This window comes from Chamaea fasciata, unplaced genomic scaffold, assembly GCF_029207755.1.
Source record: "Chamaea fasciata isolate MVZ Bird 193981 ecotype frontalis unplaced genomic scaffold, bChaFas1.0.hap1 SCAF_23, whole genome shotgun sequence".
In the NCBI taxonomy this organism is placed as follows: Eukaryota; Metazoa; Chordata; class Aves; order Passeriformes; family Sylviidae; genus Chamaea; species Chamaea fasciata.
The window spans coordinates 5,888,553-5,949,019 of record NW_027094108.1 but is presented as its reverse complement, the minus strand read 5'-3'; the positions used below and the strand labels follow the sequence as shown (position 1 = coordinate 5,949,019).

Here is a 60,467-nt window from a genome sequence, read left to right as displayed (position 1 = left end):
GTGGCCTTTTCCTTCCTGGGCAAATGTTTCCTCTCCAGCCATGTCCTGTGTCGTTGTAGAGATGGTCATGACACACAGAATGACCTGGTAAAATCTTCAGAGGGCTTCTCTTTATTGTGGCTCCATGCTGTCTTTTTTACTAACCTTGAGGGTAACTTCTAATCGGTTAACAGCTTTCTTGTTCATTATTCTATTGGTTAGTAAAAGGCATTTTCCTTGTCCATCAAATCTATCTATTCTTGAATTGTTTACATATTTTCTTTACTAATTCTCATGGGACAAACTCCTTGTTGTTACAGGTGCATTTGTTTTTCACCCTCAGAATAGATTGTTGTGTTAAAGGAACTTCTCATTCTCAAAATAGATGCTCTGTGCAGCCTCTCCAGTGGAGCAGCCCTTGCCATGGATGGCATCCTTCCTACCCTGGGGATGAACGATGGTGGGAAGGAGCAAGTCCGTGGCTGTGGCTGGCAAAGAGGAACTGTGCCACTTTGGGGTGGAGGAGCCATGCCTGATGTCTTGGGTTGCAATGCAGGATGTAGCCAGGGGTGAGTATTCTGTTATCATCTGCTGAAACCGGGTGGGGAGGTGTTAATGGCAGCTGTTAAACCAGCTGGGGCAGTGTTCTTTATCTCTTCCAGGACCCATCCTCCCTCCAGGGGATCTCTGCTGTTCATGGGCCATCCAGGCTCACTGCAGGGCTGATAAAATTCCACCATCCCATGGGGAGAGGCTCCACCCAGGGGGAGGAGCCCAGCATTTCCACGTGGATCAAACCTGGGATTCAGAACACCAGCACAGCCTGTTTGCACTGGATTCCCAGAGGGAGAGCGGACCCATCTCAGCACCACTGGACCCTTCTACAGGATCATCTCTGCTCCAACAGAACCACATCTGTCACTGCAGGAGGATTTAATTAGACTGCTCCCAACACCCTGACCAACAGGGGTCAGATTGTGTTCGGACTCTGTCAGTGTTTCTAGGATTTTTTTGTTGGCTTGGTTTTTTTTGTACTACTACATTTGTATTTTAAATATTCCTAGTAAAGAACTGTTATTCCTATTCCCATATCTTTTCCTGAAAGCCTCTTAATTGCAAAATTAAAATAATTTGGAGGGAGGGGGTTTACATTCTCCATTCCAAGGGAAGCTCCAGCTTTCCCTGGCAGACACCTGTCTTTCCAAACCAAGACACCTGGAGAGGTGACTCCCCAGACAGGTGATGCTTCTGGGAATATGGCAAACAAAAGCTGATGGCTGGGCTGGGACTGCAGGGGACGATGCATGTGGCTTCTCGGGGCATGGAGAAGGGTCAGCAGCAGGTCCCTCCCAGAGCCAGGCAGGGTTTCCATCTCTGAGAAGAGAAGGGTGGGGAATTCACCTTGCAATTGTTTGTACCCTCACACCAATCAGGTTAACGAGAGAAGCGTGTTTATCACAGAATCATGGAATCATTTAGGTTGGAAAACCTCTCAGATCATCAAGTCCAATCATCAACCAGCACCACTACCGTGTTCGCCCTAACCCATGTCCCCAGGGGCCACATCCACACGTTTTATGAACGCTTCCAGGGATGGTGAGTCCACCACTGCCCTGGGCAGCCTGTGCCAGTGCCTGACCAGCTGTTCTGTGAAGAAATTTTCCCAATACCCAACCTAGACCTCCCCTGGCACAGCTTGAGGCTGTTTCCTCTCCTCCCCCTTGTTCCCTGGAAGCAGAGCCTGTCAGGAAGTTGTGGAGTTATTACTTAATAAAACATTAAACATTTTCTTATCTGGGCCCAGGGTAAAGATTTCCTATCACAAGGCAAATGAATGCCAAACAACCCCTGAAATGTTGTTTTAGCCCATTTTCCACAACATCCCCCAGACAGCCCTGTGGATGTGCCAGAAAGGGGTCCTGTGACCTTGTCCAGAGCTTTCCAGATGCTGCCTTGAGCTCTGGATTAATCATTTCCCTTCCCCCCCCCCCCCCCAATTTGACTCGATTTTTCTGCTTCTGTTCAATGCAACTGTAGCATCCAGGAGTGGAACTCGATCCATGTGGGCCCCTTCAAGTCAGGATATTCCATGAACCTGTGATTCCATAAATGGGTGCTCACACCTGACTCTTCCCCTGCGAGCTCAGCTGCCCCAGAATTCCTTCAGAGACCCTCTGGCATTCAATAATATTTAGCAATGGATCATATAGAAGGTGTTTAATGATTAATGGTATTTGGAAAAATATCATATACCCTGAGAAGTTTTACACTTTCTCTATTCCCATGCCAGCAAGTGAAGATTTGCAGAGTGAGGTAATTTTATTAAACCAACTGATAAAACTGGAAAAAAGAAGAGAAATGCTTTGGAAATTCACCATCTTCTTTGAGTCTTAACCAGAAACTGCAAATTTCTTGCCAAGTTCTGGCTGAAAATAGCTGTGCTGAGTTTCACTTAATTTTTTTAAATCAGTTTGGAATTAAGGGATGGTTGGTGAAAATGTGGAGTGTGATAATTATTGTGGAGTAAAAGATATTGCTGGAGCCAGGAGCAAATAGTGGAAATCCAGAGTTGGTCTCTGAATTAGCTCCAGGTTGGCCTTGGGGGTCCATTGCCCATCATCAGCTCTAGCCCACACTTCCTTTCACTTCCATCCCAAGGGAATTTTCCATTCTCTGAAAGGACCATCTCTGCTGCATCCATCCTGGGCTCCAGAAGATTTTTCTTGAGCTTGGAGAAGCTCTGGGAGTGCAACAAGATGCTTCACTGCCTGTGAATCCACGAACAAACTCCCTTTCCACTCATTAATTATAGGTTGTGCTGAAGAAAGTCTAAGGAAAGCCAGAAGCAGATGGGAAGAGATATTTAGACATTTTAACTGTCTCTTCCTGTGCCTAATGGAAGAGGGTTAAACGTTGAATTCTATAAACTCTTCAAAACCTTTGGGTAAGCACTGACCGAGGCAGTCACAAGTTGCTGCATTAACTGTGAAATTGTCCAGTCCCGGCTGGACTTTGCCAGGGCTGGGAATTCCCAGGGCTGTGCTCCTTTGGCAATGTGCAAGGTGGTTAAATCGCCTCTGGATAATGACACCCCATGACCAGGCAGGTTTTTATCTGTGGGATCCACACAGAGCACAGTCACCGCAGATGGATATGAGGGTACAGATGGGCAGTTAGGCAGGAAGTCAGATTAATAAAGCAAATACAATTTACAGCTGCTAAAAATTAACAGTGCTGTGCTCAGGATGTCCCGGACATTCCCTGTGTGTGTCCCTGCTGTCTAAGGAATATTTGCACCTCTGTTTGCTTATGGGACTGTCTGAAGTTTGGGGACTGGGAATGATGGAGTTTTCTTTGCTGTGGCAGCCCCTGAGTTCACAAACTCCTAGACTGCGATATCTGTGATCAAAGCCCTTTGAATTAAATAAATTCCACTCCCATCAGCCTTTTTGTTTCCCTTCTGCACTTCATAAATAATGGAAACACATCCCCAAATCCTGGGTGTGCAAGTGCTGTTCTGCCATGATCACCACATTTTTATCCTATGGACCGTAGACACATGGTGATATATTTGGAAAACAGGGAAGAGATCAATCAGGTGGACGCCAAGCCAAGAATGTCCTGGGAATGCAGAGTCATCCCTGGAGAACAGCCTGGCTTAGCAGGACCTGCCTTGAACTTGCTGATCAGGCACCTTTTCATCACCTTTCCTTCCTGACGCAGGAGGTGGGAAGTGAGGCATCAGTCCCTACAGGAAGGTTCTTTTGGACATCACAGAGCTAAGGAAGGTCCAGGAAAAGAGATGTCAAACCTTCTAATGGAATCATCAAATTTGGGTTGGAAGAGACCTTAAAGATCAGCAGGTGGGGTTTGCTCACTGCTGCATTGGCCAGAAAGGCAGAAGCAGGGAAGGGTTTATGCCTGGAAGTGTCCAGGGCCAGGTTGGACAAGGCTTGAAGCAACCTGGGACAGTGGAAAGTGTCCCTGTCCATGGCAGGGGTGGGGCTGGATGAGCTTTAAGGTTTCTCCCAACCCAAACCACTCTATAATTCTCTGATATGATTCTACAGCACGAATGTGAAATTTTGTCTCAGCAACAGATTTCTCACGGTGCCTGGGCAAGAGCTGGAGGAACTGTCTGGGAACAAACACTTATTTCTGTTTAATAGCTTTGCAAACCTTCCTCCTCATCGAGGCAGGCTGGGAGATGCCAGGCTGGGAACCTGGAGGTGAGAGCCCAAAAAACCACTGTGCTCTCAGTCCAGAGTGATTCAAATGTGAGAAATCCACTCATTTGTAAGAAATTCACTCTTTTTCTTAAAGGCATCCTGGCAGTCATTATGCCAGTGATGGGCATGCTGTTAACACAGGTTTGGGGGGTAAAGAAAAAAACCACAAAATTTCCAGACTGGATGCACAGCTGAGCATTAATTTTTATTTAAAAGTAACATAACTTAACAAACTCCTTCAGCTCAAGAAGCACAAATAAATTATTTAAGTGTTAGAACCCCTTTGAAGAGAGACTGAGGGGCACTTTGCCTGTTTTGTTGTTGGTTTTGTGGGTCTATTTATTTATTTATTTTAAGGAAAGGACAGAAACGAACGTTCAAATTCCCTTCTGTAACTCTGGGTTTAGGGATGTAAAAATCCACCTCTCCCAGGAGATGGCAGAAGAGCCCCGACGATGGCCAAGGACAGTCACTGCTGAGTGATGGATGTTTAAACAGTGGGAAAAATCTGGGAGCTCCGATCCAAATGATGAAAATCTTACAGATTTACAGCCAAGGCCTTTCCTGCCGTCTGTAAAATCTCCTGCTCTGCACACAGTGATGTGTCAGGACTGGGTTCCGTGTCACAGGTCCCTGGGGCTGAAGCAAAGGGAAAAATCATCTGGGAGCAGAGGAGGGTGGAAAGGGCTGTGCTGGCTGTTGGGAAGATGTTGGGCCAGGAGTGATGGGATGACAGCATCAGGTTTGAGGTTAGGACTGGGACTGGAGAACTGCTGAATTCCTCAAAATGAGATCACCATAATCACGGTATGAGTCTGTGGGTGGGAGAGGATGGAAATTGGGATTGAGGGAGCCACAGAGCTCCTGTGCCTGGCTGGCTGTGTGTGGAATGGGGCTGTGGAACAGAGACCAGGGATTTTGGGTGGCAGCACTGGCAGAGTGTGTTGGATTGCTGAGAGTGAGTTGGAGCTGCCCCAGCTTGGGGCTGACACCTGGAATGTGATGTGGAGGTATCAAAAATGATTCCTTGCAGGCACCAGGGAGCCTGGTCATAGAATGCCAGGATGGTTTCGGTTGGAAGGGACCTTAAAGCTCATCCTGTTTCCCCCTTGCCACGGGTAGGGACACCTGCCACTATCCCAGGGTGCTCCAAGCCCCATCCAACCTGGCCGTGGACACTGCCAGGGATCCAGGGGCAGCCACAGCACCTCTGGGCAGCCTGTGCCAGGGCCTCACTGCCCTCACAGGGAAGAATTCCTTTCCAATATCCCATCTAAAGCCTCTCTCTTTCATCCACCAAGGAACTGTGGCGGAGCATCGTGCCCAGCCAGAGGAGCTGTGGGGGTTACCTGGCGTGGCATGGCCAACACCCCAAAGGTGTTTTGGATGGCCAGCACCAAGGGCAGGGGCATCCCCCTTTTCTGGGGTGCTCTTCTGCGGCTTTTCTGCTGCAAGAGACTCGTTCAACCCCCTGTGTGTCCTCAGCCAGCTGTCCCCCCTCCTGCTCACACGCACTCTGCAACTTAATGGCTGTTTTCCAGCAAGTTGCTCTTGATCTACCAGCCTGAACAGTCTTCAGCTGCACGAATATTTAACTACTTCATAGGAAGCTGAGTAACTTTTAGAGGCAGGAGAGGAAAAGGCTCGTGGTAAGAGGTCTTAGATCTGCTGTTCCAAGGGGTTTTTGTGCCAGGGAGCAAAGACTGAACAACTGAATTGTCTTCTGAATCTGAACAACTCAATTGTCTTCTGCAGTTTCCAAAGTGATTTTAGAACGATATTACAGATCTTACAGATATTTCAGATGTCCCCAGCAAAAAATAAGGAACCTGAATACCAAGGGTATATTTTAGACTAGTGCAGAGTTCATCAGGCACCAGTGACCTTAACCCTGCCCTCCAACGAGGCTGCGATGGAGGAAGACACAACCCCACCTTCTTTATCCCAAACTATAAAATCTGCACTCCTGGAAGTTGCTCTGTGGTTTCTTTGTTAAAAAAGTCAAAGTTTAACCAGGTTACCTTATCTGCTACCTTTTTTTTTTTTTTTTTTTTTTTTAGAATGTTTCTTTTGTTTTATCCCTGAGGTCTTTGCACACCTTACTCTGCTTGGAGTGTAAATTTAATGAATTCAAGAGTTTTCCAGAACATCAGAGTCAAAAGGCACATACTGAATGATACAAAAATCTTCTTTTCTTTCAAGGTATCTGAACAGCTGCCCTTTCATTTTTACAAAGACCTTCCATCTCATTTGTCATGGAGAAGTATAACACCACTGCAAATAAAGATCATGTGTAGAAAAAAAATCTCACTTGCCAGATCAAGAATCCAAACTATGTAACTGTTTCCAAGATTACCGTGGAAACCAAATTACTACTAAAAGGACATTAATCTGTCTCTGACCCTGAAATGCTGTAGTGAAGGTTTTTTGTTGTTACCCATTAGCTCTGCCCAGGAATTTCTTCAAGCATTTAGGAATTCAACATTAATTGCCTGTGAGGGTGAATAAGCCATGAAGTTACCTCCACAAACCCTCTCCCAGATCAAAGCAACACCCAAAACTAAGAGAAGAAAGAGATTTTTGGTATTTTTGAGCTGCAATTTGCATGATTCAGGTGCAATTGAGTGTGGCTTTTGCATGGGAATATTTCTGCCAGAACACGATTGGCATCCACGGGCATCATGTCCAGAATTTAACCACGACTGGGTCGATCTCTGCTACAAAAGTTCTTCAGTTTAAAGAAATTTAAAATACAATTGTGTTCATCTGGCTCAGCATCCCCACTGAGAAACAATCAACCAAAGACCTCAATGAAGAGAATCTTTGAGTTGCAAACTGCATAGTATATAAAAAATAATAGTTTTCTCTTAGAAGTGAAAACCCCTTTCTGTATATACTTATAGGCCCTTTTTAAAAACATGTTTTGATTTATTTTTGCTATTTTTTCCTGGCTGCTGTCCCAGTTAGGGGAGACTTTCACTGGAAGCAGCTCAGTGGGGAGCAGAAATGGGTGTTCAGAAACCAGAATCCGAGTATTTTGTCAGATCTTTTCCCTGTAAGCCCAGCTCTGTTTCTTGCTGCCACCAGTCACTTGGGTTTTCTGCTTAGAAAAATATGTTTCCAGATTTAATTTGGAGATTTTCTTTTTTTTTCCTTTTCTTTTTCTTTCTTTTTTTTTTTTTTTTTTTTTTTTTTTAATATTTTTTAGTGTAAAATTCCCATTTTTGGAGTAAGAGGTGAAAGCTGTGTCCAGTGGGGGGATGTCCCACAGGATTCTCTGAGGCTTCATGTAAATTGCTCTGGAGTGGAAGAGTGTCCTCCCTCCACAAGATAAAATGTACACTTGGAGGAGTCTGAGCTCAGCTGATGATGTTGTGGAAGGGGAATATGTAGAACAAAGGTCAGGAAAAAGGTCAGAGAGGACAACTGGCAGCTGGAATTGCAGGAATTGGTTCTCTCTTTGGCAGGAATCAGTCTCTGCTGGAGCCGAGGTTAATGACCTTCTCCCCCCAGCAGGAATCTGGGATACAACCTGTCTGGGATCTGAGGGAAACACCTGGACAAGCAGCTCATTTATCTCACTGTGTTAAGCTCCCCTCATTTTGTCATAATGCAGAATCCTTAATTCCAATGTCACTTCGTTTTGTTTTGTTTTGGTCCTGGGAATGACTAAAGATCTGACTAAAGAGTCAGTGTCCTAATTCACTTAGAATTAATTATTGTGAAAAACCCATGGAATGAAAATTGTTCCAGTGTCTGTGTGTCTGGGCATGTGTGCACACCAGGTTAGCCATAGTGGTCCCACTCTGGATATAAATTGTTCTTCAAATGATCAAAATCCCAGGAAATTTATTCTTATCGTCACCACTGCCATGAAAGGGATTTTCAGGAATTTCATACTTGATTTGATGGAGTAAGTCAATTTATATTTGGGGATTCAAAACATAAATACACCTGTATAAACACACACCATATGTGTTTATACACACGGGGTAGTTTTGTTTATCCATTGATTAATCATTGGTTATTGAAAGAATTATTATTTTTATTGGGCAACTCTCAAATAAATGAAGAAATGGCAAAAAGATTGTGAGCCTGTTCTTGTACCATACACATGAGTACAATTATAGGTGTTTGTCACAGGTGGAGGATTGTGTGTGGATCAGCAGGGGGAAATTGATGTGAAAACTCTCAAACTGTCCAGGACAAAATGAGATCCAACCCCCTGTGCAATGCAGTGCAACTGAAAATTGGGTAAGAAAAAATAATTTCAGCTTTCTGAAATAGCAGAGAGGAGCTCCAGACTCACTTCGTGGGCAGACAAGTGAAAGCAGAATTATTTGTTCTACCTGTCCCACAAATGTTGAAAATTACTTTGTTAAAGGGAAAAACTAATCTATATTTAATTTTCAGTGGGACCACTTAAAATTAAACGGTGTTGAAAACACGACATTTTGTTCTTGCTCTGTCTTCAGGAAAATGAGATTTTGAGCTCCACTGTGGATTTTTTGTTATTTCACATCAAAATTTCGCAAAACACAAACAGTGCCTCTTTATGCCCTTATGGGATTATGTGTCTGCTTTTCAGCTGACCTTTGCCAAAAGCATCCCGGCACCTGCTGGAAGCAAAACAAATGAAGAGAATCCTTTCTGCACTTCATGGTCACTTCTCATCAAGGAAAGGAACATCAAGAAAAGGTCTCCAGGCATGTCCTGCAGGAGCTCTGAAACAACCACCCACCAAAACTCAAATGGCTGCTGAGTGATGGAATCCTTTCCTAATGGATCTCACTCATCCTCTTCATCAGCCATGTGCTGACAGTAAAGACCTTGCCCTCCACATTTCCAGCCTGAATAGAACCAAGGAATCACTGGGGCTGGAAAAGAACTGCAAGACCATCAAGTCCGATCACTGACACAGCAACACCAGGTCCACCCTTAACCCATGTCCCCAAGTGCCACACCCACGTGTTTTTTGAACCCTTTCAGGGATGGTGACTCCACCATCACCGCCTGTGCCAGTGCCTGACCAAACCTTTCTGTGAAGAAGCTTTCCCTGATGTCCAACCTAAACTTCCCCTGGCAGAGCTGGAGGCTGTTTCCCCTTGTTCTGTCCCTGTTCCCTGGGAGCAGAGCCCGACCCCCTCTGGCTGTCCCCTCCTGTCAGGGAGTTGTGCAGATCCAGAAAGTCCCCCCTGAGCCTCCTTTTCTCCAGGCTGAGCCCCTTTCCCAGCTCCCTCAGCTGCTCCTGGGGCTCCAGCCCCTTCCCCAGCTCCCTTCCCTTCTCTGGACATGCTCCATGTCTTTCTTGTCCTGAGGACCCCAGAACTGCTCCAGGATTCCAGATGCAGCCACATCCCAGCTCTCTGGTGGAAAGCTCCCAACCTCAGCTGCTGATCCCTCCCAGATCCTGGACAGCACAGACATGGAGTTGCTGCCCCTTTTTAGACCCCTGAGTGCTCTGGGAGCCTCCAGCCAGCTGTTCCTGGAGCAAGCGGACATGGAGAGGTGATGCTGACTCTGCAGCACTGCCCAGTACACCCTGACCCCAGATCTGTCTGTGTGCAGCACAGGATCCTCACCTAGGGAATCCCAGGGGACACAGCCTTGAGCTGCAGCAGGGGAGGTTTAGGCTGGGAATTAGGGAGAAGTTCTTCACTGAGAGAGTGATTGGGCACTGGAAGGGGCTGCCCAGGGAGGTGGTAGAGTCCCCCGAGGGATTTAAGGAGAGCCTGGATGTGGCAGTCAGTGCCATTGTCTGGTTGATGTGATGGTGTTGGGCCATAGGTTGGACTCAATGATCTCAGAGGTCTTTTCCAACCTAATTGATTCTGGGATTCTAGGTTTCTGGGATTCTGGGATTTGCTTTGCTCACTGGCTTAGCCTTCACACAGAGCAGCTCCTCTTTGGCCTTGCTGTTGGGAGCAGGGGGTGAGCTGAGGAATTCTGGCTCAGCTTATTACAAAGGTAAAAACAGAATATTGGATCCAGCTGTCTGAGCACCTTCCAGCAGGCAGAGCCTGGCACTCCTTTTGTCCCAGACATCTCTGGGTCACTCACAATGGGATCAGCAGGTCTGAAAAACAAAGATGTGGAAAAACAACCAACACTGTCAGCCTCTTTCGGCACGTATGACTCTTCACTGTAAATGAAGATGACATCTGGCTTGGGGGTTTGTCTTCCCCACCCTCCTCTTTTCCCCTCCTCCAGGTGATGGACATTGCCAATTCTATTACTCCTAATAGAGATTTATTCCAAAATAGCTCATGGGTGCTCACTGCTGACCCCACCTTCCATGTCTTTGTCTTGGCAAGACCATCCAGGCTGGGAAGGACAAACCCAGGATCTGCTCATCAGCAAGGTTGGGGTTTTATTTTTCTGAAACTGAGATTTCACCTGTGCTTCTGTCTACTGAGATAATGAATATCATTACATCTCCTCACCAGGTCCCTGAGATGACCTCCTGAAAGACAAAGACCTCGTATAAAAAAATAAAATTTAAAAAGGCCAACAAATATTGGAGATGTAGCTGTTTTCATTCTTTTTATTTCACTAAAGGTAGAAAATCGAAGGGAAATTGGGAAGAGCATCCCAGGGAGCCTTGGCTCAGGCCTGTGGTGGGGCTTGCAGAAAATTGTTCCAGATGACAACATTATTATTTACATCTCTGTGGTGGGGTCATTTAAACGTGGGGCTATTAAAGAGTAGAAAGAGGGGGCAGAAAGTGCATTTTTGTTTTCAAGAAGGGTAACATAAAATGGAGATGGGAAAGGGAATGTGATTTTTTTTGTGAAGAAAGGCAACAAAAGATGGAGATGGGAAGGGCAAGCAGCCATTCCAAGTTCAGGCTTCAAGCACCTGCTCCCACAGCTTCTCCCAGGGCCATGAGCCTTTCTGAAAGGGGAATCTTCAATAATTAAAATCTGAAATCTGCTCACTGAGAGAAAGAACGAGCACCTCTTACAAAAGACTGTATTAAACCTATATTTAAGCAGAGTTCAGACTGAAGGAAAAGACCAGTTGGGGAGGGTTAGAAACCACCACAGGGATATTGTTGTGTGTGATAAATTCAAGAAATTCCAAGGGAATACTACACATCAAAATAATCCACTCATAGTTAGGGAAGAAAAAAAATGTTTAAACTCTTCAGATTGCCCTAAATCGTACCAAAAGTGATGAGAAGTGTTTTTGTGGCTCTGCTGCCAACTCGTGCTATCTTTAAAAACAAACCCACATGTTCTGCAATATTTTGAGCTTAAAAAAGTAACTCAGCTGTGAAAAAAGCCAGATCTGGCTGTGTGGATTGCGTACTTCCCACTTATCCATATTTGAATGTCTTTCAAGTGTAACCTTAACTGAATAATTTGAGTTTATTGTGCTTGTTTTGAGAAAATTATCTCATCACAGAGCAATCACAACATCCTTGTAAAGCTGATTGGAGAAAGCCACACTCAGAGAGGAGTTAGGAATTGTTCCCTGTCAAACTGGGGTGTTGCATCAAGCGTGATTCTTCAGGAATCTGTGTGAGCCAGCATGATCCAATATTTCCATTTAACACTTTGTATTGAGCAGACTTTGCTGACATTTGCAGATGAAACCAGGCTGTGAGAGATGATTTGTACAGGGAGACATTTCAGAGGAAGAGTCTGTTCTGGAGCCTGAAGGTGCAGTCCTGTATTTTTTAAGGAATAAGCACGAGCAGGTACATGCCAGGTAATCCAGCAGGAGTGGAGCAGCTTTGCAAAAACATGGGGATTATTATGGATTACATTTTGATGTGAGATATGAAATTGAAAAAAAAAAAAAAAAGAAAAGGGCAGAGGCACCTTCCACTATCCCAGGTTGTTCCAAGCCCCATCCAGCCTGGCCTTGGACACTTCCAGGGATTCAGGGGCAGCCACAGCTGCTCTGGGCACCCTGTGCCAGGGCCTCACCACCTTCACAGGGAAGGATTTCTTCCCAAAATCCCATCTGGCAGATTTATAGCACAAAAGTTCTACAGCTCCCTAGACTTCATGGGAATTACCTGCAGGACTGTTTGGGGAATGTACTCAAATAGCTCATAATGAACAGAAGGATTCAGACCTTCATTCAAAGCACAAAAAAGCACCTTATACTCTGGGGACCACTTCTTTTGCCCTCAAAAATTATAAATAATGTTGACCCAGCATCAGATGACATTTGCCACAAACCTGAAGTGAAAGGAGGAAGATTCCTGGATTCTCTCCTCTGTGTTTTTTGCTGGTGCCTGTGGATGCACCTGCAGCACACCGCACTGCTCCCAGGATGAGCACAGTGCCTGCACTGGGTTTGTCTGTGAAAATCCCTGGGATTAACGGAGACAGCGCTCCAAATCCAGCTCCACCCAGTGATCTGTGTCACCTTCTGTCACCCTGTGGGAAGCTGCTACTGCTCTGCTAATTCCTAGTGAAATCTGAACCCATGGATGTTCTGATGTAAATATAATCCTCAGAGAGAGACACGCGGGAGAACATCCCCCTCCCACAAATCCTAATCCCAGGAGCTGAAATTCCTTAACGTGGTCTTCAGTGCTCCCTTGTGAGACCCTCTAAAGTGGAATAGCACTCAGCAGTTTCGGGTTTTGACCTTTGATTTGATGTTGTTTTTTCCCCCCCAAATCCCTGTGAATTATGGTCACCATGATCTGCTTCAGGCGCGGAGTCTGCAATGCTCTTCCTCTGTGAGGGCTGGGTTGAAATTCTAATTTAATCCTTTGTGAGGTTACATAAGGAACGGTGCTCAGGAGAAGCGTTCATCCCTTTTTGAGGCCAGGAGGAATGTGAGGGACAGGTGCCATGAGGATTCTTGCCTCTGTTGTGAGGAGGCACAAAAGACCAGAGGAGTGACCTCTGGGAGAAGGACTGTCACCTGCAGAGCCCTGGGGCTGTCACAGCCTCAGCTCAGAGCAGGGCTGGGCCAGGGTGGGTCAGTGCTCACCCTGAAGGAGGAACCGGAGGATCACAAAATGGTTTGGTCGGAAAGGACCTTACAGATCATCTCCTTCCCACCTGCTGCCCTCAGGTGTATCAGCGCCTTCCATATGGAACCACAGAATATCCTGAGCTGGAAGGGACACACAGGGATCATCCAGTCCCACTCCTGGCCCTGCACAGACACCCCAACAATCCCACCCTGGGCATCCCTGAGAGTGGTGTCCAAACACTCCTGGAGCTCTGGCAGCCTCGGGGCTGTGCCCATTCCCTGGGGAGCAAACCCATCTCCTGCCAGGACAAACAATCCCAAAGCAGGGGTTTAGGAAGAGGCGGGGAGCCCAGAGCCACCGACCACGTTCCAGTGATCCCAGGAGGGGAAGACTCAGACTCCGGCCAGGAAAGGGCATCCAGCAGGTGGGGACTCAGAGGAGTGGAAGGGACGCAGTGGAATGGAAGGAACTGGAGGGAACTTGAAGGTGATAGGATTGAAGAGTAATTTCAGGAAAGACATGGAATCATGGAATATGTAATCATGGAATGTCCTCAGTTGGAAAGGAACCACAAGGATCATCCAGTCCAACCCCTGGCCCTGCACAGACACCCCAACAATCCCACCCTGTGCTGGGAATGTTGTCCAAACACTCCTGGAGCTCTGGCAGCCTTGGGGCCGTGCCCATTCCCTGGGGAGCCTGGGCAGTGCCCAGCACCCTCTGGATGATGTCTGGGTGATATCCTCAAATCATGTCTTCCCACCTGCAGCCAGAGGAGTACTTGCCATATTTAGTTCATAAAGATTTCTGAAATGGTGACTGTGAGACCAGGAGTGAAATCCCAAGTGGGAAATTTTGAGAATTTCAGCCACAACCTGCTGTTGTTTTATCTCTGTGGTGACCCACATAAACAACAGCAAAGAGATGCTTATGCCATATTCATCCAAACCACCCAAACACCTGAAACGGCATTTCCTTTGTCTTCAAGAGACTATATTTGCATATATTTACATGAATTTACAGTTTTTATTCGCATTTATCTCCACAAACAAAATATTTAAAAATATATTTACTACAGTATCTCACGGTGTAGGGAAAAAATTGAGTTTGTTCTCAGCTTCCAAATGAAAAATAAGGATCAGAAAATGCTTCCTAGTTGTTCAAATAAAATAAGCATTAGCAAAATACAGCCTAAAGAAAACAAGAAAATTACATTCTTACGCAATGTAGTTGAAATTTCCCATTTTAGTAAGTTTGGCTCTGTTGCCTCAGTACCTGCTCTTTGCTAATATTCCAAAAAAATAGGCACAGATGGCACCTGAATTTCCATTGTAATAAATCAGGAGAAAAGACATCACTGTAAACACTTCTGTGGTAGATTTTCCTTGCGCAGAAAAGGAAAATCCAGCCTTGCTGGATCAAAGGACTCCTCACAATTAACCCATCTCCTGTAATTCATTTGTGGTTCCACCATCCAAATTGTCTCTTTAAGGACCAGGGGAGCTGAGGCTGCCCCATCCCTGCAAGTGTCCAAGGCCCTGAACCTTGGAGCAACCTGGAATGGTGAAAGATGTCCCTGCCCATGGACACCTCTAAAGCAGATAGAAAAGTCGATTTGTTAAGGTTTGTCAGGTTATAAAAAAATAAAATGCCAACTGGGAATCCCTTCCCAGGTGCTGAGCTGTTACAAATCTTCCAGAAGATGTGAGTCAAAACTGCAAAAAACCCCAATCTGTATGGAAGATAATTGGCAGTGGGAGCTGTTGGAGCTCTGTGATCATGGACACAGCTCCCAAACCACGATGTTCCAAAGGGGGCTGAGAAACCCCCGGTGTTGCTTTGTCCATGGGACAGCGCTGTGCCTTGGACAGAAATTGGGGCGGTAGGAATTGCTTTGCCAGTATTTTGGGTACGGGGAGTGATAACAAATCTATTTTGTTACTCGGCAATCCTGTGTTTTTCCTGCTGACTTTTTAAATTAAGAACTTTTAGGGATATGCATGCCTTTACCAGGAAGTTTATCCTGGATCCATGATGAAGAATAGGGAAAATAAATAGAATGGTACAGAATCCCAGAGTGGTTTTGGTTGGAAGGGACCTTAAAGCCCATCCGGTGCCACCCCTGCCATGGGCAGGGACACCTTCCACTATCCCAGGTTGCTCCAAGCCCCGTCCAACCTGGCCTTGAGCTCTTCCAGGGATCCAGGGGCCGCCACAGCTTCTCTGGACTGATAGTGAGGAGGTGGTAAAATTGCCTTAGATACAATCAAACCAACTTGTTCATTATCAAACTCTTTTATATAAAATTAATCTCATAAAGCAACACTGGGGGTTTCTCAGCCCCCTTTGGGACATGGTGGTTTGGGAGCTGTGTCCATGATCACAGAGCTCCAACAGCTCCCACTGCCAATTGTCTTCCATAGAGATTTTTTTTTTTCAGGTTTTTTTCAGGTTTTTTTTTTTGCAGTTACATCTTCTGGAAGATTTATAGCAACTCAGCACCTGCAAAGGGGTTTCCAATTGGCATTTTATTTTTTTATAACCTGACAAACCCTGCCCATGGCAGGGGTTTGGAACGAGATGGGCTTTATGGTCCCTTCCAGCCCAAACCATTCCATGATTCCATGATTGTCTTGGTCATTCTCCAGTAGTTCAGCATCTCAAGGTCTTCCTGGGTAGTGGGAAAGGAGCCACAGAGGACACAGGGTGAGGCAATGAACTAGAGAGGTTTTCTCAAAGAGCTGAGAAGTTACATCTCTGTTCTCCTGGAACACTTGGCCCAAGTGCCCCTCAGCCTTGAGCAGGAGGATGAACCTAGGACAGATCCTGTGGCCTTGATCTCTTCTGCACAAGAACTCAGTGCTGGGTGCTGGGTTACTGACAGGAAGGGATTTGCATTTCTCTGAAACAAAATTTATAGGAGGTTTATGGTCCCTTCCAGAAAATATCTGATATTTTTCAATCAAGGCAAACCAGCAATTAAAGGGGGTGGGCACTTTTATGCTGCACTCCTGGATGTTTTGATGCTTTGCAGAGGTCACACTGCTCCCACTAATCTTCTTTTGTGGATGGGAATGGGGCCAGTTCTGGTTCATTTATTGCGCTGTGTATTTTTTAAAGCTGAATTGTTTATTGTGCATCGGATTTTAATTTGCTTAGTGGTTTCCTGGGATTCTGAGTTACATGATTTGTCGGGAAAAGACTTAGTAAAATTATAACTACTGGGCCCAGTGGATTCCCTGGTGTAGCACTTCAGTGCTGATAGGCAAAGATTACAAAATAATCAGTCAATGCTCAAACCGAGCATTGTGAGGTGTGAGGATTTCCTCACAGTCACTGGAATAGGAAGGAATTTCTCAGGGATAAACTGCAGACAGCTGTGAAGGGCTGAAATCCCCATCTCAGTCTTCAACTGCTGCGTGAGAAAAGCAATGCTGTGTCTCTCTAGATGACTTCTATGTCTGAACCAAAGCTGGGCAGAGAAATCCTCCCAGCAAGCAGCAGGTCAGGAATTCCTGTGGTCTCTTACCTCAAAAAATGCATTCTAGAGAGGGAATATAGTGGTGGACAGCTTTCGAGGACAAGATGGAAATGAAAAAGCATCTGAGAAAAAAGCAGTTTTCAGTGTCTTGTTGGGTGAAGAGAGTCTGTGGGGCTGAGTGGAGACTTGGCCCAGGGACTGCGGCTCACAGTGGAGGAATTTCAAAGATTGCTGTTGACTTCTGAGGTCACCACTCAAATCCTGAGTGTGCTGAGGGACCCACAGAAACACTGGCGTCTCAAAAGAGCATTCCCTGTGAGCTCCCCCCAAATCTAACCACGCTGCTAATTTTGTTTCTTTTTATAGCAGAAGCCCCTTCAGCAGAGCACCAGCCGTGCCATGGAAGAGCGCTGATGTGGCCATGAGCACTTTGCACACACCAGATCTTCCTGCGAGGGTCTCCAGGGTGGTTGCTGCCCTTACAGGCAGCTCTGTGCTCACCTCCCAGGCACTGCCAGCCCCTCTTCCACACCTCGTGTTCAAAAACTCCTCTCTTTTATTCTTCCTCCTCCCTTTCACCCTCTGTTGATGGGAGGAACCCCCAGTTTTTACCGGATTAGTGTGCTTGTTTCAAGCATTCCTTTGTTCTGAGAGGGCTCCAGGGGCCACCCTTGCAGGTGGTCACAGTGTCACAGCGACACCTCGGCGCACAGTGCCTCTCTCCCATCACAGGCTTTGTCTGATGTGCCCTGCCCTTGCGTGAGGAGTAATTGCTGATTGCACCCATCTCAAGCATTTGTCTTCTGCACCAGGGAGCCCTGGGTGGCTTCCAGGACGTGCAGCGTGGCCTGGCCTGCTTCCAGCCCGCTCATGTTCCAGGCTATTGGAGCGACAGATTAAATCCCAGCTGCACCTCAGCGGGAGCACTCGGTGGTGCCCCGCTCCGCCGGTGCCTGTGCATCTCCACACACACCCTGGTTCAGATTTGTTCTCTTCCCAATTCCTCAGGGGTTTCTGCACTCTCTGAACCTGCTCTTACTCTGTGGGCCCTGAGCTCACATCCCACACGGGCTCTTGGTGTTTGCCAGCAGCACCCAGGGATCACTCTGGAAGACATCCCACTCAAATTAGAGTAACCTCATTCTTTGTTGTCACCCACACGTGAGGGGGACTGTCAGGACAGATGGACGTCACCTGAGCTTCCTTCCAGCACATGCAAGGAAAGGATAAGGACAGAAATCCTGATGCTGAACTCACTGACTCCTGATGAATTAAATCCCCTTCCTTGTATAGGACAAAGGTGAGTGGCTTTCCACTGCCAGAGGGCAGGGTCAGGTGGGATATTGGGAAGGAATTCCTGGCTGTGACGGTGGGGAGGCCCTGGCACAGGGTGCCCAGAGCGGCTGTGGCTGCCCCTGGATCCCTGGGAGTGTCCAAGACCAGGCTGGATGCGGCTGGGAGCAACCTGGGATAGTGGAAGGTGTCCCTGCCCATGGCAGGGGGTGGGACAGGATGAACTCTAAGGTTCCTTCCCACCAAAACTGTTCCATGTGTTGTGATTCTCTAGATCAGTGTTGCCTGTGAATATCCAGAGTCGCCATCCTGAGAGCCTTCCCAAAATCTGTGCACATCCTTTTTGGGGACATCTACCATTTTTGAATTCACTGGCATGGCAAACAGTGGCCATTACCCTGATGAAGTCCAGCCCCTCCTGACTCTCCCAAGTGAGTCAGGACATCTCAGCAGATACAGCACTTCATGTAGCATCAGATGGCACACGGAAGGGTCAGACTGAGAGCTGACATCTTCCAGCTTGGACAAATGAGAGGGAAGCTGGAGGCTCCTTTGATTCCCTTATCCTTTTATTTTTTCATGTTTGTTGCTGTCCAAAGCCCCTTGATTGCTCTTTTCCCCACCCTCCCCAGATAAGTATTGGTAGACTTGTGCAATCCTCATCCCCTGTGTCCCACAGCATGTCCCACCCTCTAGCCAGTAAATCCCATCAGTGTGTGAGGTGTTCCAGGGTCATTTTATGCCCCAGTTTGTCCCAGATTTCCTGGCAGGCACCAGGGAACATGGATGGTGTTATCAGAGGCTTTTCTGCATCCTCACACGGAAAGAGGACCGAGGTGCAGTGGCAGATGAGGACCCAGAGTGACACCCCTGAGGGGGTTCATCTCTTGCAATAAACAAAATATCAACAGATTTTTGGGAGTGATGGGGCTGAACCCAAACCAACAGCAGCCAAACACTCTGGCCAAGAGAACTGGCACTGGAATACTGAAGATTTCCCCAGTTTTCCCAGGTGGAGCTGTGGCAGCTTTCTCCCACAAGTTGTGGGAACCAGCCCTCTTGTCACCCTGGAACTGACCTGCTCTTCCCAGCAGAGCTTCTTTTTGTCCCACAGTTTGGGGGCTGCAGGGCACAGTATTTTCCAATTGCCTCTTTGGGAGCACGTTTCCCCCATCTTTCAGATTTTCGATTTAACCAACTGCTTTTCTTACATCTTCATCAGCATATCTGATAATTAGCTGAAAGTGATTGGGAATCGTGGCTGGACATTTTTATACTCGGCTCCCTCTTGTGCTCATTCCATCCTCCTGCTGACTCCTCTCTTCCCGTGTTTTTCCACAACCTTTTGCCAGCAGGATGCTCTCACATCTCACCCACGGTGCTCAGGTGGAGCTGAAATTAAATGAAATGTGCCTGCCCATCCCTAGCAGAAATATCACTCCTTGGAGGAATAAATTGGGAGCTAAACAGGAGCTGCTGCCAGGCAGAGCTGGCACCAACCCACGATCCCGATAATTGGGTTGGAATCGGGAATGGCTGCCAGGGGAGGCTCAGCACCTGCCTGGAGCAGCTACAGCCAGACCATGAGTGGGAAGGAGGGGGAGAACATCCTTACCCAGTGCTGTGGCACCTGGGCTGAAGAGAACAGAGTGGGAAGGAGGGAGAAGTGCAGGAATTGTGAGAGACAGGCACTCCAAGAATCCCAGAATCCCAGAATCAATTAGGTTGGAAAAGATTTTTGAGATCATTGAGTCCAACATTTGTCCTGACACCACCTTGTCACCCAGACCATGGCACTGAGAAGGACTCTGTGACATCCTTGTGAGAGGCTGCACAGCACGGCTCACTTCAGACTTGCAAACTCCACCCAAATTTCTTCCAAGGAGTTTGGAGGAGCAGCAGGACTGTCCTGATGTGTAAGTGTTCTGTCTTGTGATAATCTTTGTGTCTTGGCTTGGGGTGAATGCTCAGAGCTCTCAAAACACCGTGAAGCCAGGAACCTTTGTGTGTGCAATGGGCGGGTCTGGGAGACTCCTAAGTGCCCATGGTAAATAATTAGACCGTTAATTACAGGTTGCACACACTCTGTCAGTGATAGCTTGTGACTTGTGACTATACTTCAACTATGCTGTATTCCCGCAATTCCTGTTTGTATCTGCAAACGGGCCTTGAATCCTGCCCAGGGGAGAAAGGGATTTTTCTTTTTCTTTCTGTTTTTATGTCTTTGAGTGTTTCTGGGCATGAAACATCAATTTACTTTTATTGTTTTTTCATCATTTTTTGTCAGCTTGGGTAGCGCTGGAGACTGTAGTATAACTGTATTTCAGCTCTGTCTGTGCAGTAATTCTACCTGGAACACTAAAACCATGTTTGCTCATTAGCCATGAGGGGCTGGGTTGCGTGGCACAGCCTGTTGAGGAAAAAGCACTTTTCAGGACAAATGAGTGGATAATGTAAATTTGGGGGATATGCTCCACTTCAGGCTCCGTGGGCTGGAGCAATCAGAGACAGGGAGCTTGCAGCAGTGAGGGCTGGGGATAAATGGGACACAACTCCAAAGAGAATGGGAGCAAAATCCTCATAAATGAGGTGTGGGGGCTCAGTCATCCCTCTATGCATATCAGATATCAGTGTGATCCTCACCTGAGCTGATTCTCCTGAGGGCAGAGTCCTTCCAAAGGGGAGGAGGTTGTCATAACCGATGTCATGTTGGAATGGGACCACAACAAGCACCACCTTGTTTTGTTTGAAGCCATTAATCTGTGAACCTCGTGTCTTCAGGGCAGTGGTGGTGAGAAAGTTGAGAACTTGTCCTTACCTGAGAGCAGATTCTGGAAGTGTTTCCCTTCCAGCTGAGGAGATACTCATGTGGCAGGGCCTGGGTCCATCCCAGCCAGCTGGGGATTTGTAGAGTGGGGATTTGTAGAGTGTGATTCATCAGTTTATTCCAATTATACCCTTTGACGTGAGATGAATCCACTCCACTGACTGGAGTCATTAAGACTCACTGAGAAAGGAGTTCAAAGGGTTCAGTGTTCTGAGATGTAGGTGTTTATATTTTGCCAGATTATTCTCATTCTTAGTGGTCCAGAGTCTTTTAACTTGTAGAGTAACTACAGTTTAAGGGACACTATTACAATATTATGTGATTTCAGTAGTGCTCCTCAGGGCAGAATTTGGTCTCCTAAACCAATAAAGTAAGTTTTGTTTTTGTCTGTTTTTGATGCCGGGAATGTTAATGAAGCATTTTCTATCTGTTTGGTTCCCTGATGAGTAATTCTAAAAACATTTTTAAACACTGTGTTTCTATAGGCTGTTGCAGACACATTGAGTCACTTTTTAAAGCACAGATTCAGTGAAAAGTGAGCAGATGGGCAGATTTTGCATGTTTGTTGTACGGATTGTGGAGCCAGTCTCTGACATGGGTGAAATAACAGTGGGATATTTTTAAATTCAGCAGCAAGTGTACACAAAAGCTTAAACATTATTCATAGTGGTAACTTAGATTCTGTAAACGTTCAAGTTAAAAAAAAATAAAAAAAGCAAATTCACAAAGAGCTGTTAAAGCTGGTGTAAAACACCTGCTAATTGGGTCAGGTTCCCCCCTAATCCTTCCCAGTGACAGAGTTGGTTCTGCTCTTCTCAGGATGCTGCTTTGGCACAAAGTGACAGAAAGAAGTTTGGACTCAGGATTGTGACTCTCGCTGCTCTCCATGACTGACTGGGCCACCCCAGAACTCCACCTTGTCCTGTCTGCCATGCACAGCCTCTCCCAAATCCTCTGCACAGACCTTTCAAGGTCCCCTTCTCCCCCTCTGTGTCAGAGAAGGGCTCTCCTGCCCACGTTGAGCTCTTGTTCACCTTCCCAGGGTGAGCCAGGGTGAGATAAGCTTTGCTGCAGCTCAGGAAATGAATTTGACTCAGGAGTGACAAAGAACATAATCTGCTGTTGATGAGAATCAGTTGGAGCCCCCAAAATGTTGGTGAACAGGTGTGAGGGTGACTCACTAGAAAAGACTTCTGGGTGTCTGCATTTCTGATGGAAAACTAAAACATCTCCAGCTCTGCATCACACAGATGGAGGTTGTCCAGTGTGGTGTTTCCTCCTGGCCAGGGAGTGACATGGGATATAAATCCTAATTTTTCTTGGAAGCTTTTGAGGGTAGACAATCACTTCTTTTGTTTCCAAGCAAGAAGGACAGCCCTACACTGGCTTGTAGCTCTCACTCAAAAGAACTAGAATTAGACCACTCCAGGATCTTGCAAGCAGACATCCCATCCCATGGGCTTGGCTGTGTCAGGAATGTCATGGCAGTGACAGTGTCCTCAGGAAATCAGCACCAAATGTGCCTGCACTCAACCCTCTGGGCATGACCACACAGGGACAGCAGCATTTCCACAGGTTTTATTACTGTTGCTATAGCCCAGACTAAATACTTGGACATACAGGGTTGTACAAGGTATGGGATGTGATCGTCTACAAAGTCCAGAGGAAACCAACACAGCAGCAGCTCTGTAAGGCAAGGTTTGCATGGTTCCATGTGCTGATCAGGGAGCTGAAATTATCTGAGAAAAGGCAGGGAATTTCTGGGCCTTCAGTGAGGGTCTCTTTATTCAAAACTGAAGCTGAAGAGCAGCCCACAGAGTGAAAACACTGAGACAACCAGAGGGAAGGGAGCAGAGAGGGTTTTTTTTCTCATCCTCCCTGAGACATATCCACATCCAGGAGTCTGTGTGGACCAGCAGCAGCAGGATATTGCTCTGCAAGAGGATACACCTCATACCAGAACATGCACTTGGAAGGGTCATTGATTGTGCAAGTTTCCATAAGCCCTTGTTCAGTGCCCCTGTCACACTTCCCTCTGGATTTCCATGCTGTGCAGCCTCTGTCATGCCCTGAAGTTTGGATATTCACTTTGAGGTCTGCATTGTCCTGCCCTGCCTCTTTTGCTTGCTTTTATTTCAGCTCCACCTAGGCTGAAATATCCCCTGATTTTGAGGAGGCATTGAGGAGCCAGGACTGTGCAGTTGTGATGGTCCTGTCTGCCCTCGTGTCTGACACTGTCCCTGTCACAGTGAGGTGGTGTTGGCCATTGACAGCACAGAATCATTGATTTACTGAGGTTGGAACAGACCTTCAAGGTCATTGAGTCCAACTGTTCCTCCAGCACTGGCAGGGCCACCGCTAAATGTGACTCCAGGTGCCACATTCGCACATCTTTTGAACACTCCAAGGGATGGTGGCTCTACCACTGCCCCATTCCAATGCCTAAACACCCTTTCTGGGGAAAAAAAAGTCCCAATATCCAACCTAAACTTCCTTTGGTGCAACTTGAGGCTATTTCCTCTAGTCCTGTCCCTGTTCCCTGGGAGCAGAGCCTGACCCCTTCGCCTGGCTGTCCCCTCCTGTCAGGGAGTTGTGCAGAGCCACAAGGTCCCCCCTGAGTCTCCTTTTCTCCAGGCTGAGCCCCTTTCCCAGCTCCCTCAGCTGCTCCTGGGGCTCCAGACCCTTTCCCAGCTCCATTTCCTTCTCTGGACACATTCTGGCCCCTCAATGTCCTTCTTGTGAGGAGCCCAGAACTGACCCAGGATTAAAAGTGGGGCCTCACAAATGCTCAGCACAGGGCACAGTCATTGCCTGGTCCTGTGGTAACACCATGGCTGGGACAGGTGAGGTGCTATTGGCTTTCTTGGTGACCTGGGCACACCTGTGCTCCTGTTCAGCCACTGTCACCAGCACCTCCAGGGCCTTTTCCTCCTGGGCAGATTTCCAGTCACTCTGCCCCACACCTGGAGCACTGCCTTGGTTTGGTGTCACCCATATCCCCTGTCCTGCCTGCCTTGGCATGGAGTGGGCACAGAAGGGGATAACAAAATGCACCAGTGGCCCTGTAGGTGCAGGGGCACTGTGCCCAGTGTGGTGCTCTTCAGGTTTATGCACTTTCCCTCAGCATCTTCACTCCCAGCTGCAGAAACACAGTGGGTACATTTACATCCAGACATCCTGCCCAAAACATACAGAAAGGTTCCCATGCACTCCTGGATATCCACACCATGCTCACACACTTTCTGGATGCTGAGACCACCACAGAGGTGAGTCCAGCTGGAACATCCCACCTTATGTTCCTGTGCTTCTGCTCTCAGAAATGAGCCTCAGCGTCTACAGTGCTCCAATATCCTTTGAAGGACCAGCCAGGGAGCCAAGACAGAACCACACTGCTCTGCATTTTTCGAAGTTTATGATCCAGGAAAGAAACAGACCCTCACTTCCCAGGAATCCCAAGCAGGCCATGGTGCCATTTTTTAGCACATTATGCTTTTGGCAAACCCAGGTAAGGGATCTTGTTTGTGATAGACAGGCTCTTGAAAAGCCCTGGAAAAATCCTTGGACTGATGAAGAGACATTGTCTGAGAGACCCAGGGAATTGTCAGCCCTTTGATGACAGCAGTTGATCACCACAGTGGGTCATCAAGCAGACAATATAAGTGTGGACACTTCAGTGCTCAGCTTTTTATTATGGCATCCAAACACATCCATCCAGCACATTCCCACTTCTTTTTTCCTGCAGGTATCTCCAGGTGCCAGCTGGCCTGTTGTGCTCTCCTGGGGACCAACGACAAGTCATTAAAGTCATCCTAAAAGTGGGAAGGATTTGTTTGGCAAAAGAGTCATTTGCCTCCATCCTTGCCTTTTGAATGGCATCCACAAAGCCACACAGGCAGGAGAGTCTGGTAAGACACAGATTCGGAGCCAGCTCCCAGGGGTGGAGGGAAGAGCAGGGGATGTTTAGCTGTAGAACACGGGCTTGCGCAGGACACGCACCACGTTGTAGGTGTTCAGCCCCGGGGCGTCAAAGCCAGGGGACAAACCCTTGCGGTCGAAGGGGTAGAAGTTAAAGAGCTGCCCATTCTGTGTCTCCAGAGAGATGGAGGCAGAGCCCAGGTGCAGAACACACGGGAACTCCTTGTCAAAGACGACTTGAAAAACGCGGTCTTCCAGATGGTGGAGCTTGATTGTCCGGTACTTTTCCGGGATCAGCTCTTCCACGTGAGGCCCAAACTGCTGCATGACCAGCACCCCCCCAATCCCAACTTTGATCTCGTAGAAAGTCAGGTTGGAATAGGTGTAGTAGCCAACATAAGGGATTGGGTTTGGAGGAGGAACCAAGCTTTTGTCGGCCTCTCTGAACGCCGTCTCCATGGCAGGGATGAGATACTCATATGTCTGGGTCACAATGTTCCCACCCTGAGGTCTGGGCCCTGCCATCAGCACGATGAAGCTCAGGCGGAGCTTGGGGATGAGAGAGAAGGTTGCTGAGTACCCATCAAGGTCCCCATCCTTCCTGATGACATCATACCCCAGCTGCTCGTTGATCTCCCAGGGCGTGCCTGTCTTGTTAGCAAAATAGTCCACGGAGCACTTGAACAGGGGCGTCAGCATCGTCTTCACCGTGTCGGGCTCCAGCAGCCGGCGGTGGTACGTGCCCAAGAAGACCATGGCCAGCTTGGCCAGGTCAGCAGCCGTGGAGTACATCTGTCCAGAGGGTCTGTACCAGCCCAGGTCGTAGAGAGGGGCTGGCTGCTGGCTGCCGTAGAAGCCCACGGCCATCTGGGAGCGGATGGGCGCTGTGATGTCGAAGCCCGTGTCCTCCATGCCCAGGCGGTCCAGGATGTTCTCCGAGATCCAGCGCTGGTACTGCCCGTCAGCCGCGTGGTCAGCCAGCACGTGGGCCATCAGGGAGAAGGCCAGGTTGCTGTAGTGGCATCTGGGAAGGAAGAGGGATGTGTTATTGGGTGTTGCACTGTGCCAGGTGGATGTTTTCTATATGAGGAAAAGGGTCTCAGTTTCACCCCAGCACCTTTTAAGGGAAGAACGCCAGAAGCTTCTTTGCTCTGCTGGCAGTAACTGGCTCAATGCCAAGACACAAACACTGATAGGTCTCTTTAGATGTTTCTCAGAAATGCAGTTATTTTCTGTTGGGGTGTTTGCCGAAAAACCCACCTAAATCGTTCAATATTTAAGGAAGAGCACGAGGCTTCTCGGTGCATTTTCAGGGTGCTGTAGCAGGTGTGTGGGACCTGTCCCTACACTGTGCACGGCTTTGTTCTTTGGTTTTGTATTATTTTCTTCTTCTTGCTTTTTCAAGACACACTGGATCCTGCTGTCTCAGAAATTATTTTAAGCCATTTCTCTGTGAGGGCTGGCCCCTCAGAGGTGACAGACCTTTGTGGGGTTTACCACATCTGACCCTATCAATTTTCCCCATCAAGATTCCATCAATTGGATCAGCTATTCATCAGTGATATGCAAAATCAGCGGCTGGGTCTCTCTTCTTCAGGAAAAAAAAAATCACATTTTATGGAATGACAGATGAAGGGGAGACAAAGAAAAGCTGCATGTTGTTGCCACGATATGTTGTTAAATCAGGAAAGAGAAATGTTTTACGGGAACATCAACAGAGCTGTTTAACTCTGATGTGCAGAGAGAGCTGAAGATGGAAAAGGAACAACCCCTCTATATTTGCATAACCTGACTTGCTGTTTATAATTGTTCACCATCCATTCTTTTTAAGAGCAGCGTGGAGAGTTCCAGGTGCTCACCTTAAAGGTCTTCAAATCCCGGGTAAACCTCTTTGGGGATTTGCCATGGGATAATCACTTAGATACCTAAGCTACCTTAAGATTGTAAAAGCACTTTAAAAGCACTTAAAAGCCCACAAAGCAGCATCCAGCAACGTGGAGTCATTAAAGAAACCTGAGTACTCCAGTCTTTAATAACCATGAAGTGATTTAAGTCTTCACACTTGAATGAAGTTTAATGACATGAAGACATGAAGGGGCATTTTTTAAAAATACATTTTCAAAATTCATTATATTTTCAACCCTGTTGGTTTTTTTAATTGTGTGAAGCCACACATCTCATTGAGACCTATTTAGATCATAAATTTGGTACCACCTCAACCTTTTCCAGCCCATTTAGTTGAATAAAAGCACAGTGAGCATATATATTCTTGCCCTAAGAATAAGCACGTTCTGTATGTAAAACCATGTCTCTGAAATGGAGCTGAATTTCAACATAGAAAAATATGTTAAAACATCTATATCAGTGAATGGGAACTTCCTTTGGGAAGAATGATCTGTTAGCTGGGAAGCATAACCAGAAACAAGGAGAGAGAGTGAAAACTATCAACGTATCAGTTAATAAGGCGTTGAGAGACTATGAGGGGATGTCCTTATTTATTTTCATGGGGATCATAAAATAAAGATACCAACAGAGATAAGTTACGATAAAGAAATAAAAATACCAAAGAAGATGATGGTATTAAAATCTTGAAATCCTTTAAGGAATATCTGTTGCAGCCTCCTACATGACGTGGGACAAGTGACTGGTAGATCCTCAGCTACTCTGGGTAAATTATTTCAGACTGTAATTAATTACCAAGCAATTTTGCAGTCTTAGAAAGTTTCTTCCCAGTTAGTCTGAATCCTTTCCCTCATCTGCTGTCCACTGTTGAAGGCTGTGGGGAAGTGTCCAAGGCCAGGTTGGACAGGGCTTGGAGCAACTGGGATAATGAAAGGTGTCCTTGCCCATGGCAGTGGGGTGGAAAAAGATGATCTTCAAGGTCCCTTCCAACTCAAATCAGTCTGGGATTCTATGATTCCATGATATTTTTGAGTGTTTGCAACCCAGGTAACAGACTTTTAACAGGCTGCAGGAATGGAAACAAGCATTCATAGACCTTTTTAGATAATTTAGAGACACAGAACTCACCACAGACATGATTTTAACTGAAACCTGTGACGATTTAAACTGCTTGAAGTGCCTTTCCACTTTTGAAAACCTGCATCATTTAAGGCTCATTAAGTGAACTGTAGCAGTCTAATTTGGCTCGCCTGGGCTTAAAAAATTAAATCCAACCCTGACACCTCCAACAGTGTTTTTTTCCAGCCTCCAACAGGTGTGTGGGGAGATGGCTGAAGCTCTCTTTGGGAATGGCTACCTTTTATCCACTGGCCATGGAGGCTGGGGATGGGGCTGAGGGTGGAGAACACATCCAGACCAAAAGCTCCTAAATAAATGTTTATCTGACCTGGTTCCTGGGTCGGCCACCAGGACGTCGTCCTTGAGCAGCGCCAGGGCGTCCTGTGTGTTGCCCTTCCAGAGCAGGCTGGTGGATCTCAGCCTCCTGGGCAGACCTGTGCCATGGGAAAGGGAGAGAAACCATGGAAATGATGGCTCTGGTGGAGAGGGAGCAAAGGCAAGGCTCAGTGGCAAAGTGGGAGCACCGGTGCTGCACCAGGTGGATGTTTTCTATACCAGGAAAAGCTTTTTCAGTTTCATCCCAGAACGTTTTAAGGGAAGAATGCCAGAAATTTCTTTGCTCTCCTGGCAGTAATTGACTCAATGCCAAGACAGAAACACTGATAGGTCTCTTTAGATGTTTTTTCAGAAATTAGTAGTTATTTGCCATTGGGCTGTTTGCCAAAAAACCCACCTAAATCATTCAATATTTAAGGAAGAGCATGAGGCTTCTCAGCACATTTTCAGGGTATTGTAGCAGGTGTGCGGGACCTGTCCCTACTCTGTGAATGGCTTTGTTCTTTTGTTTTGTAATGTTTTCTTCTTTTATTAAAACCTTTTTGCTATTTCAAGACACATTTGGTCATGCCATCTCTCAAGTTATTTTAAGCCATTTCTCTGAGGTGCTGGACACCCTCAGTGTGTGCTGGACCCTCGTGGAGCTAAAAACACCTGGCTCGGTGAGAATTCCAACAGTGGTGGACAAAAGAGCTCTGGAGACACAGCAAGGGCCTGCTCCTGCTGAGCTGCAGGACATGGCATCAGGTCATGGACTCCTGGCTCTGGGTTACAGAGGTTCTGCCCCAACATTAACTCTGGGCTGCTGCATCTCAGTTATTGTTATTAAGTTATCCTGGATCCCCAAGTGTTGGGAGAGAGGGGCAGATGGGGTGTTGGGAAATCCACGTGTTTCCACGTGACTGCATTCCCTTGACTACAAACGTGTAACAGCCCCTTTTAACAGGATTTCATTCTTTACACTTCACCACAGAGGGCCTAAACTTCTCTGGATAACTCCAGGCTTGGCCTAAAGTATTTTTATCTCCCCTCCCATCTTCAGCAACATTTACTCAGGGTTTCTGGATATAGAAAAGATCAAGTTCTTTTCACTTTTCATTCCTCACTGAACATGGATTCCCTAAAACTTTTTGGTCAGTACTTTTCCAATCACCCCAGCCCCTCTGCACAGGATCTGTGGCTTGCCTAGGCCAGAGCTTGGATCACTTTTAAATGGAATCCTTGCTGCCATTTGCAACTTGCTTTGATGTGGATGCGTAACTTGCTTTCATGTTTGGGAGGAAATTGGGAAATGTAAGTTTCTGACAGGAAAATGACTCACAGTCGTGTGTTCAGTGACCATGTCCTAATAATGGATTCACTAAGGTTGGAAAAGCCCTCTGAGGTCATGGAATCCAACCATCAACCCAGCACTGTCATGTCCAGCACTAACCCATGTCCCCAGGTGTCACTTCTCACATTTCTTGAACACCTCCCAGGATGGTAACTCCACCACTTCCCTGGGCGATCTTTGCCAATGCTTTGCAACCCTTCCTCTGAAAATTTGTTTCTTAATATGTGATCTAAGCATCCTTTGGTGCAAGTTGAGGCCTTTTCCTCTTGTCCTGCATCCTGGCAAAGCTGAATGAGGCCCCATTCTTTCGTGGCGGCAACACTTGTTTTTCTCAGCTGGCCTGAACTTGGCATTTGAGCTGGAGTGAGGGCACTGCTTCTGCCCCTGCTCTGGGGTTATTTGTGCTGCTACATGACCAGATAAGAGATGCACTGACATCTTCCAGTGGACAGTGGGCTTCTTCATTCTGTACTTGCCCCAGTGGCAACAAAGAAAATGTTGGAGCAGTGGGAGAGTTCACCAGCACTGTGACAGCAGTGCAGTGTCTCCTTGAGCTTCATTGGAAATGATAAACCAGAGCATAACATAATCCAGAGCCATTGATTTCTACCTCATGGGCTGCTAATTGAAGTGACAAGCACGTTGTTAATAATTTACAATTGCATCCCATCCTGTCATTCGTGTGGAAAATCACAGTCTTAACAAGCTGGAGCTTCCCTCCAGCAATGGGCCCATCAAGTGCTGAGGAGAAAAACCTTTGGAGTTACTTTTGTAATATGCAATGGAGAGACCAGATAATGAGGATCTATTACAGATCAGTTTCCACTGGGAGAATTTAGATGAAACCCACTTTACAATGTGTCATGCAGTGGCTTTGATCCCAGGGCTAAGTAGAATTTATTCCTTTTTGGGGTTTGACACACAGCGAACGGAAAGTAGAACCGGATCATTCCTTTGATTTGCAGTTGGGATTTTGAAACTGTGCATCTTCTTCTACTGAATTGTCAGGGTCCAAGGGTTGGTGTGTCCTGTGGGGGTGCTCTGGGAAATTTGGGCCACATCCTAAAATCCAAAAATACATAGGAGGATAAAAGGAGCTGAGCACGGGCACAGATCCAGCACAGAGATGGAAGCAATAGAAGGGCTGCACAGTACAAGCAATTATGCCATGACCAGGTAGGTACTCTTTTGATTTATGCTCCTTACAACATTTCTGGGGTGCACTCCACACCTCCCTGGGTGACAGGAGCAGTCAGAGCAGCTCCAGGTGCTCATGAGAGTCAGAGGGGACCAGACAGAATTGGTGCCCCTGAAGGGCACAACATCAGGCTGGACAGAGCCACACCTTGTCTGCAGGGAGAGGGGCTGGGCAGGGAGGTGGCCACTGGACACTTTGGGTTGTTTATCTACTTCTGTCCAGGTTTCAGCATCATTCCATTTTGGGGAGCCCTCATTTTCATATTGGCTTGCTTCAGATGATGCTGTACCCCATCCTGAGATCCTGCAAGTTGCAGACATGCTATTTGGATTTAGGTTCTAATTTTAGGGCATTTATTCCGGTCTGGAAAAATGCAAGTGTTACAGAGATTAACCAAAATACCACACGTGATATCAGCACAGTCTCTTTGGCCATTACATTTTGTAATCCCTCAAGTATTAGCAGCTTTGTTTCTGAGAAAGGTTAAAGTTCTTAGTCCTGTGAGCTCCTTCTCTCTTAATGTGTGAGTTCCCCAATTCTGAAGGTAGCAGCAGATTAACACTTCTCTGACAGCAAATGCCAAGCTATTAATAGCTCAGGAATCCCGGATCAGGAACCACACTGACAGCTAAATTTAGCTCAGCAATCAAGGTCTTTCTATTCAAAGCAAAGAGATTTGACCCTCAACTCTACATCTCAGAAAAATGAGAGCACTCAGGGCTGTAATACAAAACACTGTTGTGCATTTGGAGCCTGATTTCAGATCATGGTACTGAGGAGAAAGGAATCTGTTCACCTGAAAGGAATCGGCTCACCTGAAAGGAATCTGTGTTTACCTTGCAGGGCAAAAATCTCCTCATCTCAGCCCCTTTCCTGGCAGTGTCCTGGACAAGGGTTTCCATGGAGCACGCCATGAAGCTGCTGACACCCTGCTCCCAAGAGCCCTGCCTGATCCCTAGGAAGTGCACAGTGCAGGGTCCAGACTGGGAAACAGCCTCCCAGCAGGTTTTTTTATTCCTGGAATATGGTCTGCTCTCTCTGTGGTGTTTTTCAGAGCAGAGGGACCCAGGGACACTCAGGGAGCTGCCTTACCTGAGAGCTGACTGGCCATCCTGCGCAGGGTGACTGGGGATGGCTTCAGTGGCATGGAGCCTTTTTCCAAAAAAACCAGCCCATCTGCCGTGTATCTCTGCTCTGAGTCCTTGAGCCTCCCCAGAGGGTTCTTAATTGCAAAGTTCTGGGCATAACGCTCCAATGGGTCATCAAGGGATGTGACTTTTCCTTCCTCCCACATCTTGTACAACATAATGGTGGGGAAGATCTTGGAGACACTGGCAATTCTGTCAGGGAAGAGATATTTGGAGAAATTTAGCATTAAGAAGCCCATGAATCAAGAGGAAAGAAGAGGTCACTGGGATTTTATGTGTGATAACTTTGCTCATTCCAGAGGGAATGGCTACAATACAGGTAGGAAATTTGAATTAATATCCTTCAATCTGAATCTTTATAGACGGCAACATAACCTCTGCCTGTCCCCAGCAGTGCAGTAGGCTGCTGATCTCTTTCTACTCACTTAGCATTCATAAAATGACATAAATTGTAAATTACCGGTTAGTAAATACCATAAAAACTCTCAAGTAGTTTATTGGAATTTCAAGGTTAAAATCACAGAATCATTTAGGTTGGAAAAGACCTTTCTGATCATTGAGTTGAGCCATTTACCCAGCACTACCAAACTCTTCCTAAATGCCAGATTTTCACAGTTTTGGGGTCTATCCAGGCCATCCCTGTGGGTCAGTTGCTCAGCACGTTCAGCTGTTAAATGAGAGTTTGGTGGTTTGAGCCCCTCCCAGGAGCATGGACCTGACTCCTGAGGGGTCTGAAACCAGACCTTGAATGTTCCTTCCAGCCCAAATCATTCAATGGTTCTGGAGGAAAAATAGCATGAGGTCATTTTACCATTGTACAGATGGGGAAAGAATAGATAATCACAGCTGCTTAAACTGTCCAAAATTGTTCATTCCGCTGACAAAATTTTATAGTTGGAGTGCAGCCCATGTTTCGTAGATAACACAGTTACAATTGACTGAAAATTGATCTTTAGAGGAAGGAAGCATTTCCTTCATGGCTGTTTTTAGGTTTTAGCGCACATTAAGAGCTTGATTCTCTCTTAACCTAAAAAATAACAGCCAATATGAGTTTGACTTCACCGGAATGATGAATAAGCTTATGGGTCTACTTTATGTGTTCTGTAGATATTCATCCCAAAAGTCAGTTTTTCCTAAATTGACATTTATTATTATTTTTTTGAATCCTGTGGCAGTGTCTCCTCTCTGCTCTTCAAATCTCTGCCAGCTCTTGGTCTTCAGGTTTGTGCCCTGGACATAAAGGTTTTCATTGCCCTGGACATGAAAGTAAGGAGTAGTATGTTTTCAGGTTCTTCAGGGTCATTGCTATCCCAATTTAAAATATTGTCAGAATTAAATGAAAAAAAAAAACCATAAATAAATCCAAAGTAACTCAGTAAGCCACCAGCATGTAACAATCTGGGAATTTGCTTTGTCTCAAGAAGTTCCAGCATAAGCCGGCAGAAGTTCCTGCATGGACCTATGTGAGAAATACTAAAGGTAAGAAGATTCAGAAAGCTGTGAAAGCAGGCCCCAGAAACAGAAAAAGCAGAAGAACTTAGAATTAGCTGCAGTTGCAAAGCTTGAAAGTAGGAAAAGTTACAATAGTACAGCAAGCAAGGACATGAAACAATGGTTTGGGTTTTAGGTTTGGCCAGGATAAACCTTAAGGCTGCAGAAAAATATGCCTAGCAAGATAGAAGGTTTTAAGCTTAATAAGAGTATTGTGTATTGTTAATAGGAAGCATACAGCAAGCATTGTTTGAAGCAGGTGTATGTGTGTTTTTAGTGATTAGCTAGAACAACTGTCTGTAAGCTTTAGCAATATGCTGTTGGCTAGAAAGTTTTTAAAATGCCCTGTAACAAAGAAATCTTTGGCTGCTGCTGGCAGACGTGAGCTGTTGCCATCTTTCAATTGTCTCAGCCTGTTATGAGGCTGATGTGGCAATAAAGGCTTGAGCAACGTCTCCCAGTGGTCCCGTCCTGTGATGGTTCCGGCTTCATTTTCTGCCGAGGTCGGGATTAATACATGGGAGTCACAGTTTCATGTTCAGACTCAGTGTTTATTATTTCTTATCTATTTACAGTCTCATGAGCTGTGAGTTCTAACTAGCAAGTTAGAGAATGAAGGTAAAATGGAGTACCTCTATCTCTACAAGGTCTTTTTAAGGACAATCTGTCCAATTATGAAATGCCACCTAAATTATTTTTACTTTAAAGCCAATAACTAAGCACTTGAAGTCTGCAGTGCGGACTCCATCAACCAATTACAGAAAACCACGTAAACCCATGAAGAAGGAGGAAGAAGAAGGTGAAGAAGAGAGACTCAGACAACGCCCAAAGTCCTCCATCTTGCCCCATATATTAAAATTCCAAATTCAAGTTTTTCACCCTGTGAGATCACACAATACTATTCAAACTACACACCCACAACCCCAGTGCCATCACTCAATTTCGAAAGCCTGTTCCATGGCCTCAGGTCAAATGCAATGTCTGCCTGAGGGTTAATGCCCTTCAGCACAGAAAGCCTAAAATTTTCAGCCTCCAGGGTTCCAATGCCATTCTGTTCATGCAAAACCTCCAACACAGAGCTGCAGTCTGTGACAGAGTCTCTGTTCCCAGCTATCAGCTCTCCATGGGTGTGTGTGCTCTTTCCTGGCTCTCACACCTGTGCCAGGGGTCTCACCTGTAGATGGTGTACTCATTGGGCACCCCCGAGGCAGGGTCAGAGGCGTTCTTCTTCCCAAAATTGCCCGTCCAGAGCACGGTGTCGTTGTAGATGACGATGGCCGACATGGCCGGGAGGCCGGAGCTGTGCATCTTCTGCCGCAGCATCTGGTCCACCTGGGGAAGGAAGGGAAACCATGAACTTCCAAAAGCGTAGCTTTTAAATCTTCTTTTCTCTTAGAGTCAGGATTAAATGCTCGAGAGATGTTCTTTGGTGTTCGGACTCAGTTGTTTATTAATTCTTATCTATGTTAAAGTCTCACAAGCTGTGACTTCTAGCAAACAAAGTAGAAAATGTCTCTCTCTCTCTCTCTCTCTCTAAGGCCTTTTAAGAACAAACTGTCCAATTATGAAATGACACCTAAATTATTTTTGCTTTTAACCCAATAACCAACCACCCGTGGCCCACAACGCGGACTTTTCTACTCAATTCAAAATACCACCCAAACCTATGAAGAAGAAGGTGAAAAAGAAGAACTTAGCTGACACCCTAAATCCTCCATCTTGCTTTATATATATATTACTATATTCTAAACCCTTAAACTCTAAATTTTCCACCAGGTGATATCATACACTTCTATTCAAACTCCACACCCACAATCCCAGTGCTGTCACTCAATTTTGGAAACCTTTTCCACAACCTCAGGTCAAATGCAGTGTTTGCTTGGGGGTCAGTGCCTGCCAGCACAGAAAGTCTGAAATTCTCAGTGCCCAGGGTTCCAACAGGAAGGGAAATCACGAACTTCCAAAAGAAGAGCCTTACAATGTGTCCAGTCTGTACCAAGCAATAAAAGGTCCAGATCATCCACCCTTGTTACTCCCAGGAGCTCGAGAGTGATCTTATGAAAGGTTTTCTGGCAAAAATAAGTATTTTAACTGTTTATCTGTTTATTCTAGAATCGCTTCTGTTGAGTTATCCTGTGTCCTTTTTCAGTCTACATGTCCACTGTGTGGAAGCATGTGGTGCTCATGCTTGTAGTATTTATGATTAAAACCAAATACTAACATGAAATAATTGTAATTTCTTCTTTGTTTAAATTTGTATTCTGCACATCTGTTATTTGCACTGGCATTTTAGGGTCAAAGGCATATGAGAGAAAGACTTTTCAGATATCCCATGACATTTCCCATGCCATGAAACACCCTGGAGCTTGGGCTCCTGTTAAAACCCTGACCTGAGAAACGGCTCTGAGCAACTGAAGGGCTGTGATTGCTCCTGGCTCCCTGTTGTGCCAGGGCTGTGCAGAACTCCTCATCAGCTCTGCACCACCCACCTTCTGTAAGCAGAATGCATCAATCTTGCCCTTTTGGGACTTTTTCAAAGCTATGCCATCATCTTGCACAGATCATTTTCATTTTCAGGCGAACGTTTTGTTTTGCACACCATGGTTAAGATGCAAGAAATGCACTTCCTGACCCAGCATTTGAGGCAAGAAAAGCCAAATTGAGTCATGCCCTTGGGATCTCTTCACTGAATTTCCAGGAGAAAATCCTCCAAAAATCCTCCATCTCCCCTGTACCCCTGGAGAAAATCAGCCAAGAGCTGTGCCCCTCTCCTCCTCACAGACCTTCTCCAGTGCTTCCTTCAGGATGGGGAGGGGGTGGTCCAGTGGGACTGGCTCCGGGTAGCGGGGACACATCTGCACAGCTTCTGACCTCACTTCCATCACGGATGGATCTGGAAAACAGTTCAAGTGACATCAGCAGACACATGGACAAGCCTGAACCTCACCCAGCAGCCACCAGAAGCTTTCTTTCTTGTGTTGGCCTATGGGACACTTCTGCAGAGGGAAGGGACAATGCTGAATTATTTCTGTCTGATGTAGAGCAGGGCTGGCAGGGGCACCGTGCCCTGTGATGGCTCATTCCAACATGGGATGGACACAGGATGTACTTGAACCAACTCTGCAACCTGGGAGAGTGAAGAAATGGGGCTGCAGAAGACTCTGGGGTGCCTGGCTGTGGGTTTAGCCCCCCATGTCTAGAGGGAAGTCTGACCTGGGGTCTGGGAGAACAGTGACCAAGAGTCATCCCTTGTGTATCATAACCTAAGAAATTGGGCCAGGACTGACCTGTGAGGGCCACCTGAAATCCCTTGGTAGGCCTCACACCTACTGCATTAGTTGTCTCCTGAATCAGCTGCATCCTCCATATCCCACAGAGAGCTTAATTTTTTTGTGGCCAGCAAAGATCTTTAAACTCAGAGAGAGAGATGGGAACTCCCTTACTTGGAGGTGCTGTTTTCCCAGCTGATCCCAAGGTGTTCATAAATACAGCTACTGTGCTCTGTCAGCTGGGGACCAAATGCCATCTTCTTGTTCTTCTTGAACATGAAGCATCAGAAATAGGGACGAGGAGAGAAATGGCACTAGGAAATCTTGGAGATGGACAGGGATGGATACACACAGCCTACAGGCAGCCTGGTACTCGGAGATAAGAGTGTCTGGTTTGAAACCTTTTCAGGCCTTGGTCTCTGAAATACTTCTGGCACCTTCGTAGTGGATTTTATGCCGCCTTTCAGCTACTTAAAGCTCTAATCCATTGACACTGTGTGTATTTAATCCTTGCACATGCAGTGCCTTGAATGAATCAGTTGAGTTTCCCATAATCAACAGAGGAGGCTGTGGAGATACTCCAAGGGCTGGGGCTCCTCTGCAGCCAGACTGGGAGAGCTGGGGGTGTTCTCCTGGAGAGGAGAAGGCTCCAGGGAGAGCTCAGAGCCCCTTCCAGGGCCTAAAGGGGCTCCAGGAGAGCTGGAGAGGGACGTGGGACAAGAGATGGAGAGAGAGGACACAGGGAATGGCTTCCCACTGCCAGAGGGCAGGGATGGATGGGATATTGGGAAGGGATTCTTGGCTATGAGGGTGGGGAGGCTCTGGCACAGGGTGCCCAGAGAAGCTGTGGCTGTCCCATCCTTGACTGTGTGCAAGGCCAGGCTGGATGGGGCTTGGAGCAGCCTGGGACAGAGAAAGGTGTCCCTGCCTGTGGCAGGGGTGGAACAGAATGGGCTTTGAAGTCCTTCCAGCACAAATCACTCAATGATTCTGTGATTCCATGAATTCTAGTGTGAACCAGGGGGCTTAAGCCAGGGCAAAGATTTGGGGAATAGGAAAGAGAGCAAACCCTGAAAACCATGTTACCTGAAGAACATGGTAAGGTATTAAAAAAACCTGTTTCTAAACTGGAATAACTAACCGGAGTAACAACAGTGGAAAACAAAGATAAAGAATCTAAAATAAAATGCCTCCTTAGCAGTTATCCAAATCTAGGCCAGGAGCGAAGGAACTTCTCTGCACACCAGCAGAGTGACCGGGTGGTACCTCCATCCACCCAGCCCTCTCCTCCTCTGTGGCCTTGCTTTATTGCCGTCTGGGGAAACCTGTGTTTGGGGACCTGCTCTTTGGGGAGAAATGGGAAGAAAGCTTTTATTAGTTTTCCAGATCCCTGTGCCACACCATGACCAGGGTTAAAACTTCCTACTCACTGGGCTCCACCTTGGGGAGGCTGTACTGCCACAGGAAGCAGCCGGTCATGGCCACGGACAGCAGGAAGAGGAAGACGACCAAGACGTGGATCCACTTCACCTCCATGGCAGTGAGTTTGAGGAAGCTCCTGCTGCAGGGTGCCTGCTGGGAATGGAAAAGGAATGGGCTAGGACAGAGAGAAAACAGCTGTGTGTGTCAGCTGTGAGAGAGGCCCCTGTGTTGGAGAATAAAGCTGCTGCAGAGACAGGACTCACCTGGTCTGGTGGAAGTGTCCCTGCCCATGGCAGGGGGTGGAATGGGATGAGCTTTAAGGTCTCATCAACTCAAACTATTCTGGGATTCTGGGGTAATTTCAGTACCCAGAATTCAGGTTGCTGCACCAGGACAGGGCAGACTGTTGGAATTCTGGAAACTTAGATTTTAAGATTTTGGTGTATAGTAATATATGGGGCAAGATGGAGGACTTTGGGCGTTGTCCAAGTCCTTCTTTTTCACCTTCTTCACCTTCTTCCTTCTTCTTCATGGGTTTGGGTGGTTTTCTGTAATTGGGTGAAAAAGGTCCGCATTGCTGGCCTTAGGTGGTCATTATTGGGTCAGAAATATAAATAATATAGGTGTTACCTCGTAATTGGGTAATTAGCACTTAAATAACCTTGGAAAGAGTTAGAACCATCTCTGTTTTACCACATTTTTATAACTTGCTAGTTAGAACTCACAGCTCATGAGACTTTACTCTAGATAAGAAATAATAAACACCGAGTCCAAACACGAAACTGTGACTCCTGTGTATTAATCCCGACCTTAGCAGAAAAAGAAACCAGAACCATCACAGCAGCCCAGCCCATGTTGGGGGAACTGGAACCAGAAATGACTTCCAGGCTTTCAGCGAGCTCTGTGAGCCATTAACTCTCCTCCCCTTGTTGGTTCTTGTGGAACATCAAATGCTGCTTTTGCCTTCTCCTCTCCCTGCAGGTGAAGCTCATCATCCCAGCCTGGCAGGAGTCTCAGCTACAGCTTTCTCTACCTTCCTTCTCAACCACCATGACTTATTCCTGGATATCTTTCCAGCCCCCTTTTCCAGAGTCCAGCATCTGTTCATGGCAGCCACCAGCCAGACCATCTGAGCAGATCCAGCTTTTCTAGATGAATGATGGAATTTTTCACTCTGTGCTGCCCTTACCCTTCTCTGTTGTGCCTGTAAATCCCATTCTATCACGTACCATCTGTAAGCTTGGCATTTACAGATGCCATGTTTTGGGAAACTGCCTGATATTTGAGTGTGTGCAGCTCTCACAACACTGGAGACCATCCAGGTTGGTGAGAGAACCAGATCACTGTTGAAGAAAAACAAGGAACAGATGACAAATGAGGAGGTGCCTGAGCCTGAGCTGTGCTCCTTGACTGCCTGCAGGAGGTCAGGAGGGTGCTTTTGAAAGTTTGGCAATTAATGTTATAAAACATATGGCCTGCCATTTGCATCCAATATGCTCCACATTCCTAAGCTGTTTCAGGTTGTCTGGACTCACTTGTAGGATAGACAGATTGAAATATTCCCTTTAGATTTCCACACAGCTTTTTTTTTTTTTTTTTCCTCCCTGCTTTTGAGATGCAGGATAGCTCATGCAAAAGCTTCTGCAAATCAACTGAGCCTTGTCACTCACAGCCAGGGAATCTGCAGAACCTCTCCCAGACTCACACATGATTCTGTGGATCCAGCTGGGTTTTCCAGCCTTCACTGGAGCTCTGGGTTGCAGTTCCGCTTTCTGCACAATAACAGAAATGTATCATAATTTTTCCTGAAGGCCTTCAGCCTGGTCAGGCATTCCTATTTGAATTTCTGAAAGCAGCTTGTGTCAGGTTCTTCTTAACATAATTAAAATTCAAGGATGGCTTAAGACTGTGCAGGTGGCTGAAGACCACTCACACCTGAGCCTGTCTGTGCCCTCCAGGTCCATATTCCAGCCTGTGACATGTTTCTAAACAGGGGAATGCCATCCTGACACCAACCCTGTTCTTGTTTGGATATAGCAACCTCCTTCAGGGCCTGAGCAGGCAGGAGATCCCATCAAGGAAAAGCCTGAGCTGAGATCTCTAATCCCCTCACGCTGGCAGGGCTCAGTGTGTGCCCAAGGATGTCACCCAGAGCTGTTTTCCTGCAGTACAGGGCCCTCTGCCCTGGAGTGGTCATGGGGTGACTTTCTTGGATTTAGTCACATCTTAATAACATTGACTCCTCCACCGATTTCCAGTTCCTCTGACCATTTTTCCTCTCTTTCCTTGCTTCACTGAAAAGCCCTGATTCCTGAGTCCCAAAGAACAAGGTGAGAGGGCTATTTTCTGGTGTATTCCTCATCTCATGGACTCCAGACTCCCTGGGCCACCAACTGAGGACACAAAGATACCGACTTTGAGCTCATCTTTTAGTCCAAACCCATCCCTCAGTCCAAACTCCCCTTTACTTCATGTGGATCATGAGTGCTCTGATGGCTCTTTTTCCTTCTCTTCCCTGTGGGAATGCAAAGACACCTGGCAATACCATGGACTAGAGATATGCATCTCTCCTTTATTGATGGGACACCAGATTCCTGAAGGTGTGAGAAATATTCATCCACCCTCCAAACTACCTTTCAGGGAAAATACCAGTTTTTCCCTGCACCTGGAAGACTGTCAGGCAAGCAGATGGATAGATCCCTATAAACACTCATCACAATTCCCACTCCAGGACCTGTCTGGTCTCACCTTCCTCTGGTTTCCCCCTCACTCTGTGTCTCTGTGACTGTCACTGCTCACAGCACAGACACAGCAAGGCAGGGGGAGGGGGACACCGAGCACTTAAACACATGCAAATGAATGCAAACACATGCAGGAATGAGTGCACACAGCTTCCCATGGGGACAGCTTAGCAGTAGGATACATTTTTCCCCCCTCTGAGCTTTGCAAAATTAGGAGGGGGATCAAAATTGGAGATTCCTAATGGGCCACCCAGGTCACTGTCCTGCCCCATCAGGGTTGCTCAGTCAGGGCACAGCTCAGCTGGGATTAGGGAGAGCCAAACACACCCCCAGCCCCTCACCTACCACCTCCAGGAGCTGCCTCAGTCCCAAAGGCTGTTGTCCTTCATCCAGGTGTACGGGCACTTCAACAAGCCCATGCTGGGCAGCCTCAGCCCCGGGCAGGGGGGAGCAGGAGCCCTCAGCATCTCCCAAAGGCAGCTCTGTGTCACGGGTGGGCGCTGCTCTGTCACCGGCCGGAGCGGCCGAGTTTATCTCCCCAAGATTCCTGCTCCAGGTTTATCTCCCCAGGAGTCCTGCTCTGGGTTTCCCCATCCATTTGGCCCATCCAGGCCCTCCAGAGAGTGCTGCTGATCTCCCCCGGGAAAGGAGCTTAAGTGACAGGGCCAGCATGGCGTTTGCACAGGAAAAGCGCCTGAGAGATTGGATGTTAATTCTTCCTAATGCTTCTGTGCCATGTGTGTGAATCACGGCTGAAAACAGGAGGGCTTCACCATCTATTTATAGCAGCTTCATCTCCTCCTGACATCTGAACAGGAGGAGATTAAGCAGGAGAGGGCCAGTCCCTGAGTGCCTCCAGCCAGCCCCTGGAGCTGCTCTAGGGAGGGGACACGGGGAGTTAAGCCAGGAGCTCAGGCACTCTCTGGGCTTAATCCTGAACAGCCTCCTGGAGTTCCCCCGCCGTGACAGACAAGGGAGTAATTCCCAGCTCCCAGGCTCACAGGACAGAGATGGAGCTGGGATTTCTTCCCCCTTATCTGCCTTATCCTCTGAAGGATAGTGGGAGGTGCACGAGGGGATCCTTACCCGCAGCTGTAACCCCTCCATGGCTGCTCAGGAGGCTCTTCTCATCCTCTGTGCTGCTGGTCCCCACAAATCAAGGGTTTATAAACCCCTGCGATGAAGAGAACAGAGTTGGTGCAGGAAAAAAGCAGAGCAAAGAGGTAACAAAGCCCCGAGTAACAAAGCCCAGCTCAGCTAAGCAAAGCTGCAGGGGCAGACTGGCTTTGGATAAGGACATGGGGGTTGGAGTGAGGGGGTCTTTAAGGTCCCTTCCAACCCAACCCATTCTATGAGATAAACCACAGTAACCACACCAGCTAAGTCCTCAGCAACACCTTCCCTCTCTCTTCCTCTGGTCTGGCAACATCTTGTGTTTACCCCCAAGCTCTGGGACTTCCCATTTTCCTTGATCATCTTCACCTCACCTCCAAACACAGGAAACTGCAGTTTTGAGACCTTCAGGGCTGACACATTTTTGCTGTGGCTTCTCCACAGGGTTCTTCCAGCCCCCTGCAAAGCTCCTTCACCTTATTCCCTCTACACAGCCAACACCACCCCCTTACCCTTGGGAATCACACCCACAGCCAAGGGAATGCGTGACAGGACTGGAAGTGCCAGGATAACAGCACCACCACCATCTTTCCCACAAAAATCTCCTGTAAAATCTCTCTCATCCATCTACCTGGCACCAGCAATTCAACCCTCAACCCCCCAAAAGAGCTCTTACCAGCCTTGCAGCTACCTCCGGCTTCCAGATGAGGAATTTGGGGCTGTCCTGCAGCTGCAGATGTTAAGAGCATCTGAAGCACTAATCCAGCTGCCAGCCTCTCTGAGTGTGGATTAATGGGCCAGGCCTCACCCCTCCACAAGCAGCACAGCATCTGTCCAGGGATGCAGCCAGAGGGAGGATTGCTGGTGATTTCCTGGCTCTAGTGGTACTGCAGAGTGGAAAATGGGGAGCTGTGGTGTGGGTACCTGTAATGTGCTGTGAGCTGGAAATGTTGATAATAAACTTTTACTCTATTCTATTCTACTCTTTATAAAGTACATAATTGTCTTGGTTTAGATAGACAGGTATCTGCCAGGGAAGGTTGGAGTCTCCCTTGGAATATAAGCCCCTCCCCTCCCTTTTCCAAATTATTATAAATTTGCAATTAAAAGGCTGTCAGGGAAAGATTTTGGGAAAAGGCATAGCAGTTCTTTACTAGGGATATAACACAAATGTTGTAGTGCCGAAGAATAAGCAGCAAACAAACAAACAAGAAATCCTAGAAAACCCTGACAGAGTCAGAAATACAACCTGACGCCCTGTTGGTCAGGGTGTTGGAAGCAGTCCAGAGTAAGCCCTCCTGGAGTGGCAGATGTGGCTTTGTTGGAGCAGAGATGGTCCCATCGAAGAAAGGGTCCAGTAATGGTGAGATGGGTCCGGCCTTCCTCCAGGGATCAGGTGGAAAACTGGATACCTGGAGGCACTTGTGGCTCTTTTTATCTAGGTGAAGATGGTTTGGCTCCTCCTCCCCGGGTGGAGCATCTTACAGTAGTATGATGTAATGTGTCATGTCATTGGTGAGCTTTAATGGTCCATTAGCACAAGATATCCCCATGGGGGTAGTGGAACAATGAAGAGAGACAAGGAACACTGCACCATCTTTTTTTTTGTCCTCTTCAGCCACCCACAGGTGGAGAGGGAGAGGGAAGCAAGGGGAAGCCTGGGAGCACTAAATTGGAGAGTTCCATTCCTAAACTCCCACAGCCAAAGGTCCCAGGGGAACTCACACGTTGCTGGTAATGGATCTTTGGAGAGGAAAGATCCAGTGTTGTGGTCCTGGGCCCCACCTGAGATGTCCAAGTGTTAAAAAAAGTTTCTTTGCCTGTGGCTTCCTGCAGCAGAGTCTCAGACATCCTATTCCAGGGAAAAATTAAAAGAAAAAAAAAAAAAAGAAAAGGAAATATTTAAGTGCCACAGCAAAGGGAACAGCATTGGCTGGGTGCCTCTGCAGAGGGACACTGAAAAAAGAGATCCCTGGGCTTTTCTACCCTTGCAGTTTCTGCATGTGCTTTTCATGCCTCCAGTGCTTATCTTTGGTCTGTGGTCTCCTAACACCTCATTGGGCTCATCCTGTCTCCAGGAACACAGGTCATTGACTTCTCTTATCTTGTGGAGCTGCAGCTTCCACTGATGGCTGGAGCCTCCTCATCTCCTGCTCTGTGTTTCCTGAGCACTCGCTGAGCCAGAAGAGCTTGGGAACCCAAACCCTTCCTGGTTTAGGGAAAGCACTGACCAGCAACAGCTCAAACATCAGTGTGTTATCAGCATTATTATCCTACTGCATTAAAAACACAGCTCTGTACCAGCTATGAGGAAAATTACTGGGAAAATTAATTCCATTCCACCCAAAAGCACATCTGGGTGAGAGTTCAGAGCTTGTGACTTGAGGCTTCTGCAAATCCAGCTACTCAGACTAAGAAAGGAAAACTAAGCAAGCAGCTAAACCACACAATGTTACAAGTACAAGTGACCTATTCTGATTAAAACTCACTTATTAAGCCAAGCAACTGATATTTCTCAACCCATCCTTGGGGGGTGCTGAGAATGATCTCCACTGAATGGTTTTCCACTGGGTCCCAGCTCAGGGAAACCTCAGAAGGGGTGTAAGAAGATGTTGTGGTTTGCAGGGCAGCCTCTCCCTCCTGCTCCCAGGGCATCCCTGTGACCCAGGGAGCCACAGCCAGGAGGGAACATCCAACGGGCACTGCAGCCAAAGGATTTTGTGTTTCATAACACCAAAGGGCTGCAAAGGTCAATCCGTGGACTAGCTCTGACCAGGAGTCAGTGGGATAGGGAATGACCAAAACAAACAGCTGGATGAGGGCTGTTGAGGCTTCTCCCCCCACTCAGCTGCAGATCAACACAAAGATCTGCCCAGGTCCCGAGCTGTCCGGTCTGGCTGCATGTTTCCATTGCCAGCCAAAGAACACTGCATCCCCAGGTATTTTATACAGGTTGTCCTGGAGTAGAGAGCCAGAATGCCCATCGGGTCCCCTCCAGCTGAATTATTTTTCCATCCCTGCCCAGAAACAACCTTTGGCACTAAGGTGACTAATGCAGACACTTTGGAAATCAGCAGTGTGAGAAATCCCCCCACACGGAGCCCCTTCCCTCCTGCAGCACCTGCTGGGCCCCCACACCTCTCCTGCTTCCAGAAACTCCTCCTTCTTCTCGAGTTCCTCTCCCATCCCTTTTCCCTAGCTGGATTTGGGGAGGCAGCTCACCATTCCACACGGGCTTTCACAGGAAGGATTTGGGAGGGGCTGGGGTGTGCAGTGGGGGATCCCAGTCAGCAGAGTCCCCTCAGGGGGATGGTCCCAGTCTGTCCCAGTCTGTCCCAGTCTGTCCCAGTCAGCAGAGCCCCCTCAGGGGGCTAGTCCCAGTCAGTCCCAGCCAGCCCCAGTCAGTCCCAGTCTGGTCCCAGTCCGTCCCAGTCAGCTCCATGGCCAAGGCTGAGCCCACCAGTGGTGGATTCACTGTGAAAATGAGTGAAAACATTCCTGAAAGGGAAGAGAATGCCAGATGGGAGGAGAAGGAAAGAGCGAAGTGAGAAGCAAAAGAGGAGCAGCACCAAGGAGCAGGAGGGGCTCCATGGAGCTGTAGATTTTCCCTGCAGCCCAAGGAGGAGTCTGACCAGAGCAGATGTTCCCTGCACCTGTGGAGGGGACCATGCCATGGCAGATACTCACGCAGCATCCCATGGGGAAACACTCCAGAGGAAATGGGTATTCCTGGAGAAAACAGCCCATGAAGGAGCACACTGCAGGGGGTTTTCCTGAGGGTCTGCAGCCTGTGGGGTTCCCATGCTGGAGCACAGAAAAAGCAAGGAGGAAAAAACACCACTTTTTGCTGACCTTGACCTGCTGTCCTCAATGTCCACCACTTTTTTTTTTTTTGAGGGGGCTGATTAGGGAAGTTTGGAGTGACGAAGCAAAACTGAATCTGAGAAAGGACTAGGGATTGAGGAGGAGACATGTTGGTTTGCTGTTAAACTTTTTGTTTCCCTCTATGCAAATTTTAAGGCAATAAATTAATTTACCTTTCTCCAAATTGTGTCTGTTTTAACCTGTGACAGTAATTGGTGACTTCCCCGTCTTATCCCATCCCATGAGTTTTCTTGCCCCATTTTTCCCTCAATATTTTGGGGAAGTGGGCAGCTGGGTGGGAGTTCTGCTGTCAGCCAAGGCTCTCTCATCACCACAACCATGGCAGGGGGTTGAAAGGAGATGATCTTTAAGGTCCTTTCTACCTCAAACCATTCTGGGATTCATGATCACATAAGGAAAAGCTCTCCCCTATGCCTTTCCCTCATTACTTTTCTTCAATCTCTCCGCCTTCAAAGGTATTCCTGCCGTTTTCCTGCCTAAAGATGCACCTGCAGCTCTTCAGGGAGGCCCCAGCTGCTGCCCAGCCCCTGGCTCAGAGCAGGTCCCTGCACAGGGAACATGGCAAGGTCTGGTTTTGCTGCCTCGAGGGGACTGATGGGGATATTTCGTGGTCAGATTTTTATTTTTTTTTTATTGGCAGGAAGAAAAAGCACCTCAGTCTGAGCAGAAGAATTAGGCCCAGATGCTTGAGCAGTTAAAGAAGGAATTAGAAAATGAACAAGGGAATCCCTCAGGCGCTGTGTGATGCCAGGAGAGCAGTGACAGGTCGCAGGGACAGGGGCTTGGCGGCACTGTCCCCTCCTCCCTGGGCTGACAGTCTCTCACAGTGACACAGGGGGGCTGCTGGGGGAATTGCCAGCTCTAATTGCCCTTCTCTCCTTCCTTTGAACCAGGAGGGGGGTGAGAGGGGCTCTCCCCCTCCCACGGCCCCACATTGCAGAGCCCAGCCAGGACTTTGTTGTCCCACTGGGTGTCCTTTGTGTCCTACCAGGCACCATTGTCAGCCTTTGTGTCCCGTTACCAGCTGGTTCGTTTCAGTGATGGTTTTGTGTGCTTGAAGTGAGCTTTGAAAGTCAAAAGATGGAGCAGGGTTCCAGAGGGGCTCCGGCTGCACGTTCCTGTATCCAGGATTAGTGGCAATGGATGGCAGTGGAGGGGGTGGCCAGCAGTGCCATTTGCTGTCACTGCCCACTGGTTTTATTCTTTATTTCATATGTCAGGATCCCAAGACCCAGGGATTTGGGTTTTGTTGAAAACGGATTTGTGATAAAATCAAACAAAACAGGGAACACTGCTCCCTGCTGAGGATTGGATATGCCTCCTTCCCAGGAGGATTTGCCAAGGCTCTGGGAGTACCAATGGCCTGGGCCAGCCTCACCTGGAGCCTCTAAATCCCTGCCCTGCCCAAAGGGCTGCATTTGAGCTCCAGACCTGAGCCTTGGTTCTCATCTGGGGTTTGCTGTAACTCTGCTGGTCCCCAGTGCAGCTGTGCCCATTCCCTGGCTGTGGATCATTCCCTGGCTGTGGATTCCACTGATCCTGGCCCTGGTGTGTGAACTGATGCTGGATCTGCCTCACCATCCCCACCTCCCTGCTGAAGGGGACTCTGGATCACTCCTCCCCACGGGGCTGGTGCTGCTCTGCTCCCCGTGCTCAGGTGCCACGGGGCTGGTGGAGTCCCTGACTCTCTGGCCACAGCACCATCCCTGACTCCCAGCTCGTGGTCCCTCAGGAATTCCTTTCTATACATTTCATTTATTTAACACATTTACAGGAAACACATATTTTTTTTTAAGTCTTTCTCAACTTGCTCACATGTTGAGACAAAAATTCTCCCTGCTCCTGGACGTGCACCCAGAGAGCAAACAGACATGTTCTGGATGCCACAACCTCCCTAATTATCCACAGGTCGTTAACGCACAGGAGAGTTCAGTCTTTGTGCCACTGAAAATCTCCAGGCTGTCTCTGGGCGCTGGGAACATGGAGATGCTCTGAGGGCTGGAGCCAGGCTGGCAGAGCCGGGGCTGCTCACCTGGAAATGACTGCAGGGAGCCCTTAGATCCCCTTCCAGTGCCTAAAGTGGCTCCAAGAGAGCTGGAGAAAGATTTGGGACAAGGGCCTGGAATGCCAGGGCAAGAGGGAACAGCTTCCCACTGCCAGAGGGCAGGAATAGATGGGCTACTGGGAAGGGATTCCTGGCTGTGAGGATGGTGAAGCCCTGGCACAGGGTGCCCAGAGGAGCTGTGGCTGCCCTTGGATCCCTGGCAGTGTCCAAGGCCAGGCTGAATTGGCTTAGAGCAGCCTGGGATAGTGGAAGATGGCCCTGCCCATGACACTGCATGAGCTTTAAGGTCTCTTCCAACCCAAACCATTCTGAAATTCTATAATTCCATGATCCATCTCTGCAGAAAATCCCCCGTGCTGGCTCCAACAGGGGCTTCCCTCAGTCTGTGCAGCAGCAGCAGCAGCCACCACCCCACACTGGGGCTGGCACAGCTGGACCCAGCTCTGGCTCCCTCTCCTCTTTCAGAGCTGCTCTGAAGCCTGCAGGGAGCTGGGTTTTCACTGAGCCGTTTCAAAGCTCTCTCATTAGCTGCTTGCCAGCAGCCAGCTCTCCCTTAATGGGGATCGCCTCTGGAAATTGCAGCCCCATAGCAACAAGGAGTTTAATGGCTATTATTCCTAAACGAAGGACACAGGTCTGGTAATCCACCTCGTGCCTCTAGCAAAGGCCCTTGGAAATGATGATTTCCCACTGCAGGTAAGGCAGGAAAACACACACAACCCCAAGTGTGTTAAAGTGACACGGCCTGGCCTAAATGGCAGAGTAGTTTTTTAACATTTCAAAATATTGGAGCTTTAAAATATTTTTTTTATTATTTTTCATGGAGCCAAGTGAACATACGGGAAACCTTTATGTGTTTTAAAAATTGAAATCTTCCACACAAGAACAAAAGGGAAACCTGTTTTCAAGGACAGGACTCACTTCATGTGGTCTGCAGCAGAGGCTTTTGGCACCCTGTGCTTGTGCTTGTCCACTTTCAAGCTGGAGAAGTTTTGCTGTGTGCCCCACTATACATTATATTATACATTTTATTATTATAGATTATATTATACAGAATTTACAATAATATATTGTAATATATAGTATAAGATAATAATATAATATAATAATATTATATTATATTTAAATACAGTAATATTGTATTAGAGAGTATACAGAACCCCAGAATCCCTGAGTGGTTTGGGACCTTAAAGCTCATTTCATCTTCTCGTGCCATGGGCAGGGACACCTTCCACTATCCCAGGCTGCTCCAAGCCCTGTCCAGCCTGGCCTTGGATACTTCCAGGGATCCAGGGGCAGCCACAGCTCCTCTGGGCAGCCTTATCCCATTGCCACTGTCCCTTCTCTGCCCACCCAAATCTTTTTGCAGCCCTTTCAGGCTGGACAGGGCAGTGGTGGAGTCACCATCCATGCAAGGGTTCAAAACCATGTGAATGTGACATTTGGGGATGTGGTTTAGGACTGGGCCTGGCAGTGCTGGGTTGGCAGTTGAGCTTGGAGATGTTAGAGAGCTTTCCCCAACCTTAATGATTGGAATCCTTAACTAGTTCATTAATTAATTTCATGATTTCTACCCACCCAGCAGCTCCATCACCCCTGTCATGGTCAGCAGTGGGTTTCTTTGAGCTTCCTTGGACATGATCAGGCTGAGCTTGGTAAGACCCTGACTATCTCCAGCCAGGGTGAGTTAACACTGGAAGTGGTCCCAGATGTCCCTGTGACAGGTGGTGGCATCACCCACCCCATTACTCCTTTGTCCTGCCTCCCCCCCTGCTTCCATCCCTGTGGAATAATCTGGAGCTATGGAGTGGCCTGGGAAAAGGGGAATATCAGTTTGCTTGGGTGGAGAGGAAATGGTCAGAGAGGCTCCAGGGTGGGAGGGAGATGGGAGCCTGAGGGGAATAAGCAAAACCCTGGAGAGGGCTGAGGGCAACCAGCAGACAAGATACTGGTGGATTCATGCCTGACCATGACTGGCTTAGGGCCATGAAGGCTTTAGGCATTTTTTTCCCCCTGCTGCTGCCTTTTGGAGCCCTTGGGATTCCATCCACTGCTTTTTCTTCTTTGCCAGTGGGGCTGCAAAAGTTTTCTGAATTTTTTTAATGAAAGCAGCATTTCTCCCATAGTCACCAAGGGACTCCAAGAGCTGGCAAAGACTGAATATTACAAGAGATATAACAAACCTTCTAATATTACTGTACATCTCCTACACAGTGGATGGGAGGCTTGAGCTCTGTGTCTCCCTGAAGAATCACCCAGCCAAGCCAGGCAATCCTTTTGGGGGCCAGAGTGACCCCAAGGAGGGGGTTCAGCACAGTTTGCTTCTTCTCAGCAGAGCTGAGCTATCCTCTGGCATAGATAGCCCAGGATGCTGGAGCTGGGGTCTGGCTGCCTCCCAAACCAAGGAGACACCAGCCTGCAGTTCAGCACTGCAGCCATCGCAGTGACTCGGTTGTGCAAACCAAATCACTGCCAGACAGAAGAATTAATTCAAGTTTTAAAAGCCCACTTTGGAAAGCTGCAGCTCCAGTGGCAAAGCTTCCCTTTCCTCAGCCCACAGGAGGATGGGGGTGTTTGGGCAGCAGCAGGGGAAGGAGGCACAGGGCTCCCCAAAGCCCTGGGTGCACAGGATGGTCCCTAATGTTGACAGAACTGCATCAAAAGGCCTTTGTAATGGCAAGTTGTGTATTTTCTTAAATTGATGGAGAAGGAAATGGTGAGAGGCAGTGGCGCAAAGGTCACAGGGAGCTGCCTGCTCATGCTGCCCACACTGAGAGGATGCTGTGGGCGCCCTGTGCCCCCAGAGAGGTGTCCCCAGGACGCGTCACCTGCAGCGTGACCCCGAGGCAGCAGCGCCCTGCTCTGCCCTGCTCCGGGCACTTTAAATAGGTCAGCAGCAGGTGACTGGCTGAAATTACCCTTCATTTTATTGTAAGGGAGCTGGAGACGAGGCCCTTCCCCATGGCTAACAGCAGGGATTGCCAGTGACAATGTAATGATTTTAATCCAGCAGTTTTCATTAACTCCTCGTGCGCCGTGGGCCTGCCCTGGTTCAGCCTCGCCACGAGGCAGCACCAGCCGGGTTGGGAGGATGATGGCACAGCTCCGAATGGGCACAGGGACACATCCCAGGCACCACTGTGGGCCACAAACCCATCACTGGGGCTTGGTGTAAAGCCCAGAGCTGCTCTCTGTGCTCCCCTGGGTCCGTGCAGAGCCCAGCAGCCGTGGGGGGAGCTCTGTGCCAGCAAAGTGCCAGTTTAGCTCAGGGATCAAAATCTCTCCGTTTCTGGAGGTAAACAGAGAACAAAACAGCTCTTCATGTGTCACTGGGTGCAATTGGACTTTTATTTGTCAGAGGGTAAAGGACATGACTTGAGCATCAGGGTATGGACCTGGGACACAACAGGACAGCAGGGGAGGCAGGGAATGAGTGGTGGAGAAAATTATGTCAGGTCGTGGGTGAACATGAGGCCAGGGTTGTCCCACTGGGGAAAAAAGCAGGCTGAGGGTTCAGAACAAGCCCAGAGCTGGAGCTGGCTTGTGGTGTCAGGTGCTCAGTGAGCTGCGTGGGGCAGAAGGAAAGTGAATCATCACAGTGTGACTGAAAGAGGCCGACTTGTCTTTACCCCCTGAGTTCTGATGGTAAATCCATCTGCTCTCTCCCCCACTCTCCAGCAGGCCCTTTGGAGAAGCAGGGCTGACACAGGCAGCTGCTTTTTCCTCTTTGCTGTTGAGAACAAACAAGGTGCCCAGTGACTGTGCAGGGACAGTGCAGGGCAGCCCAGTTTGTACTGGCACCAGGGCCAGAGGGGTGATGGTGTTTGGGGTGGTCTCAGAACAGACCATGAGTGCAGCTGGGACACTCCAGATCCCCATAGTTAACCCACAAAGCAGAGAGGAGAGAGGATGAAGCAAGGGCAATTCAGCCAGTGGAGCAGCTCCTGCCACTGACAAGGGGAGGCATCCTCTGCTTTTGTTCATCTTCCCACCTTCCCCACTCTTCCTTGACCCCAGTCCCAGTTCCCCCAGTATCTCCTGTGCTTGTCCACCATTCTGCAAGGGTTTTCAGCTCCCAAACCCACTCCAGGACATCCCAGCACCTCTGAGGTGTGTGCTGAGCACCTCTGGAGCACTGGAAGGTAAGACAAGACCTCCCCCTTGTGCTGAGCTGCCACAGCAGATTTACAGCTGCAGCTCTGGACAAATGCTGCAGGTGTGAGATTATTAAAGGAATGGTCTTTTAAGTCCAGAGAAGAAAGTTCCTTTTGCTTCAAAAGGTAGGATGAGCTTACTCATGTCCTGGAACAGCATGGGGGAGACAGTGCACCTCTGTGAGCCGTGCCTGGACTTTTTCATTTATTTGTTCCTAGGATGTCCTTCAGGATGGAAGACTGTCCTGAGGTCAGGAAGTGATTTAGTCCAACCTACAACTCAAGTGTCAGCTCTGAGGTCACACCAGGCTACCTAAGGCTCTTTCCTGTAGAGTCTTGGAAATCCACAAAGTCTTCTGGTCTTCTGACACCATGGTGAGATTCCTGGGATTGTCCTGTAGGGCAGGAGTTGGACTCAATGGTCCTTGTGCATCCCTTCCAACTCAGGGCATTCTATGACTCTGTGAACTGGGTTTGTATCACTCGGGCTCTTTGGAAGGTTCCTTAAGGAAGAGGAATTGCTGCACCAGAGAGCCAATGGCTGCTGTGTCCCATTGGTCTGGCCTTCATGGACATGACAAAATCTTATTGTCTTGCCCAGGTGATGGCCTGAATGTGCCAATTAAGCACTGCAAGCAGTGGCATCTCCTGGCTCCCAGCCCAGGAAGAGGGGGAACACCATTGTCCCATGTCCATCCTGCTGGACACGGGGGAAACTGAGGCACAGAGGAGAGGAGGACTCCCTGCTCCCCCTGTGGCATGGATGGGGCTCCACAGCCTAGTGACACAGTGTCCTGGTTTAGGGGAAATTTGGGAGGAAAGCTCCAAATAGGGTCCCTCTGGAAAGCAAACTCAAATCTCCCCTTCCCCAGTCGGTCTGGGGAAAAATCTCCTCAGAGAAAAGTGGGAAAAACTGTTTATTTAACATACAAAGTGCCCACAAGCATAAAAAATGAATAATATGAAACAATAAAACCTCTTGCTGCTCTGAAGAGAGGTGACAAAATTGAGAAAATCCTCCCATGGGTGTAGCTCAGCTCTCCCAGTCTCTCATCAGTCCCTCTGGTGCTGGAAAATGCCATCCTGGGCCCCAGTGGGCTGCAGGTGTGAGATCCCAGTTTCTTTCTGGGTTTTCCAGTCCAGAGCAGGTTAATATGAAACAATAAAACCTTTTGTTGCTCTGAAGTGAGATGGTAAATTCAGAAAGTCCTTGCTGTGGGTAGCTCAGCTCACTCAGTCTCTCATCAGTCCCTCTGTAGGTCCAGGCCCTGGTGGGGGCAGGTGTGAGCTCCCGGTGCTCCTCTGGGTTTGTCAGTCCAGAGCAGGTTTAAACAGTCCCAAGAAAAAGAGAAAAAACAGTCCAGGGAACTTCTCTGCCTCAGCTAGCTCTTCTAACTAAAAGCACAGGAGATCTTTGTCCCGCTGTCTGTCTGTGCTGCAGACAGCACAGTCCAGGAGCAGAATGAAGAGCAGTGAGTGCAGTGTCTGAAAACAAACTCTGTGCTTCTTCTTTCCCCCCCTTCACTCTCAGAACAAGTCTGAAAGGTGCAGAACACAATATCCAACACAACAGAACAGACAGTTGGGGGTACAAGCATCACAAAGTCACCCCAGGACACACAGACTTGACACTTGGCTTTCCACAGGCCAGGGCAGAAGCAGGCTGGGTGCCCAGAGATCCCTGTGCTGCCTGGTGCAGCCGGCACAAACGCTTACGAAAAACTGGGGAAAACCTCTGAGCAGCAGTTCCACTGCAGGCTGGTCAAGCAGCATGGCTGAGAGCCTGGGGTACTTCCCACAGCTCCCAAAATACAGCCAGGAGTAGCCAGAACTTATGAGCCAGCTTTGGCTCTCTTTGAGCTGTTCCCCAAGCTTCAGAGTAACCTTCACAATTAATAAGCACGTTTTTAGGGCAATATTTTTATTTAGCCCCATATACATACATTTTATAGATGTATTTTATATTTTTAGGGCTATATTTTTAATAAATATGCTGTCACACGTTTAGGAGCTCTAAGTTTCTAAGGTGAGGCTGGAGAGAGCATGGAACAACCTGGTCTAGTGGAAGTGGGGTGGAACAAGATGATCTTTAAGATTTCTTCCAATCCAACCATTCTGGAATTCTATGATTAATGAAATTATCTTGATTTATGGTAAATATGGCCCTTTCCACTTTTTTAAAATGATTTCTCTTGAATTTGCTCTCATTTATGTTAAATATGGTTATATCAATTTCTTTTTTTTAATAATTTCTCTTGAGTTTGCTCTGCCTGTGGCATATGGGAAGGAAACCAGCCATGAACTCAGGGTGGCTGAGTGCTGAGATGTGAAGATCAGTTCCTGAGGTCCCAGAGCAGTGCCGGGCTCCTTTGCAGCCCAGCACAAAGTGCCACTGACCACACTGGGCTGTCCTGGCACTCACAGCCTCAACAGGGTTATCCTCTCCCTCCTAAGCCAGTGAAGGTGTTGATGCCATGTCCAAACCCTCAGGCACAGCATATGGAGTGTTTGTGAGGCTCCCACTGATTCCTTGTGCTTCACCTGTCTAACAGGGAAAGTGTAACTCCAGCCTGTCCATGCCAAGCTCATCATTTGCACATGTTAAAAATATCAACACATGTTAAAAATATTTGCACATGTTAGAAAACTGGGAGCAGAGCAAAGAGGAGCCCAGTCACAGGGTAATCCTCAGCCATGGAGGACACTTCGAGCTGGGGCTTACACAGAGTCTGCCTGGGGGTCACTGAATCACAGGCTGGGTTGGGAAGTAACTTTAAATATCATCAAATCATAAAGTCAGAGTGGTTTGGGTTGGGAGGGATCTTAAAGTGTTCCACCCCCTGCCCAGGGCAGGGATACCTTCCACTGTCCCAGGTTGTTCCAAGCCCCATCCAACCTGGCCTTGGACACTTCCAGGGTTTGGAAATCATATCCCAGAAACTACCAGACGAAAGAAGGTGAACAACGGGTTTAAATGGAAGATGTGCAGTTCTGAGCAAAACCAGCAGAGGGGAAGGGAGGTGAAGGAATAGAACCCTTTAATTTAAAAATTGCTGATACACTTGTGACCCTCCATCATCTGAAAACAGCTGTATACCTGGATCATATACCTGATCTAGTGGTTGGCATCCCTGCCCGTGCAGGGTCCTTTCCAACCCAGAGCAGTCTGTGATGCCATGACAGACAATGCAGTGGGGCTGGATCTGGACTCCACCTCCAGGCACTTATCGGCTGTATTGATATCTCAGGGTGGGGCAGGAAGAGGGAGGACTGTTGCTCCTGATTTGGGATCTCACAGGCATTTCCAAAGATGGGGCAGACTTAAAAATAATTGGGTCCAAGCCGTGTGTGAGCCACCAGGAGAGTCTGGCTGACACCTTCCCTTGGCACCATGAGCAGCCTCCTGTGCCAGGGGACACAGGACTGGGGCTCATGCCTGTGCTATCCAAAGCACAAACCCTCCCTAACAGCATTGGAGCGGGATTGGGAGTTTTGAGCCCACTGGGAGTTTTGAGCCCACTGGGATTTTTGAGAATGATTGTCCGTTGGCTGGTGGCAGAGGAACAAGTGTTGGATTAAAGCTTTGAGACTCGGGGAATACACCTTCAAATCACACATTCCATAAGCTTCTGAAGTACAGCTTGCCTGGGGAAATATTCCAATTCACAAATTTACAGGGGAAATTGTTGGAGGGGCTTGAGGATGAGTCTGCTCCAACCTCCAGCTCAAAGCAGGGTCAGATATGAGGTCAGAAAAGACTTCTCAGGGCACATTCCAGTTCTGCTTCAAAAATCTCCAAGGACAGAGAGTCCACAAACTCTCTGGACAACCTTTTCTGACATTTGATTCTACACATAAACCCAGCTGCACATTATTCCTTTATTTGTGGAGCTCCTAAATGTGTGACAGCGTATTTATTAAAAATATAGCCCTAAAAATATAAAATACATATTTAAAATATATATATGGGGCTATATAAAATTATAGCCCTGAAAACGTGCTTATTTCTTTATAACCAAAGAATTATTAAAGTTTGAAAAGACCTCCAAGCTTGTCACGTCCAACATTTGACTGCAACTCTAAATCCTGGTTTCTGTCCTGTGCTTTTCCCTGTTCCAGTCCCTTCTCCTGTCCTAATAGACAAAATTCTGTGAGGAGCACAACAGCTAAGGGTGGGATGGTGGAAAGAATTGGGAAGATGTTCAGATGGCCTTCAAAGCTGGGTGTTGGTACTGACAGACACTGCCCAAAAATGTGTCTTGGTGGATTTGATTCATTGGTAAATGATGAGTAACTTAATACATTTTAATACTTTACTTTCCCAGAACAATTCATACAAAGCTGTTTCAACAAAGCAGAAGGAAGAAAAAAAAAAAAAAGTCCCCTACAAAATACCCCAAAAGCTCACAATAAATTGTTATTTTCCTTTGGAAGAAAGAGAAATAATTTAGTCTTACTGTTTGGATGTCAGTAAGGACCACTGGTCCCAGGAGATAAGGATGAAGCCCATAATGAAGAACACTCATAAATGTTTCATTCTGACAGAATATTTTTTTAAAAAAAAGCGATCTGGAAATAAAAGCAAAGAATAAACAACCATGAGCATTTCTTTGCGTGGGTGTGAGGAATGATGCTGGCAAACAGAAGAGGTGAATCCTTAAATACAGAGAAGTCTAAAGTACAAGGAAACATGAGTGTGAGAATACAAACGCAGACACTTCTGAGCAGGGCTTGGAGAAGCCAAAATACAGAAGATTTCTGTTCACTCAGAGGTAAAATTGTTGGTGGAAGGAGGACGATGGCCAGCAAATTGAACTGCAGGTGTCTGTCCCTGCCTTGTCCCTGTGCTCCAGCTTCCCCATGTGTCCCTGGACAGGGGGAGGAGATGCTGATAGTGCAGGAGGGAGGAAAGGGCAGCAGGAAAACAGCCCCAGTGCAGCCACACCTGTCCCAGGGCTGTGGGTCCTGCTGGGAAGGACCACAACACTTCCACTGCCCCTCATTCTCCTCAGTCCCTCCTCAGGCACAGAGACGCTGGGAACGTGCCAAGAGACTGATGGTATGTGCTGATTTGCAGATGAATTTGCATGAATTTGCATACATCTCCCTCTCAGTTTGCATTCATTCCCCGAGATGCCTTTAAGAACAAGTAAAACATTGTCTGCTCTGAATGAGTCAAATTTTCTAGTTTAGTTTTCTTTTTTTTTTTTTTCTGATACACAAATGTGAAAAATTCAGCTACTGCTTAATTTATTTTCTTCTATTTCTATTGCTTTTCCCACGTCTCTTCCACCCTCAGCTACCATAGTGATCTATTCTTCTTTTTTTTTTTTACATTATATGAAAATTGTTATCATAAATTATTCCCTCACTTGTGCACAAAGCAGGCAATATCCCAAACTGTGGCACTGACTGTCCAATTTGCACAACACTGCTGGTTCACAGATTGATCTTAATATGCTCCACTTTTCATTTCCTTTCCTGGAGGAACAGGTCTCAATACAGACGTCTGCTTGGTGAGAAGTTTCAGGTAAATAGAATTCCACGCAATTAAATGTTGAGGGACCATTATCCTGGTAGCTCTTTGCTGTGCAGATGAGGCAGTTGAATGGAAGATCATGGGCTGGGGATGCTCACTCTGCAGGGAGCACTGTGACTCTGGGGAACAGCAGATATTTTGGGAAACGTGGCCACTCAGGGACCTGATGGAGTGAGAGCTAATGCTTTGTTGGCATTCTTTCCTAATATCCCACCTGGAGCCATGTTGTCTCTTTGGTGTCATTCTCTGAGTGCCCTCTGGCTATTTGTGGGCTGTGATCTCCAGCCCCTCAGCATCATCTTGGTGTGACAGCACAAACCAACTCCTTCCACCTGTCCTGGGGCCACCCGTCAGAGCCCTGACACCTCAGCCGTTCCCTGCCACCTCAGCCAGCCCCTGCCGCATCTCCTGTGTGTTTCTGTCACACCCTCTTGTTCTGGGTGGGCTAGGGGTTTGGGGCATGGACAGGAACAGGGGATCCCAGCAGTGAGCAGAGGGAGCTGGTAACTCCTCCCTGCTGGTCCCAGTCCTGGTGAAGCCCAGTTTGTGGTTTCCCTGATTTGCCATGAGAGTGCACTGTTGACTCATGTTCCATCTGTCCTCCTGGTCCTTCCCAGCGGGCTGATCCATGGCTTCCCAGGCTGCACTGCTGGCCAGGGTTACCCTGCCCTGCCCCGGAGCAGTTTGAGAGGTTCCTGCTGGCCCAGATCTGAAGTTTGTTGAGGTTCTTCTGGGCTAAAGCTCTGCCATTCCCCTGCCAGCTGCTTCCTCCTCTCTGGTGTTGCCTACAAACATAATGAGGCTGCACCTGCATTGTCACCCAGAGAGCACATGGAGATATTGAGCTACCCCAGGCCACTGCTTCGCCCTGGAACACTCAGACTGTCAGCTGAAGTTAATCCAGTTCCAGTCCAACTGCACCCACTGCCCTCCCTTAGGATGGTCCATTGCCACAGTCTTTAACCCAAGGTTTTTCACTGGATTAACTCAGTGGTGTCCAGGCTGTGTCAGGGAGGTTTAGGCTGGGTATCAGGGAAAGGTTCTTCCCCAGAGGGTGCTGGGCACAGCCCCGAGGTTGCCAGAGCTCCAGGAGCATTTGGACAACATTCCCAGCACAGGGTTGGATTGTTGGGGTGTCTGTGCAGGGCCAGGGGTTGGACTGGATGATCCTTGTGGTTCCTTTTCAGCTGAGGACATTCCATGATTACATATTCCATGATTCCATGTCTTTCCTGAAATTACTCTTCTGTCCTACCACCTTCAAGTTCCCTCCAGTTCCTTCCATTCCACTGCTTCCCTTCCACTCCTCTGAGTCCCCACCTGCTGGATGCCTTTTCCTGGCCAGAGTCTGAGTCTTCCCCTCCTGGGATCACTGGAACGTGGTCGGTGGCTCTGGGCTCCCCGCCTCTTCCTAAACCCCTGCTTTGGGATTGTTTGTCCTGGCAGGAGATGGGTTTACCCTCCCCTCCTGAGTGACCCCAGGCATGCTCAGATCTGGGGGGATGATTTTTGCCCAGCCATGGCTGGCCAGGATTGGGGAATTTGGAATGCATTCCCATGTGGGTCTGTTCTCTGTGGTGCGGCTTTATCCTATTTTTTTGCCATCTCAGTGCAGGGCAGGACACCCTTACACTGATTCATGTGCAGCAGGGGAAAGGCAGGGGCCTTTCAAGCACCTGTACACAGCTTGCTCATGACAACCTATGAGAGGGAAAATCTTCTTCAGTGGCCAGGAGAGGAGTGTTTAGAGTCAGTGGGGCAGAGATGGGGATGTTCTCCCATTATCCCCCATATAAAACATCGTTGCCATGCCAGGAGATGGTCTTTTCCTGTTTTTTTTAAGTCACGGGTTAAATACTTAATTATTTGTAGCTGTGCTCACTATTAACTGTAAACCACAAATCTAATCAAGTTGTGTAATCAAACTCCTGAGGAAAACCTGAAGATTGCTTCAGACTTGGCATATAAATAAATGCCAGCAGAAAGAGGTGGGGCCCTCTGAGCCAGGATTTCCTTCTGAGCCAGGACTCACCTGGGGAGCTCAGGCTCTTGGAGAAGCTGATTTATTCCATTGCCACAAAGGGAGGATGGACTGGGGATGATCCTGATGGATCAGTTATCTACTGATCCTATTGTTAACTACTCTAGTTTCAGCTACAAACAATATACAAGAGATGTTTAGAGTTAGTTTGTCAAGCTACACCTCTTAATTAGCAATTTGCTCTGCTGTTTTTAAAACTCTAGGAGGGCAAACTGTGGGTATGATCTCTAGCCAAGAAATAAAAGACCTACTTCCTCCTCAAAATCCATTCCTCCTGCTTCTCTGGAATCAGATGTTTTTGGATTTGGCCTTTTTTTTCCCATTTCACCTGCAGATCTGCTCAGGTTTTCAGCAGTTTGCTGTCTTTCCTTGTGCATTTCGCAGCAGGCAGTGCAGCAAGAAGGGTTAAAGCCTGGGAGTGTGCAGGGGACGTGCTTGACTTTCATTACTGGTTATGGCACATAAGACAGAGAGCCCAGCATGTCCTCTTTAAAGGAAAATTGTGTTCCTCTGCCTGCTTTAAGTGTGTCAGCAAAGCGGTTGTGAAGGATGCAATTTACTGAGTCTTTCAAAAGCCTTTATCAAAGTTCCTCCCAAAAGTCACAGAGAACCAAAAGCATCTCACGAAACTCTGGCAACGTGACAAAGTCCAGCCAGGCAGGGGCTGAACAGGGATTCCCCTGGTGTGGTCTGGGGGCTCTCAGGTGAGCCAAGAAAACGAGAGGCTGCTCTTCAAATGAAATGTTTCCTTCTGGGGTTGTTCAGCCTGGAGTAAAAGAGGCTCAGGGGGGATCTTCTGAGTCTCCACAACTCCCTGGCAGGAGGGAGCAGCTGGGCTTGGGGGTTGGTTGGGCTCTGTTGCCAAGGAACAGGAGGAAATGGTTGGATATTAAGGAAAAATCCTTCACTGAAAGGGTGCTCAGGCATTGGCACAGGCTGCCCAGGGCAGTGGTGGAGTCCCCATCCCTGGAAGTGCTCAATAAAACAGGAGACCCCTGTGCTGTGGTTTGGTGGTCATGGGGATTAAGTCATGAGAAGGTTGG

The 60,467-nt window shown here is 47.8% G+C and overlaps 1 protein-coding gene across 1 annotated transcript; it reads right to left on the bottom strand.

Moving 5' to 3' along the window:
• Positions 1 to 24,692: 24,692 nt before the first annotated feature.
• Positions 24,693 to 41,758, bottom strand: LACTBL1 (lactamase beta like 1). Its single transcript, XM_066203200.1, is given in 7 exon segments — positions 24,693 to 25,692; positions 28,018 to 28,123; positions 31,649 to 31,896; positions 34,370 to 34,527; positions 35,979 to 36,088; positions 37,895 to 38,039; positions 41,714 to 41,758. Coding segments are annotated over 7 exon segments (1,791 nt in total). The 3' UTR covers positions 24,693 to 24,713.
• Between the last annotated feature and the right edge of the window lie 18,709 nt (positions 41,759 to 60,467).